Raw genomic sequence first — 72,089 nt, forward strand, 5'->3', positions numbered from 1 at the left:
AGGGAGGAAATGACAAAGGTTCAGTTGGATATGAACCTTCAAATCATCAAGTTGCAATTAAAGGCGCAGCTATCCACCCCTCTCGAAGTTAGAGAACAACACACTAGCGCTATCACACTGGGACTGGAGGAAAGTGGTAGTGCAGTGCGAGAACACACCAGCATGTTGGAAGAATCATTTGATGTACACAAAAATCTGCAGGAGGACCCCAACATCCAGTGCTTAGAGACAGAGGTGCGAGAAATACAACAGCATTATGACAACGTCAAAGGAACTTCGTAGATGGTGGCCCTCACTCAGAGGCTTGTGCGGATGTAATAGGCTAAAGCGCTAAAAGAACATGTGGACATGGCACGACACAAAGAAGTAGCCCTGAAGGAGCGCATTCAGCCTTGGATCGATGAGGCCTTCGCCAACATAGCAGAAATTGAAGGTAAGCATGCACAAATGCAGGGGATGCACACACTAATGTAAAGAAGCACTTCTGACACAGAGGTCTTGGAACAATGTATGTAGTAGATCTAGTAAGCAGTAGCTTAGTGTGCTGCTGACCTTGCCGTAGTTCGAGAACAGTTGGAGGGACTTCACACAAAGATATCCGTGCCGACAGAGTGACTCGAGGGCGAGTCACGATGTTTGTGTTGGGGGCCTGTTGGGCATGGAATCCCCCCAAGGCATGTTTTGGGGCTTAAAAACTAAGTTTTGACTGAATCTTGTTGTAAAAGCTCTGCGAATTGCGGGCGTGGGGCACGAAAGTATAATAAAGTCACAGGGTTGTCCACCCTAGTTTTTGTAATGTAATGTAGGCTGGATAGACCTACCCATGGTCTGTGGACCATGGGATTGTATAAATAGAGAAAGGCTCTAAGTGTAAAAGCTAACTAATAAATGAAGAGAATAGAAGCATGAGAAGTCTAAGTGATTGAGTCAAAGTATAAAGTGTGTCTGTGGGTTGTAGGGTAGTAAAAGGCTGTGCAACTGAGTGTGTAGAGGCCTAGTAGTCTGTAGCTGAGTGCACGGATCCCTGCAGTTGAGTGAGCAGGGTGGGTAAAGTCTGTAACCATTGGAAGAATCAATAAAGAGAAGTTTTTATATAATTCTGTGTATCCTTTCCTGTTTTAATGCATGTTTGGATATAATTTGCAAGTATACTGTTTATTTACTATGCGAACCTGTATGAATGTTTTATATTGTTAAGTATAACTTAAGACATTTAAGTAGGCAAAGGTGCTTAATTAATATCAGAAGATAAATATGATCTGTGGTAATAGCGCAAAGCGATGCAAAACCCCTGGTTAGGGCTGCGCGAAGGTAGGGTATTAGGCCGCGAGTAATGGAAGGTGCGTGAAGCCACCTGTGTGCAGGAACAAACAAAGGACCAGTTGAACCTCTCAGACATCTCAAGGGTGCGAAAACCAGGTTCTAGCATCATCCCATACTACTTCGGGTGAGACCTCAGTCCATGCTCCGTGAACTGTTGCTGAAAGGGATAGTAGTATAGGGATTTGTTTGGCTAATTAACTCCGAACCTGGGTCAGGCCCCAACAACCCAACAGAGAAGGAGAAGGTTTTAGAGAAAGATAAGATGAGAAGTGGACATAAGTCTATTCAAAGTGAATACAACCTTGCTGGAAACTTGGGTAACGCATCCATACAAAATTTTGATGTTAGAGGGTGGTTGAAGGGAAAGTACCCCTAGGGTCCTTTGGGCTAAGACTCTACCAGACTCAAAATTGCTTATTCAAAGAAACACACACACACAGCCATTCTTTTTACTTTTAAGCAAATTCTAATGTTAAGGGTACGTACCTAAGGTCCTACGTTCGAGAAGGCCTTTAGGGTCCAAACCCTTCTTGGAGTTCCCTTCTTCTTTCTTTGACCTGCAAGACAAACAAATCAAAGAACACAACAGTACATGTAGGAATACTTATGTATAAACCATCTTTATGCTATAAAGTTAGCTATAAAAACCTTTAAGTAACTACTTGCATAAGAATTCAAAACAAGAATCTCATAAGCATAAAGAAAGATTGTTTCGGGAACAAAGACGTGTTTCTTTATATATAAAGGCAAATAAAGTACATATAACGGAAGGATATTGTTATCACTGACAAAATTTCAATGCCAAATGTCTTACATTTGTTTGATGGTAAAGCACATAAATCCTTTTCAGCAGTTTCGCAGCGCAACATGCTTTAAGTGATTTCGTAGCGCATAATTCATATTTTGCACTGGCTGCGCTACGAAATTGGGGATTTGTTCGAATCCACAGCCTCTCGCAATCCATATTCTCTAGAAACCTTTTGAGGTCCTCTGGATTTGTTAAGCAGCTCATAGTTCTCCTCAAAAATGGATCTTCTGCAATTCAAGAGTTGGCAGCCTCGGCCATCTGTAATCTATCATTAATAGAGAGAGCATTAGGGGAGGCAGGGTACGTTGGTCTGCTTGCACAGATGTTGGATGGCAAGCCTAGCTTCTCTCAACCACTTGCTGTAAGGGCACTCTCTAGTCTATTTGTTGTCGATACAAACAGAAAAGAATTCATTAAATTGATGACCATGTATCTTGTCTGGTGCGGTTATTAGATCCTCAAAATGAAACAGTGACAAAGACATTCCCCATTTCTGCGTTGTTGGCCCTCTCCTACAGCAATTGTTGACCGCCTTCTTCAGTTTCTGGGGATGGAAGGAATACGGCTTCTTGAGTTACATGGTTCTGATGCAGAATAAATTTTAAACACACTGATCTTTAATACATTTGTCTTCTGCCAGGTGTTCAACGAAATAAGCTCTAGAGATATAGAAAAGATAAATGTATTGCGTGGCACATTCAACAACTTGATCTTCATTGGAGTATTCTTATCAGCGTTTTTATAGTTGTGTTTGTGACTGCAGTCAGTGATTACCGGCAATCATTGCAGTTCAGAGATTTAGATAAGGAGAAGAGGGTTTGCCATTGGCGGTGACATTAAGCCTTGCTTTTGCTATGAAGAAGATGATGAATGATAAAGCACTTGTGCGGCATTTTTCAGCATGTGAGACAATGGGATCAGCAACATGTAGTTGTAATGATAAGACAGGGACCCTAACAACAAATCGTATGATAGTTGTAAAGTGCATATTCCAGAATACAGGGGGTGAGGTGATGATTAGTGAAGAGGTAAAACTTGAAATTCTAGAGACAAACCATTCCTACAAATGGTTATACATGTATATGCATTGTTGGCATCAAGGATCCCGTGCGTCCTGGTATCAAAGAAGCGATTGAACTCTGTAGAACTACAGGCATTGGAGTGAGGATGGTCACTGGTGACAATATTAACACAGCAAAAGATGAAAAGAGAGCAAAGGGGCAGAGTGAAGACCAGAAGTGTGAACGTAAGGCAAATGTGGATAATTTAGTGCTTCGTTCAGGTGTCAAGACAATATAAAGCGGTGTGTGTCCTTGTGGGGTGGAATCAAGATGCGCCACCTGATAACGCAAAGTCATATCAGTCGTTGTGTTTGATTGAAGCAAGAGCTAAACAAGAAGACCTTATTTTATGGCCCCCATTAATTATTGTAAATATTCAGACGTAGAAACCTCTAGGTGATATGTGTCAATACACGGGTTTATACATTTAGGGAGCACCGCTTGGTTTGGGCCCTAGACCCAAACTCTCTGTGAAATAGGCACCTGATGTTCAAGAACCTCAGATCAGTTCTGTTTGTTACACTGTTAAAAATCATCGGTGGCACCAATCAAAAAAGAAGGATCGCAAGCACAGGCACAAAGGGAAATCAAGTCATACAAGTGGAAGAAATAAAAATGACAAGAAACATCATTCCAAGCGAAGCTACAATAGCGATAGTGATCGTTCAAGATTGTGGTCTTCATCATATGAGAATAGAATGTTGGTAGATGTTTGAGCTTCAAGGAACTCTATGTTAGTGCTTGATAAAACTATTGGTTGGGAAGCTCCTATGTTCAATATGAGGATGGAAGAGGATGATGTTCTGCTCAATATGCCTGCCAAGCATTCCTGTGGGAAAGGGCACAGTGATTTTTTAATGAGAGGGTCGTCAGATGCAGAATTTCCATCTCAAGGTTTCAAATGTGCCGGTATCTTTGGGCACGCTCTCCAGAATAAACACATTACATATGCTGAAGCTGTATGAAAAGCATTCGGGTGGATCTTTGTCCTTCCGAAAGATATTCTGATCACAGGCTGTTTAGGTTATTTTATTATTTTGAAGATGAATCTCTTTTGCTCGATGTGGTCTGAAATGTCAATGAAAGATGCTTTATTTTAGATCTTAGCTATGTATAGAACGTCAATGGACTATGTTGCTGTCAACAGATCCGTGATTTCTTAATTCACATAATGCTGTTTATAAGTCTTGTTTCGGGATCATGTGTGTTATGTGGTCATTGGATTATTTTCACTCATCTTTGGAAAAGAAATGTCAAGGGAGTTAAGTTGATGGATAATCTTACCACAGCCTCTACTCGAGAAACTCATTCACCGAGGGTCACTGCAGATAAGGATGCAGAGAGAATTTCTGAGAATTTTATTCAAGTGGAACAAAAGGACTTGTCAGTCAATGGTGAAAGTAGACCAGAAGTCCATGCATTTAAGGATGAGAATGATGATGTAGCTAGTGAGGTAGACAATTATATGGATGCTCTTACTACCATGGAATCAGAAATGGAAACAGATTCGGATGGCAGAGCCAAACATGAGTTTGATTCAGATTTCAATTCAGCACATAAGGAAGCAGGTATTGAAACAACAGGACAGTTACATGAGAAGGATGGTCAGTGTTCGGACCTTGCTGATGCTGAAGCTACACACTGGCAATCATTTAGCTATGAAAGGAAGACTGTGTTTTTTAAATTAAACAGCAGTTTCGTAGCGCGCTGCGAAACTGCTGTAGGTGTTGTTTTTTAACGCAGACAAACAGTTTGATAAGATGATCGGAAATTTTCAAAGGAAACACCTAAGGGACATATAAGAGACCAAATGAAGCTATCACAGCCATTCAGATTATGACAGGTGTACCTTTAAAAAAGTGAAATGTTTTGACTCAAGTTTAAAGTTTTTGTTATAAAGTCACTTTATTACCGGTCATTAGGGTTTGGAAGGAGTTGCATACGAGGAGTTTTGGCTTGCACACCTGTCCATCGATGAAGCCTCCAACACATCAGGAACATGGTGGTGCTCTATATTTTTGGGATATTAAAGAGCTAAAGACATGCTGCTGCATATTCGAATAAGGGGTGGAAGACTGGAACCGAAAAACAGGGGATTTCTCCTAACATCACTGAACCATTAAAGCACTCAGCATCCAAAGCCAGCATGGAACATTGAATATTCATCTCAACCATCTCAGCCAAACTGAAAGGAGCCCAGGTGTCAGAGAACAAGGAGGAATCATTCTACGAGGAAGATAGAGTTAGAGTTATAGTCAAATTAGGATTCTTAAACACTACAGTTAGTTCCTGATTGTATTTATGAGTCAGTTCAATAGCAAATAGGTGTCATTAGTGGCAGTCATCGAGCTCCCCTCATGCTGGAGGAGGAAGCTCGAAGTAGTTAGAATAATGTTTCTATATATAGCTGAAACATCTATGTAATGAGGGTTGGATATTTTATAAAAACAGAGTGCTGTTTTGGCTTATGTAAAGAAAAGAATTCAGTAATATAAGTTATATGCTTTTCTTCTCAGGATTCATACAGCATTTCCATGTTCAAGATGTGTTATTTTACTTTGTCCTTCATGTCTTTTTTCAGTTGCTTAGATGAGTAATCACTCAGAATTCACTTATGCTGCTCTGACTTCCTGTACTCATCTATGAACTGTGGTTTTATAAGAGTTGTATTTTGAACATTTAAATGTCACATGCCCTGACTTCTATGTTAAAGCAATATCATTATTTACTGAGGTTTGATTGACTCCATAAGCCCAATGGAAACTTATGTAATATTTGTCCAGCCTTCATTATTTGCCAATGTTATTCACAAGAGTTAGCCATCTTACTGATAGTCAAAATCAATAATCCTTTGAGAGAGCCCTCTCAGGCTAAGGAGGCTAAGCCTTAGTCAAAAGATTGGTCTGAAATAGTTACTTGAAGTCTTCCTGGTCAGCAGCCTTCCAGGGCCTGATTTTGAGATAATAGATATCACCTGAACACCTTCAGTAGGCTCCAAGCAAAGCTTCCTCCCGGATTCGTTCCAGCCTCAAGCCTCCAACAAGAGCTCCTTCCAAGTCTTACTCAATGATGATATCAAGGATGAATGATCACCAATACACATGGAAACAAGGGTTTCCTATGCAAAATGGGGGAAGTGCAGAAAGCACCAAGGACTTCAGACCTGGTCTAAAGGGAAAATCTCAGCATAATAATCTTTCTCTCCTTTCTCTCCCCCTTTGGCCTTCCCTTTGATGTCTTTTTATACCATCTCCAAAGTAGTTTTTTAGTTAGGAGTTGGTTGGGAACAGTTGGGCCACGGGCACTAACAGGTGATCCAGCAGGTAAAACCCACGATCACCGCCCGAAAATAAGGAATTATATATATTTTTAAGTGTTTTAATACATACACGCGGGTTGGGTATACACTGACCCGCGTGTACACGCGTTTAACTCAGGGCAATGTCGCGTATAGGGAATAAAACACTGTTTTTTAAATTTTTGGACCAGGTCTGGAAGGAGGGGTTGCCCTAGGCCATGAGTGCAGCATCACAAACCATAAGAGTGAGATTTGGAGCTATAATAGATGCCCCCTAATGTATGAGGTTAGAAGGGGAACATGATGGCCGAAATATATTATGTAAGTACATGGAAAGGAACTCTGTCAAAAAACCGAGGAGGACTGCACCAGAATTCAGCCTGCCAAGCCACCGAAAGGAGATCAGAAAGAAACACTGTCTGAGGCGGGCATACCCATGCTCAGGAAAGGTAAAGCATGTCCGCATATCAAGTACAAGCGGATCCACTAAGTATACAAGTATAAATGACTGGAAGATACATAATGGATCATCTGATCATAATGAGCAAGTACATGTCTGAATATCACATATAAAACTGTCAATGATGCTGAAAGATGCAATGGATCACTCATATCAAAGACTGATCCCAAAAGGTACCAACTGAACATGATGGAATAGGATGGTACTACACTGCAAACTCAAGTGCCAGCATATAGAATGTCGCCATGACTGACTGCAACATATAAGGTGGAGTGGTATCAACTAGCAGCAACAGGAGCAACTGTCAAGTGAACCAATGAATGCTGATACAACCTGAGGTCTTCACCGACCGCCGTGGTACATTTCTACACCATGGGAATAAATGATCTGAAGTCGACCATGTGAGAAATCGTTTGATTACCGGTCATTGATGTATACCATTAACAAACGTGAGACTACTCACCGATAATGATAATGAGCGTCAAGGTACCCAGTACAATCTAACAAGTGTGAATAGATGAGCTGAAGTCGAAACACCTGTAAGAATCTATCGATCAGGAGACAATGATGGTTTCCCACTGTCGATAGCGAAGGATCTGCCACTAATGACTGCAAACCCCAAGGTACTGCCAAATGGACTCTAGATCTTTGCCCCAGAGCAATGAGTCGGAGTCGATAGGGAAAGATCTGCTAGAAGGAAGGCATTAAGGCATCCTCCATCAATCTAGCGCGAGTGTAACCCGTAGGCCAATAATGTGGAAGGAATCGGACGAAAAAGATGTAGTAACCCAACCGAAGTACGTTTCTGGCGTACACAAGATGTGGCTAGCGCACGGCAGAAACCCTCTGAACCAACCAATAATGAAAGTTGACACAGAGGCGAGGTATCCACCAATAGGGTCAAATGGAAACCAAGGTACTGCACGAATCCCAATGTGTGATAATGTATGCTGATGTCGAACACAAGGGAAACCACTCAGTCAAAGACCCATGATACTGATCGATGCTGAGCACAAGGTGACCTATCAATAATGAAAATAGGGCCAGGGTGCGGCTCTAAACCTGTCCTCAGAGCAAGGTGTCGTCGTCGATAAGGACAAGACCCGCCAGCAAGAAGTCAATGGGGACCTTCTCAAACCGGCACGAGTAAAGGACCAATATAACTGATGTGATGATAGACATGACACTGACAACCAGGGATGGCCGACTGAAAAATGAGTCAAGAGACACCGCAGAAAGGCCGACTCAGGCTAACTTCCCTTGAACAAAAGCACGACTCAATGTGACTATGTGGCAGCATATAATGAATCTGTATAAGTTCGTCATGCAGGAGGCACGAACGAACCCTCCATATGATTGGAAGAGATAACCAATTGGGGGAGAACTGACTCGATAACAAGGTTATGGCATACCTAAGTCAAACTAAATCCCACCCATGCGGAGGAGACTTTGCTTTGAGTGCTTTGTTCAAGGGCGACATGACTGACTCTAGCTGCCAACAATAAATGGAAATAATGTCCCTGTTCCCGCTCTTTTTGGAATATTTAATTTTTTTGTCTTTTTCTGATAAGCCGGAAAAAGAATAAAAGAATGCTATGGTACAGTGGAAAGAACGAGTGTCGGTGAAACAGATGATCTAGTTCCTGGGAAAGGAACGTTCCTATGCTCAATGCAGGGAGGTGAAAACTGGTCAGTGACACTCAGAGGTATGTTCCTTCCACAGATTTGGGTATGTCAAGCTGCAGAAGTCAAAGGTATGCAAGGTTGATTTTGCAGACGTCATGGTCAAAAGTTGGCTTAAACACGAGTCCAAGTGAAGCCGGCTCTAGGCCAAAAGGTGCAAATGGCCAACATGCAATGCAAAAGTACAACTCGACACTCATGGGAGCCTCTAGGGTATAAGGCCAGAACGAAGCGAAGAAGCAAAGAGGAATGAGTCTTCAACGCATAAGTCATGGCGGGACTACAGAGGACTCCCGAGCCTACTCAAAACGAAGCAGCATGGGCAAAAAATGTCAGTGAGGTGCTAACTAGGATGCCCATGTAAAAGGATGGCTCTACCATCGTGTCATGATTTAAAGAATCGGCGAGTGAAAATGGCTAACGCACCATAACACGATGGGGTCGACCCTATGGCAGATGTATCGGTCAAATGGAGGCTAGTATGCATAATGCAACGGAAAAGGGGTGTCCCTAACCTATATGCCAGTGAGAACACGATACCTGCCATGACGGGTCAGCAGTCATGGAACCGTCTCGAACCGTCAAAAAATGTCCAAAATGTCCTGAAAAACAACCTGATCTCGACATTCCAAGCTCCCAAGTTAAAAGTGACATGAAACCAAACAAAATAAAATTTTGAAAAAATTTTGCATTTTCAAAACTTATAAAAAGAAATTTTGGACTTACCATTTTCACCGTTTGACTTGGAGAGCAAAAATTGTGGAGCAAAAGGAGCAAACTTCCCTGTGACTTATTCAACCGTTCAAACTTGCCGAAAACTTCCAGGTAAGCACTAAACTTGTCTTGCAATTAATTGTGATAGTTTTTAGGAAGTTTAATTGATGTTTCACCGTTAGATTTTTGCAAAAAATTGCTCTGCGGCGTACACGCGGGTTGGCTGTATAGAACTCGCGTATACGACGGCCCTACACGCGACTGTATACAAGGGAACCCGCGTGTGCGCAGCAAACTAATTTTATACACAAAACTAACGGATGAAAATGATTTTTTCTTCCAGGATGACTCTCACATGGCGTGAAAGAGAGCACTCAGCTGTAGATAATGAAGTTATGAACAATGATGAGGCATTAGATGCCCTACGGGGATGCGGGTTGCTAAAATTCTTCAAATTTCCAAACATGAAAGCCAACACGCGTTTGCTCGAGAGACTCATTGATTATTGGGATGTCGATGAGGAAGCATTCATCATTGATCAGATGCCACTCAGGGTAGAAGTGGAAGATATATATTTCATCACGGGCCTTTCCCGGAGGGGAGAGGTAGTGCACTCCCGGGGCAGGACACGGAATAGCCTCAGTGTGGATGACTATGTACAGATTTACTGCCCGGGTCATCGGAAGGTCGGAAGTCAGATCTCTATCCCACATGTGGCGAGTTTGTCACTCAGGATAATCTTGTTCACCATAGGTCAAGTGAACGGATCATCCTCACTACATCAGCCGTCACGAGTAAACATGAGCGTGGCAGTGGACTGTCTCACTACAGTGTTTGACTGGTGCACTCCTCTCCTTGCCAACATGAAGGAACAACTTACTTCTATCAGGAGGGGACAGACCAAGAACTTTGGGTTCGGAACCATCTTATGTACATTCTTCTTCGAGAAGGTTCCCGCACTCCGCCCCAGGGTAGCAGTTTCCATCAGTAGTCCACGTGATCCACGCATGGGCCGGTGGGCTGACTTGATGAAACGTCTGGGGGGTGGGGAAGTCCCTAGGAATGCATTCGATGATGATTTATTTATCTGGTGGGAGCAGCAAATCATCGCCATAGATGATTACCCCTATGTCGGACTGGATTTCCGAGGAGATCCTGATCTAGTGTTACCACCGGATGTAGCATGGGGCGAGATTGGTAAGATTTTTGATTTTTTATGATTTTATGATTTTTTGGATTTTTCAAATATAATGATAAATTTTGAAAAATATTTTTTGATGAGATTCAAATGACTAATATGATGATCATGTTCCAGACATTGGGCCCGTGCGACCAGATGGATTCCCGCGGCATGGACGGCGTGGCCGAGGAGCCGAAGAGGCGGCTGCGGATGCGGAAAGGACCCTTAACAACGTCCAGCGACACTTGGCAAGACTGAGTTGCTAAGTACCGATGGCCGAGATAGAGGATCTTCCTCCGGATATGCAGCGTCATGTGGTTGGGATGCCACGTGACTGGGTTCGCGTCTTTCGGCGCGTGGCCAATGCTATAGTTACATGTTTAGCTGCTCATCCAGAGCCGAGGCGTTAGATATGCCTGACATGATTATGGGCATTTGAGTCCCAATTTTGTATATTTTTGGACACACATATGTACACTCGAGACGCTTTACGAGATATATATATATACAGTTTGACTTTTTGATGCATGATTTTATGATGATGAATGATTGATATGCCAATCTAATGCTTGATTAGCGATAGAATCAGCTAACCAATTTTGAGATCTTGGAATGTGCAAATAATTAATGTAAATAAATGATCTTTGCAACAACCTCACTCTTAAATATTGGCGATATAATAATGGATCTCTAACCCGATAAATGTTATTTAACTGAGACACTATCAATTGAGAATCAAGATATACTACCAACGAGTCAATCCCATAAGAGATTGCTTCGGATAATAAATTGATAACAACTGTATACTCGGCCATATTGTTTGAAGCAGGACCGATACACACGCCTCTTGATAACATCAACTGACCAGTTGGGTAATAAAGTACCCAAGCTGCGGAAGCAAGATTCCGAGTGTGCCGACTAGCACCATCGGCGAACCCAAAATAAACCAACTCATCCATCAACACCTGTGAAGGCAGACCAAAAAGTGCTGATATCAGAAAACGCTCGATAATATATGTACAAATATACATAAAATACAAAGAAGCCATTGCCTGGTAAAACTAAGCAAAATACTTCTTTAAATAAAGCCCATTTCGGGGCTCCGCCAGCTTGTTTCCTTCGAAATCAATTAACTCATACGATCCTTTTTCTAAGACTCGTTTGATAATGAAAGGACCGTACCACATAGGCTTGAATTTGCCTGCCCCCAAGGTGTCCTTATCTTGGTCATAGACCAAGACAAGGTCACCTTCAGTAAAGACACGAGGACGGACAGACTTATCATACTGAGTTTTGACCCTTTTCTTATGGGCCTCATTCATCGTGGCGGCATCTCGACGCTGCTCATCGAGATGTTCCAGGTGAACTAGGCGCTCCTCGAGGCTCGAAGTCTCAGGAAGAAGCTCAATAGCCAATTTTAGAGATGGAATTTCACATTCGACCGGAAAGATAGATTCCATCCCGTAAACCAACTGAAAAGGAGTAAAACCAGTAGCCATTTTGACGGAGGCTCGGTATGCCCAAAGAGCCGGATACAACATAATGTGCCAATTGGACCGATTTTTATCGATTGTCCGTTGGAGTATCGTCTTAAGAGTTTTATTGACCGCCTCGACCTGTCCATTGGCCTGAGGATAATAAGGGGACGAATGCTCCTGACGGAATCCTAATTTAAGAGCCAATTCGGACATTAGCTGATTTTGGAAATGACTGCCATGGTCAGTGACAATCTCCCTTGGGATACCGAATCTTGAGATAACCTGATTAAAAAGAAACAAAGCTGCCGTGTCACTGTCGTTCTTATAAGTAGGCATGGCCTCAGCCCACTTCGTGAAGTAGTCTACAGCCACGATAATGTACTTGTGATTCGCCACTGAAGGCAGATTACAAGTCGTAAAATCAATACCCCACTTAGTGAAGGGACCGACGGTGACAACGGGAAAAAGGGGAGCTGGATGCGCGCGCATCTTGCGAGTAAAAATTTCACACGGGTGACAGCGTTTTACCGCTTCCACACAGTCCTTAAAAAGTGAAGGCCAAAAATAGCCGGCACGTAAGATGCGCTGGGCTGTAGCAAGCCCTGATAGATGACCACCACAAGCTCCACTGTGGCAGTCATTAAGAACAGACTCTGCTTCCTCTAAGGTTAAACAACGTCGAAGAATTGAATCAACCCCTCGACGATATAATGTGTCACCAATGATAACATAGTTTTTAGCCAGGTGACGTAACTTGCGTCGTTCATCCTTGGAGAAAGTAGAGGGAAAATTCGAAGTCTGGAGATAAACAATGATATCTCCATACCAAGGGTCTTGTGAAGCGATGAGGAATATATGTTCGTCGGGTAAATTTTCCTCATAAACAATATCCTCTCCACAAGGAAGCTCAGAAATTAGCTCCGCAAAGACCATAGATTTCTTAGACATGGCGGACAAGAATTCGAGATCGAATTCTTGTAAAATGACTATCCATCTATTATATTTGCCCCCAATCACTCGCCTACTGAGGACAAATTGGAATGGATTAACCGCCGCTAAGACAAAAGTTTTGCGTAGCAAAATATAATGACGGAGCCTCTGGACAGCATGGATAGCCGCCAAGGCCAACTTCTCAACCGGAGAATAGCGGAGTTCAGGGCCTATTAAGCCTCGGCTCAAATAATAAATCACGTGCTCGACAAGAGCATCGTCCTCCTGAACTAGAACCATACCAATGGTAGATTCTGCTGCAGCGAGATATAAAAGGAAATCTCTACCATAATCCGGTGGACTCAAAAGCGGGGCAGAGACTAATGCCTTTTTCAAAGCATCAAACGACCGCTGCGCAAAGTCGTCCCATACAAATGGGACTCCTTTTCGTAGCAAACGCATGAACCCTTTAGTGATCTCGGCATAGTTTGCTATAAACCATCTTAAGAAATTAGCCTTCCCTTGAAGACTTTGAAGTTGACGAATTGAGGACGGGGGAGGCAACTGAACTATTGAGGGATCAACCCGAATCCCTTCATTGGACACAATAAACCCTAACAGCCGACCGGATGTAACCGCGAAAACGCATTTATTGGGATTCAACCAGATTTTATAGAAACGACATCGCTCAAAGACTAATCGAAGATGACTAGGATGATCAGTTCTCTTTCGAGAGCGAGCAGCGAGATCATCTAAGTATGCCTCGATGACATGTTTGATGTCGTGGAAAGCGTATGACATGGCCCGCTGAAAAGTGGCTCCAGCATTTTTAAGACCAAAAGGCATCTTTCGATATGCAAAGGTACCCCAGGGACATATGAAGGCTGTCTTATGTTGGTCTTCAGGACGGATAGAGATTTGATTATAACCCGAAAAACCATCCATGAAGGAAAAAATTTCATTACCCGCACACTCGTCGATAATCTGATCAATGAATGGCGTGGGGTGATTGTCTTTTGGACAAGCCTTGTTTAAGTCCCTAAAATCGATGCATAGACGGATTGTTCCTTGCTTTTTGTCCACAGGGACTGGATTCGAAACCCAATCCGTAAGAGGAACAGGGTATATAAAACCCGCCCTTAGCAGCTTCTCAACCTCAGCTTTGATAGCCGCTGCTTTCCTAGGGTTAACCGGCCGAAGCCTTTGACGAATCGGTTTTGCGTTTTCGTACGTCTTGATCTCATGTTGGACTATAGCAGGATCAATGCCGGGCATTTCCTCATAAGACCAAGCAAATACATCACGATATTCCTTGAATAGGTCGGTGTAAATTTGAATTTCTTCAGGGGAACACTCAATTCCGATGAAGATATTCTCGATGGTGTTAGGATCCTTAGAGATGTTTATAGGTATCATTTTTGAAATTACCGACATATTACCTTCGGCACGTGTGTGTGTTGGAGCCAAAGGGTTCGACACCGTACAAACATCACTACCAACGAGCTCGGAGAATTTAGATTCCACTTCCTGCAAAGGAGGAAGAAAATATGAACGATGGTGTAAGTCTTCCCACGGTTGATCTATACCCATCATTACTTCGAGGATTGCTTCTTCAGAAGGTAGAACCGAATCTAAGCAGTCCAAGGAAGAGGTAGAATCAAAGCTCCAAGCGGGGGCCACATGACCATCTAACTCCTCTTCGGAAAAAGGAGTAGAATGGTTATCTGCAGAGTCTACGATAGACTGATATCTAAGCTCAGCTGCAGATATAGGAAACGCCATTCCATTCACTTGTCCTACAACTAATGTGGTGGTCGGTGAAGGCAAGGTCCAAGGGTCGGAAAAATAATGAGTTCGAAAGAACTCTTCTCGAGAAGACTCCTTGGATGATGAAATAGCATTGATTCTTGCAAAAGGAGAGGGAAGATCAAACGTACCCATCAATGAGGAATACATCCCTACTCCTAAATTCTCAGTCAGCGGGCGAGGGTTATCCACCAAAGGAACAGTAGAGTCGGAGGTTGCTTGAGGATCGATTGGAGAATAGTCCATTTGATCAACCTTAACGATTTTCCCCTCATGAGGAAAGCAAATGACATGAAACAGAGTCGATACGACGGCTTCCATCTCGTACACCCAGTTCCTTCCTAACAGGAGATTATAGTCTAGGTTAGCATCTACGACTTCAACTTCGATATTAACGACCTTCCCTCCAACACATATAGGAAAGGCCGGGATAATCCCATGCGGCTTGTGAGAATGGCCATCAAATGCAGTTAAGACGGTTGGTGAAGGAACAGCCGAAGGTGAACCAATAGCCTTCCAACATGACATGGACATGACACATGTGGAAGCTCCTTCATCTATAACGGTGCGAAAAATATTGATTTTCTGGTATGTAGACTTTATCCGAAAAGCCATGTGATGAGGGAGTCTCTTTTTGACATTTGACATGTCAAAAGAGAGCACTAAAGAGTTAGCTGGATCGACTGCTCCAATGGCGGAGAGTAAAGCACTTCTCTGAGACGGACACGACTGGAGAACCTCCAAAGCGGACATAGCACACGGGCTTTGAGCCAAATCCTCCACAATGGAGTAATTTTGGGCGGCCCTAGCATTAGGGTTAATCGTCGCGTGTTTGGCGGAACCTTTCGGTATCCTAGGTATAGTCTCAACAGGAGGTCGCTCAATATGAAGGTCATTACCTCCAGGAACCGTTTTATCCTTAGATGTTTCAGCTTCACCATAATCACGTGACCGAGTAGTCACGTTAACATTTGAACCCATCATAAAAACATTTGATGGTTTTTCCCCTTCCTGGTTGCCCCCTGAGGAGGTCCCAGGATTCGAATTCGCGCCAGCAAGAAGTTGCTGCCCTTGGGGAAACGGGTTAGTTAACACAGCTTGCGAACTAGAAGTCCCTTGCTGTCCTAACAGGCGCTGAGCATCTTCAATTCTAGGGCAGAGATGAGTTAGATGGTCCCCGCTGCATAACTTGCAAGGGAACTTAACTTTCTTTCTCGACTCACCTTTACCACCACCAGCGTTGTTGCCAGATTTATTTGCATTGGGCTTCCCATCCGAATTCTTCTTCTTACCACGTCCTTTCTTTTTCCCATTGGAATTTTGATTTCCTTTGGGGTTATCGGATTGGACGGCGTTAATGGAAGAATTTTGGGAAGCGGGAGGATTAGACAATGTGACTTGGTTGTTAGAAGCAGTTTGCAAAGACAACTGCTGCAATTGATTCAACAAGTTCACTGTAGATGTGTCTACAGACCCAACGATACCGTCCGCGTGTGGACCTGGCTTCGGCTTAGCTAAATCAACCTTAGATCCAGGAGCATCTGGCAAGTACTTTTGGAGGATCCCAGACTGAGAGTAAATCAATTCTAACTGTTGGGCCCTGAAAATGGCTTGCTCCTCAGAATAGACCCCAGACATGGAGACATCCTTGGAGATCTCAGGTTGCAAAGACTTCAAAAACCACTCTAGACGGTACTCCGGAGGGATTTCGGCTTTGATGAACCTCTTTCTCCGTCTCCATTCCTGAATGTGGTCAGAAATGTGGGTTGCCTTATCCTGACGAAAAGTGGCCAGAAGTTCAGTTCCGACATCATAGCGGACAGGCAACTAGAAGTGATTTAAGAAGATATTGGCTAAGTCAGCGAACGATGTAAAGCTGCCCCCTGGCAACTCTATGTACCATTTAGCCGCATTACCAGTCAAGGTGCGCTGAAACAGTCTCAACCTAATCGAATCCTCGATGAGGGAGTTGGATGAGCACCACAAATGGAATGTGGTTACATGATCGCCTGGATCTTCACCACTCTTCCCTTCGAATTTTGGAATGTCCGAAGGAAGTTTGGTTGGGACCGGAGGCCAGGCTGGATTATATCTGATTGGGTCATTTGTTAGCTTAGTAAGATCTGGCAAGTTTAACGTTGCCAGAAATGGAAGCCTCGGAGGACCTAGGGGATTCCACCCAGACTGGGCAGAACTCCCAAAGTTCTGAAAAGATTGTCCTGGGATTTGGGAGGCACCAGGCTGCCCGAAGTGACCAGTAGAACCGGCTGAACCAAAAGGCAAGCCTTGTGGTCTAGCAAAATTCGGAGTTTGACCAACTCCTGCCGTATAACCTCCATAGCCCGCAAAGTTTCCTCCTAAAGAATGGTAAGGAGTTGATAACCCCTGATATGGGTTCCAAGCCGAAGCAAGGGGAGGAATACTTTGAAACGAACTAACCGTGGTGTACGGCCTATTCCCTTGTTGGCCGATAAATGGATTCCCAGTTCCTGCGCTACTAACCCCAGGGTTATTCCAACCTTGGAAAGGATTGCTGCTTTGTCCTATTGAAGAAAAAGGCATGGATCCTACCGTCGGGTTGGAATGTGGTATATGACCACTTCCAAAAGGAAAACCCTGGAATGAAGCCGATCCGCCCATCATGGACGTAGCGGCACTAAGCGGAACCGATGGAATACCCTGTGATTGGGTGCCAAAAAGGAAGGAACCAGTACTAAAAGCATTGGTTTGGGCATTTCCACTCGTGGACGGAATGGAGGTAGACCCAATTAAAGACGTGCTAGCAAAAGATCCGAACAAGGAAGCGGAGGGGATGGAAATGGTTCCTCCCCCTTGCACCGATGTTGGGGTTTGCATAGTCGCAGCACTTGTAGAAACCATGCTTCCAGTAGTGATCATAAATGGTAAGCGCATAGCGTAACCTGGACTCGATGGCCTATGTGACGGAGTCCCAACGTATTGCAATACGTCTGGATAACTAGATGGTAGTGGAGAATTTGGAATCACTAATGATTCTGAAAGTTCTTCTACCTCTACGTTATTCTCCGCTTGAAAGTGAACTCGAGAAAAGACTGGAGTGTCCCTCTTTTGCTCAGAAGTGCCAGGCCTTGCTTGGCCGCTAATAACCCCGAGAGGAGGATCAATCCCCGATGTGTCAACTGGCGTGGGACGGACCCTACCGGTAATATCCCCTCTGCGCCTTCTAGGAGAAGGCTCTAAACTAGGTGGCGAGAGACCACGAAGTCTTCGAGACCGTCTTGGAGACCGGTCAGCCACTTTGAATTTCTTGTTATGATCTAACTAAAGACTCAAAAAATTAAAAGCTAAGCCGACTAGGAGCACAGAGCACACAATATAAAGTTCCTAAAGATACAGCCAGTCAAACAACTTCCAAGTATTTCCACTTCGGGTGATTAGGACCGGACACCAAAATACGAGAAAGTGAATCAGAGGGCCTTCCAAAGATAGTCTGGGATGATGAGGGCCCAGTCCTATCAGTGAAGGTATCAGAGGAAGTTACGTTGACCTCCTAACAATAGCCTGCGCTGGTGCAAGCCCCCAAGCTTCGCAAGGGTGCCCTCCAGTAGTACTATCGAGAGTGATGCAACGTCGACCTCAGGTGCCACGAGATTCCCCTCCGCAGCCACCTATGCAGATCCCTAGGAGAGGCAACTATGGGTACCAACTCGTCGCAGAAGCCAGGCGGAACAGTCGTGAGGTAAGTTCAGACAAGTAGGAGAGGGGGTATCTCTCTTCCCTGTCTTCACAGACCCTCGTGCTTAACTCCCAGATCCGGAGCTTTCCTGGTCTTCCTAACGCTATTGGATTTACTCTCGTTAATCAAACTCTTATGTTTGACGTTTTATGTGGCCTTGGAGAGTTAACTCTCCACTCGCCTAATCCAAGGCCCTAAAATCCTAAACTTGTTGGTGTAACTGACTAAAACAAAAAAGTTCTAGTGGATTTTAATTTAGCGCTTGATTTTATTAGGCTGTTCTTTAAGTCACAAGGTAATGGAGATGAAACTTGTGGTGTTTTTATGGACGCAAAAGAAATTAATGAAACTTAGCTACATGCACATGCACTTTTGTTTTCGATGAAGAGCAATTTCTATGAGGTTCAGAGGTACTTCTAATATAAACAAATTTTCTTTTTCTTTTCAGACTCCACACTCACAAAAACTAACAAAACTAAATATGCCTAAAAAGAGATGCAAATCTATCCTAATGCAAGAACTATATGTGGATGCAAGATTCAAAGACTACTCTAAAAACAAAGAAGGAAAGTTGCTGCTTTACCAAATTTTGTCTTGCCACTAAAATGTTTAGATAGAAGATGATGTGTTACCAATCATTTCGTCCAAACAATAAAAACAAGTTTTAAGATAAAAACAAAGCACTTTCACTTCGCAAAAAAGGAAATCAAATGAAAAGTAAGTTTAAGAAAGCGAAACTCAAAAACTTTCAAAAGATTTTCTTTCAATCAAATCAAAAAGTCTTTTTCAAAGGAAAGCTCTCAAAAATACTGACACCAATGATTGATAAATAGGCAACCAAACACTTTTGTGAATTGACACCTTTCAAATGATGAAAACTCAACAAAAATAAATGTGTTTGAAATCGCTTTTGACAATCAGAGGTAGCAATGAAAGTCCAAAAGATCAAAAGACAAGTTTCAAGAAAATGATAACAAACAACTTTCCCGAAACGAAGGAGCAAATGGTCACAAAAATGATTTCGTTAAGCAAACAAAAGTGTCATGAAAGCAAAATGGACACAAAGATTGAATCCAATCTTCCTACTCTGCCGAAACAGAGCAATCAAGATTCTTAAACAGAAATCTTGTGTGTCAAAAATCAATGACGCTTGCAATCAACGAAAACAAGACTAATACTCCTTATGACTAGAGAGAGTTCAGAACAAGATGCCCCCTGTTAAACAGAGGACTGTTACTGGAAAATGACTGCTTGAAACTGACCCAAACCACCAGACAAACATTCAACAAAAAGAAAATTTATAAATCTTGAAAATTATGTAATATACGCGCCTGCAATTATGTGCAGAATGCGTGTACACGCGACTGTAACTAAGGAAACCTGCGTATACGCGGGTTCACTTAGTGAAACTTGCGTATATACGCTTCTGTAATCCAGAAAAAGAGCGTATCTGAAGTCTTTCAAGAAAAATAAAAAACACAGATTGAAAAACTGGAAAAGCTTGGAGTTCAAGAACAGATCAGACAGTCAGAGCCAACAAACAGAGGGCTGAGCCTTGATTGGCTTGAAGACTACCCAAACTAGGAACAACAAGAGTGTTGTCCCCAGCGGAGTCGCCAATTTTGGTTGAAGGGAAAGTACCCCTAGGGTCCTTTGGGCTAAGACTCTACCAGACTGAAAATTGCTTATTCAAAGAAACACACACACACAACCATTCTTTTTACTTTTAAGCAAATTCTAATGTTAAGGGTACGTACCTAAGGTCCTACGTTCGAGAAGGCCTTTAGGGTCCAAACCCTTCTTGGAGTTCCCTTCTTCTTTCTTTGACCTGCAAGACAAACAAATCAAAGAACACAACAGTACATGTACGAATACTTATGTATAAACCATCTTTATGCTATAAAGTTAGTTATAAAAATCTTTAAGTAACTACTTGCATAAGAATTCAAAACAAGAATCTCATAAGCATAAAGAAAGATTGTTTCGGGAACAAAGACGTGTTTCTTTATATATAAAGGCAAATAAAGTACATATAACGGAAAGCTATCACCTGAACATCTTCAGCAGGCTCCAAGCAAAGCTTCCTCCTGGATTCGTTCCAGCCTCAAGCCTCCAACAAGAGCTCCTTCCAAGTCTTACTCAATGATGATATCAAGGATGAATGATCACCAATACACATGGAAACAAGGGTTTCCTATGCAAAATGGGGGAAGTGCAGAAAGCACCAAGGACTTCAGACCTGGTCTAAAGGGAAAATCTCAGCATAATAATCTTGCTCTCCTTTCTCTCCCCCTTTGGCCTTCCCTTTGATGTCTTTTTATACCATCTCCAAAGTAGTTTTTTAGTTAGGAGTTGGTTGGGAACAGTTGGGCCACGGGCACTAACAGGTGATCCAGTAGGTAAAACCCACGATCACCGCCCGAAAATAAGGAATTATATATTTTTTTAAGTGTTTTAATACATACACGCGGGTTGGGTATACACTGACCCGCGTGTACACGCGTTTAACTCAGGGCAATGTCGCGTATAGGGAATAAAACACTGTTTTTTAAATTTTTGGACCAGGTCTGGAAGGAGGGGTTGCCCTAGGCCATGAGTGCAGCATCACAAACCATAAGAGTGAGATTTGGAGCTATAACAGAGGGAAAATTAAAGGACATAAGAGGCCAACACATAGCTTTTAAAGTGTAATTGAATAGCTCCTGGATTGAGTTACTCAATATTTACCCCCTATGATGAATGACCTTGGAAGGAAATTTAAATTTTCTTGTTCTGTTAGAGATATGGATGCTGATGAGATTCCATTAGAGGAGAAAGGAAAGGCTATTGTTAGAAGATATAACTTAGAAATGGATGGAAAAGCTTCATTTTCTTTAGTAAGAGAAGATTTTATTTTCAACCTACTAATTGGAACAGTTTTGATGTATCCATCAACAATAAATATTATTCTTTGTCATGATGCTGAAAACAACCATCTTAGAGGATCTACAAGGAGGAGACAATGGCATGGAACACAGTGGACCTTTATACCATGTTCTTCATAGGTTTACTCCATCTTATAGGATGCACATAAAATAAACAAAGACAGATAATGAATGGAGGAAAAAATTCTCAAGTACAGTTAGACAATTTTGGCAGTATGCATTCGTTGAGCTAAGGACAAAAAACACTATTTTTAGAGATTGTTAATTCACTCAGTGCTTTTATATGTATTCATGTATATGGCTACAAACCTCTAGAATGCCAAATGAATTCATTAATAATTGGTAAATGATGTTCTTGCAATGCGCTCAACTTCAAGGTAAAATATTTCAACAGAAGTGTCAAAAACATTAATTGATGTTGGAGTGATTCGGGCCTTGTCCTATACACTTAAGAATCTAAATTTAGATCATCCTAAGTGTGTTAAGATTTCAAATGGCATTGCGAAGGCCTTATATCCCTTAACTATAGAATCAATATCAATCCATGAATATGCTCAACACAAAAATAAAAATCCTGGAGCTTCAGGCTCCATTGTGCATCAACACTAGAATGAAAGAGAGAATGAAGAAGCATAATCAATAGATGCAATTGCTCATTCTCAGAAATAGAGTCTAACCAAATGGAATTTTCCCATGATGCAATGGCATTTGTTTGAAGTGTTGAATATTTGAGAATTGGAGAGGAGTTTAAACTTTGTGAATGAGGGTGTTGACTAAGATGTTGGTGTGGTTGCAATATTTAGCATTGAACATGGTTGGAAAGATAGTTTAGTAGATGAGGATGAAGAAGTGGAGATGAGTGGGGATGGTGGAGAAGAATCCGTAGAAGATGAGGATGAAGAGGAAGAGGACAAGGAATGAAATGAGCATGATGTTAATCACTTGTCACATTTAGATGCTGACCATTTTTACCATGAAGTTAATGAGCTTGGTGAGGATTCAAAATATTCTATTGATAACATTGGCAAGGGTCCTGTCTATCCATGAATTCTCTCTAAGAAAAATTTGCTGGAAAAAGAAAAGTTCTTCCCTCTAATCAAGGGGAGGTAGATTGTACAAAACATACCTCTGGTCCAATTGGGAAATTGGGTAAAGTGGTCAAAGAGATGGTTTCTGATGCACCAACAGAAATGGTTTGTGTTTCAGGAAAGAGGATAGAACATGGCTAAATGCATCCAAGATGAGTAAAGATGATCATGAGCTACAAGTTCAAACACATTGAAAACATGTAACTTTGAAGGTGAGAACTCAGAGGATTTAAACTATTATTGGCAAGGGTTTCATGTATACACACATGCACTCTCAACAAAATATTGCTAGAAAGAGAAGGGTCTTCCTTCCAATCAAGGGGTGGAACACTGTACAGAACAGATACTAGTCCAATTGGGAAATTAGACGAAGCAGTCAAAGAGATGGTTTTTGATGCACCAATAGAAATGGCTTATGTTTCAGGAAAAAGGATAGAAAATGGGCTAAATGATCCAATATTATGATGAGAAACAAGTTCAACCGGGTGAAAACTTGTACTTTTGAAGGAGATGGTAAGTGCACTAGCGACACTAGAATACTAGGCTGAATGAGGAGCTTAGTACTATATTTCCTAGTCTTTAGGACACAAGCTTACATGCTATTCATGGAAAGCATGTTACACTAATGATGAAGGGAACTTGATGAGGCAATGAATCTACCAACACTTGAGTAACAAACATGAAGACTTTATTAATTACTACTGCAAACTAGCAGTTAAAGTACACAACTAGGTATTTCAACAAAGTAGGCTAGAATACGATTTTCATCTATAGTTTGTCTTCAACATATATATTATCCAATGCATTCCATATACATTAGTATTTTTTTCTATTTCCTTGAATCTTTGCATATTCATGATCTCATCTATGACCATTATATTTTATATGTGAGTGTGAAGAATAGAACATGAAGAATATTTAGCAAGAATTCACTAGATAATGTTTGTTCCTCAACATAATAGTAACTCATAGAAATACACAATCATGAAAAGTTATTGTTCAGTGTTGGACATGGTTCCAGACTAAAACTCCACTTAATCCAATGTTCCAACTACCCTTAGAAGTGGGTTACCATGTGCATTGATTCACAAGCACATATGAGTAAAATTCATAATATGATTAAATAGAATTTGGACTCTATGGGTCATGAGGTAACTTATGTTAAAGAAGTGGATGGAAACAATACTTTAAAATAAATGTTTTGTTTTAAAAAATATAGCATCACTTTGTTTAGGTAACCATACTACTTTAGTTGTAAAAAATGAACAAAGTAATAGTTTATTTCAATGGACAAAGTAACTCAACTTTGTTGCAACAGGTGAATGCCCAAGCTAGGTAGACATCTGGGAAGAAATATTGTTTTCCCTTTACACCAGTATTGTAGCTAATGGGTCAAAGTGTATCAATTACAATGATGTATGTATGGATATATATATATATATAAAGAAAATGGCAGCAGAGAACAGAGACAACAAAAATTTCTCTAATTTACCCTAGGGCTCTTCAAAAAATCATGTCAGTTGGTTTCATCCAACAACCTGTGCCTCATCTGGTTTAATGGAGATGTATAAAAATGGAACATTTAGTGGCACTGAATTAATGTTTATAGGTTCACAACCCATTGAAGGTAGCACACATATGCATGAACAAATCATAAGTTTAGTTAAAACTATGCCTCTTGTTCCAAAATTCATTCCTTCTATGCATCTTAAATCAAATGGCTCTGTGGAAATTCTACCCCTCTTGGACAGTCCCTGGTAAAGGTAATAATATTTCTCTAGAATCCTCTCTTTTTAGAACAAAATCTCTCTTCCAAGATACACCATTGCCTGAAGAAAAAGAGAATGCATTACCATGTACAATTGGTTACAATGACAATCTAGGAGCATATTTTATTGTTCCTCTTGCTTCTCAGAGTACAAGGTTTGTAAAGGGATTCAACTCTACGAAAGGCTTAAGATCATATAGGCCAACACCCACTAGTACGTGTCTAAATAGATAAGAAAGATATGATATTGATATTTATCCTCAGAATGGACACAAACGCCTCCAATCCCCTTCGGTGTTGGGATATAATCACAGACAAAACTAAAAAAAGAAACGAAAGAAGACAAAATCACTGAACACAAAAAATGTGTAATCTACTTTATGCAACAAAAAGGCTTGCAATGTGTAAATATGCACACTGAATCAGAATCCAGATGAAATCAATATAGAAGAAGAGGAAGGATACAATTTTGGTTATGATCATTTGGCTTCATCTCATAGATCTTTTCCATATAGTGATAGAAAGATAAGTATGGTAATCCCACAAGTGCGAGAATTACTTGTTCAGAAGGATTCTTATGTTGGTGAGCTTGCCAATAGAAATGTGGACAATCTGGACTCTGTGGGATAGAGGTAAATTTTGTTAAATAAGTGGATGGAAACAAATACTTTAAAATAAATGTTTTGTTTTCAAAAATATAACAAGACTTTGGTTAGTTAACCATACCACTTCAGTTGTGAACAATGGAAAAAGTAAAAATTTATTTCAATTGAAAAAGTAACTTAGATTTGTCGCAGTAGGTAAATTCCCAAGCCAAACAAACATCTAGGAAGAAAAAATATTTTCCCTCTGCACCAGTGATGTGGCTAATGGTAAAATGTGTATCAATTCTAGTGATATGTGCAGATAAAAAGAACATGATAGCAGAGAACAGAGACAACACAAATTTATCTAATAACTTTTTTGATCAACTTCCTCAGTAGGATTGCTGCTCATATAAGAAATTTGTAGATTCCTTTCTATTGATGCTTGAAATTCACATAGAACTACATCATTTGGCTTCTGAATTGTTTTAAACTAACTAAGTATCATATCTAAGCATTTCTGGTCTGGACACCTAGCTCTTGAGCCTGATGTCACCCCTCATGTTTTATCGAGATTTGTAAAAGAGTCATAAAACTATTGGTTTATGATTTTTAGAGGGTATATATCATCCGCTTGAGTTTTTTTATGTTTGTCAAATAACATACCATAATGACATAATCATTTTAGTAATTTGAGGGAAAAAAATTCCTAGAGCCTTGTTGTGCACCAATACTACTGGAGTAGAGAAAGAACTTTAAATAGGTTGAATTATACCAGCCTTTAGCATTTCTGCAACCATACGTTCAATTTCACTCTTTTGTGCAAAGGGATATCTGTAAGGCTTGATGTTTGGAGGAACACTCCTGGAAAATGAATAGCATGGTCATGATCAAAAATAGGTGGGAGGAGTTTGGGAATCTCAAATACCTTGGAATGATTATCCAAGACTTTTTGGAGATCTGGAGAAATAGATGATTTCGACGTGGGAACCTCTAGTGAACATAATTGTGCAATTATGCCTCTTTGTTCTTTCTTTAGAAGATTTGTCATTCCGTTAGAGATGATTGTCTTTCTTGGTTTCCCTGTGATACTCCTTAATTCAACTTCCTTTCCTTCCAAAGAAATTTTCATGAAAAGTTCTTGAAAATTAAAATTTGTTGTACCCGAGGATTGTAGCCATTGGACTCCTAGTAAAACATCAACACCACCCATTGGAATGGAAAGAATTTGGATATTCAATACATATTATCCCATGGATAGATTGATATTATGGCACTTTCCAGAGAAATTTATGGTTCCTCCACTTGCGACCATCACTTGAAACTCTGGTGCTGGATATAGGAAGCAATTCAATTCCTTGGATATCTTACAATGAATAAAATTATGGGTACTGCCCAAATCAATCGACACTATTACCTTTTTCTTCTTGATATGTCCTTCTATCTTGATAGTTTGAGGAGTGGTAATTCCGGCCAATGCATTACAAGATATTGTAGGATTAATTTCTTGATGCTCGATGTGATCTTTCGCTTCTTGAACGTTTTTCTTCTTGATATGTCCTTCTATCTTGAGAGTTTGAGGAGTGGTAATTCTTTCCAATGCTTTACAATATATGGTCGGATTCATTTCTTCTTTCTTTGGGGTTGGTTCCTAGTGTATATCCTCTTCTTTTGACGTTTCTCGATCCTTTTCTTCCTCCTCTTAACAATCAATGTAAAATAATTTCTTCTCAACACACTTATGACCTTTAATATATTTGTTATCACAATTGTGACAAAGCCCTTTTGCTCTTTTTTCTTCCAATTGTTGTGGTGTCAACCTTGTAGGTTGTGGAAGGCTAGGAGAAACAACACTTCCATCTTTATAGTTGTGAGGGGTAGACATCCTTGTTGCCATAATTTTTCTTTCTACTTTTCTTTCCAACCTAAATGCCTTCTCCAATGAATCAGGTTCCCAAAGAAAAACCTCATGTTGAATGTTATCCTTTAAAGTCCCTATAGAGAGATCAATCCTCTGCTTCTCTGGAATATCATTTTCCCTTATATTCAATTTTTAAAAGTCCTCAATGTGCTCTACCATTAACCACTTTTGTTTGATATTTATCAATTGGCTAAAGAAGGCGTTTCTCTTTGTATCCTCATAATGTGCTATCAATTCCTCCATGAAAATTGACCACGTAACAAGTGGTTTACAATAACAAAGCCCTATATACCATAAAAATTGATCCAGTTCTAAATATGAAGATGCAATACGTACCTTTTGTAATAGTTCCACCTCATGTAGATCAAAATATTGCTCCATCTGTAGTATCTAATTTACCGGATCCTTGCCATCAACTTCCTCATATCGCGTTTTCTTGATTTTAGGAGCCCAGTCTTAAAACGACTGTAATTCCGTAATTTCAGATCTCCAAGTTCTGAAATTACATCTTACAGTAGACCTCTGCATTCTGTTTCTAGCCCCACAAGTCTAATCAAGATTGGATTCTGCAAGGAAGAGTTATGTCAAATCTCCCATGATGACCTGATTATAGATTGGTTCAGTAGAGCACACTTGTAATACGTGGCACTTGTTACTTTTTCAACCTTAGGATCTGGAAAATATGCACAGAAAACTACAAGTTGGCCTCTTTCTGTAACTTCTTACAAAATTTTAATCTGATGCTTAGAGAGAAAGTTATGACGATTGTCCTAAGGTCACCTATTTAGAATGTAATTTTGGAGTCTGCAAAAACCCTAACTTCCTCAGATTATCTCTCCACAAATATAGCGAGTTGAGATCTGAAATTTGGACTCAAGCCTCATCAAGATTTTAGTTCAAATGAGTTTTACTTTTAGGGTCTGAACCTTCGTAGAAAAAATATTATAGCAAAATTTCCACGAGGACATGTTTGAGATGAAATTCTGGATCTTGCGAAAACCCTATATTCCGCAGATCATATCTCCGAAAATATAGCAAGACAAGATCTGCAATTCGGACCCAAGGTTTAGAGCAATTTCTTCTCAAATGGGTTTAGTTTTTAGCTTTTGACACTTTGTAGCAAAAAAGGTATAGTGAAAATTCCACAATGACCTGTTTGGAGTAGCGAAACCCTACAATCCAAACCTCTGATACCAAATGTTATGAAACCAGCTCACAAAAAGATAGAAAAAATAGATAAACACCTTAGAAATAAGCCTCTTCGAGGGGGAAACCTCCTTTATATATATAGGAGTCTAAGGGGTCATATTATAATCAGAGCCGACATAACAATAATAATGTAAGGGCACAATAATAACAATAGTGGGCTTCTATGGGGCACAATAATAGCAATATGGGAATTACATGGGCAAAATGATATAATAAGGGGGTTTTACTAATAACAATAAGGGGTTATACTAGTAGTATAGGGACCTAACAAATGACTTCCTTTAACCACAATCCACTACATAAACTAAGTTAATTCATAAAATCTCATCTTTCTAATAATAACATAAACTAAGCTAAGATCATAAAATAACATACCCATGTTCCCTTTCTAGGATGGTCTGGTGTTTAAACTAAATGGAGATCTACACTTCTATAAATCCACAGGTCCAACAACTCCGTAGTCACTAAAAAAATTAAGCGCATCAATTACATACATAAATCCTACATAATTAGCACTGAATCTATAAAGGGATGACTAGCCCTCGTTGTTTATTCAGTCCAAGCAACTATGGAGAGATAACCATAGTTGCAGGAGGAACTGATCAGAATTTCATTGTTCTCAAGTCTACCAAACTTTACAACTTTGAGAAAGGCACATGGGAAGTCTGCCTGACATGCATTATCCATGGAAACTTTGTTCAGGGTTTTTCATGGATGGTAAGTTTTATGCCATAGGAGAAATTCCAAGCCCCACAGTTTCCCTAACATGTGGAGAAGAGTATAATCTTCAAACAAGGACTTGGATAAGGATACATGACATGTTCCCTGGAGGGAACAATGTGACTCATGCTCCCCCATTAGTTGTTGTAGTCAATAATCAATTATATGTAGTTGAGCATTATAGAAATGAAGTTAAGAAATATGAAGTTAAGAAAATTAACAAGGAAAATAACACATGGGGTGTTGTGGGTAGGTTTACTATGAGGGAAGATTCAATGAATGGTTAGGGTCTAGCATTCAAGGCCTGTGGTAATGATATTGTAGTAATCAGTGGGAAACGAGCACCTGAAGGTGAATACGTTATAGTGAATTCATGGAGGCCTACCTCTGATGCTAGGAGGCCAATAGACTGGAAAGTTCTTGTAGTCAAGTGGCACACTGAAGTGTTTGCTTACAACTATGTAGTAATGATTTGATGAGTTGGTCATTATTCTTAGTCTCGTCAATCTATTATTGTTATGTATTTGTTAAAGTTTATACCTATCCCAATGATTCATTATAGAATGAGTCAATGCTATATGACCTTGCTTAACCATATTTTTTGCAAGAAGGTTCCCATAATTACCAAATCCAACTATACCAATCTTCAAATTATTATTAGTTTCAAAGTCTTAACTTTCCTTGGACTCATTATCAAAAGGGTGAGAAATATCCAATGCTTTAATCTTCATATGTCTAAGAAGGGAACTATATTCTCCATTTTCTTTCTTCCTAACAGAAAACAAAGAAGTTGATCTACTATAGCATATTTGTATTAGCATCAAGGGTTTTTTGACACTAAAGCAAGGGTGTGAAGACTGAAAACAAATAGCTAAAGGTTTAACTGAGGTGGCCATGCATTGAAATTAAGACATCTCCAAGATTTTGGTGTACTTCACTGCAGTTTGGGATGTAAGCTTAGATAGATCGAGCCCTTATATTTCACATCACAACCCAAGAAAGCTTCAACTATCTTTTTCATTTTCATTAAAATCATAGAAGATGTCTCCTCGGCTGCAAACTATTTTGTCTCACCTTTGTAATACACTTGGATGATGGGTTGACCATTATTTCCAGTAGTAATAATGAAGGGGAAATGTATTGTGTCACTTTGTACACAAGGATCATTATATCACCCTAAGATGAGTCTCCTGGAAATGGAGATGCAGTTTTGGGGATTAGTTGATACCTAATTTTTGGTGGAATCTCCAACCAATATTTCTAATGGGGTGAAAGAAAATATGGAAGGAGTGGTTCTGTTTCCCTTATCATCATTAAAAATAATTTCAACTTTATAATTCTAGCACATTGTTACCCATGAGTAATATGTTCCCTTATCAAGGCCAATGACCCAACGTGCCTTAAGGAATATTGGAGAGACGTGTTTCAGCTAACCTCTAGTGGACCCACAACCTCCATTGTGGCCAAAAGACTTTTCCTTAAATGCCTAGACAAATCATTCATTGCACTAATTTTTGAAACCATGTCTTTTTTTCTAGAATGCCTAGCCAAGATAACAACAATTTCAACTCTATCCGTTTTCATCTGAGATTGGTGTATGACATTTTCGTGATCAATATTTATGATGAGGATAGTCAAGAGACAATGATCATTGCTTGTGTTCTACATTAAGTATGACATGTCACAAAGAACAAAAATAAACAATCCATTGTGAAGAGACCAATGCTTCCCCATGTGAAAGTATTTAAATATTGGTTCTAGGACGTGTTGCCTTATAATGGTTTCTTTTTCCATTCACGCCATATTTTGGATAAATATTTGAGCCCTTTTATTACAAACAACTCATAATTGTGAGTGTCAAAACACAAATGAAACAAGTTAACATAGCCATTGTGCTAGAAATGAGTTTTGGGGCCTTCATGACAATCATAAATACACAACCCATTGTCTTTCTACTTACTTGAATAATTGAATTGAATACAGGATCACAAATTTGTCCATTGACTGAGTTGTTTATGAGAAATTCACATTCCAATTCTTCTCGAAAGGCATCATCGTCCAAGGTCATCAAATCGACAAAGATGCAAAGAGATGTTGTTGTAAATATAAAGCCAAGAAATCATGTTGTTGCAAGCATCTGCAGGTGCATCTATACTCTGGTGGGGATATCACTTTATGTTGAAATTTCCCTACTTTGAGTTTGGATTTGCTTGAGCTTTGTGGTACATCCAATCAGAAATGTACTGAGGTGGAATGGACTTGTTACTCAGATCGAAGGTCAGATATTTGCCATTATACACCAGAGGGTCTATGATCTTTGGTGGATAGGCTACATACAAAATGATACAGTGGAACCCTAACTGCCCACACCTTGAATTTTTCAGCATACAAATATGTTGATCCCCTATTGCGTATGTATTTACAAATTGTCTCGGAAGCAAAGGTAGAGTCCCAATAATATAGACCCATACCATAGATGCGAGCTCTATTTCCTACATGCTTCACATGGCCTGGATCTCATCGGGGCGACTATAAAGTAATGGTTTGATGCTAAGTGGTCACACACTATTTCCTAAATAAACTAACTCAACATGAAACAAAAAATGAATAGCGTGTTAACCTCATTTACTTCAACCATTGTCACGTGCGCCATGCTAAGGCTAACTGAAAACTAGTCAAGGAAAACATGAGCATTAAAGGAATTGACTCTTGCAACATCTTGCTTTAGCCTTTCTTGCAAAACCCCTTTCACAGATCTTGTGTTTCTACTCTTGCTACTCAGTGAGTCTATATGAAATATCTTGAGCACAATTTTCTTACTCTTTTCTCCTGCACAGTTTCGCTCCATTATTGGGCACTACTAGCCATATATGAACCAGTATTTGCCCTCAATGCTGCCTCTACATCCAAAACTTGATTTGTTGCACATAATTCTCTTGTAGAGGCAAACATGAAAGATACCAAAAGAAACACCAATTCGAATTTTCCTCCTTCACGTTGCTGACTTGGGTTCAAATCACAGATAATATATAGAACAACAAAATCACATATGCAGGAGAAACTAACTTGGGTTTGAATCACAGAGAATATATAGAACAAGAATATCACACATGCAGGAGCAAATCTAGGACTTAAAATTAGTGAGAGAGGGACCCCTACACACAGCTCAATAATGAGGAGGATTGTAATATGAAGATACAAATCTATACAAGTGAATAAATATAAAACCCTTGAATTCAACCCTCGATTTACAAGAATTGTAGAGGGTGGAATATCCCCTACCTAGTGTCATTCCTGGAAATCAGGCGATTAGAAGAAAATCTGACATGAAATCGGGGCGATTGAAGCAAATCTGCCCTGCAAACCAGGCAAATCTAGGCTTGAAGGTTTATTTGCACCTTTTTCTCATTGGCTAAAATATAATAAATATTTATTTTTTAAATAATTTTTGGGCTAACTATAGAAAATGGGTGTAATATAAAAAATTCACCCCTCCAAAATATAAAACCCCTTAAATTTCACCCATGGGCTAATATTCGCCCCTAAAATTCTCTCTCTCTCTCTCTCTCTCTCTCTCTCTCTCTCTCTCTCTCTCTCTCTCTCTCTCTCTCTCTCTCTCTCTCTATATATATATATATATATATATATATATATAATTTTTTTTTCTTTCAAAGTTGGAAAAATAAATTTTCAATTGCATTTTACATACATGTGTTATGTAATATATTTTTCCAACTATTTAAATAAATTGAAAAACCAAGAGCACCCTTTTGAAGAGGACTTGTAAATGAAGGTAGTGGTATTGTTTGAAATTTTTTCATTATATATATTTTATGTTATTGATTTTTTATTCAGTCCCTTTGAAACTGTCCAAAAAAATTTCAAGCATTGTATTTAAAAGAAATTAAATGAAAAAAATCATATGAATTCGAAACTGTGAAACTCATATTCCATTGGATAGAGGATTATTTCACGAATCCAACGTGATCAACTCCGACACTTAAGGACAAATTCTACCTAAATACTCTAGTATACAAAATGGTGTTGTAGAGAAATCTACAGAAGGGGTGCTAAAACTGTGATTTTTAGGACCTCAATAACTCGATCAAGCGCTTCAGTTATAAATTAAAATAGCTCGGTTGACGGTTAAGGAAACCCTCAATCAAGCCATTAACATGGTTAACCAACAAACCAATTGAGCTATAAGCTCGATTGAGCCATTGAAAAACTAATAATTTACCAACCACGCACCAAATTTTATTTATGGAATTGATGCAAAAAGCTATGAACTAGGAGCTTCATTGAGCTATAAGATCTATCATGCTCCTGTTTCCACCCCAAAAAGAGAAAACAATATAAATTCAAATGTGCATGCATGAAAAAATAACAACAAACATTGATCCATAGAAAAATATCTAAACATGGAAATTAGGCAATAATTCACAAAAAACATGGGAAATAGGAGATTTCAAACTAAAAAAGGAGAGAAATTTCCAAGCACAGAAGAAGTGCGAGACAAATCTAAAGAAAGGATAAGAAAAAAATGACAGACATTGAGAGAATAATAAGATTATGCAATTCAACAAATTCATGCAAATACATGTAAATTGAGTTGTCTCACTTCTGATATTACTTGCTCCATATTGTATGCATTAGGAAATATGATTGAAAACAAGAAAAAATGGAGAATGAAACAATAAAACTAATATAAAAAAATTATTGAAGTTAAAAATTGAAATGTAACAACAACTAAATAAAAATCACTTGGTGTGATTAAGGGTTCATTGGGATTTTCTGAAACCACTTGAGTTTATGAAAATTATGAACTACCTTCGAATTATAATCATTTAGGATAACAAAAAAAAACTAAGGATTTGATGTAACCAAACAAAACCATGTTATTTCCATATATTATTTACATGAATTACGATTCATGGAAATTTATTTATAACAGGGATTACCAAAAATGATTGTCATAGAGGTGCTCCAAAACCTATAAACACTAGTTTGATTGATGCTTGATATCCTTGTAGGATTTAAAAGAGAGAAAATGTGTCAAGATCTATAAGGAGAAATAGTATCCCTCCTTCCAATGTTCATGTTGAGAAGACATTCTTTGTTAAACATATAACAACATTAAACTTTCGTGACATCCATCGTCATACATAACATTTTATAATATCCCTGATGTAAAGAACTGTAAAAACTCTCATAAAATTAATGTATTACTTATTACAAAATAATACTAATTTTATTTAATATATATTATGAAATATGTGGATGCAAGTCAAAAAACAATTTCATGAAGAATTTGCTGTAAAACTAACTTTAATATTCATGAAACCAAAAATGACTATGAGAACCAAAGTGTGAAGAGAGGAACTCAATTCTTGAAAAAGGTTTCATGAAGGACTATTCATATAGGAGCATTAGATATTCCAAGCCATTAAATCTTCATTTTGAAAAAAACTTCAAAATGGGGTCTTGATTTTTGAGAAGAATTTATATTCTTCTATGTAAATAAATTCTATTTTCCAAGTTGGTATATTTTATCAGTTTTAGAACTAATGAGTCATAGTTTTAAAAAAGCTATGGATAGGTGATATTTTGTCCATATTTTCCTTGTAAACATATAATTATATATGGTGAATGCATATAATGATTTCTATAAGATTGTTAAAGGTGATGTTGAATAAAATTATTTCCTTCATTTGATCTCTATTAAATTGAGACTAGTAATGGTTGGAGCAAACACCTTTTGAATAATTAGTTAATGGTTCTTGTCTAAATTTAAAAATGAAATCCAAATATGCCATTTCCAGTTATACTATGATAATTTTTCTCCTTGTCAAAGATTTGTTTTAGAGGTTTTATTTTTGTAAAAACCAAAAAATATCCATAAAGAAGGGACATTACAGGTTGTATCAGAGAAAAATGTTGCAACACTGACACTATTTGGGAATAAGGAAGCATAAAGGAATTAGTTTTATGATGTTAGTGGGGATCAAATTAGGTATCAGTCTAACAAAAACTACATAACGATGAATGCACTAGACTATTTTGGACATGAGATGCTTGTTGTGTGCTAACAATCACATTAAAGACTAGTGAGTGATAATGTTTGTTTTAAGACCTTTTCTATGACATTTAAAGTTTTATATGGATAAAAGAAACTTAAAACTCTTTTTTGCATATATGAAAAACCTTGAGCACTCACTAGTGATAGTGGAATAATTACCAACCTTTGCATAATATTATGATAATGATTATAGTGCGTTTAAATAACATAACTAAGGTTATAATGTACTTCTTATAAAGAATGAATGTATGTGTTTTCCTGTACGATAATGAAGGATGTAGAAGGTGGGTTTGTCCTTGGAGAGGACAAAAGAATGTTTTAAGGGACATTGAAAGAACCCCTTTGGATATTAAAAATGAACAATGAGTCAAGTTGTAAGACTTGATTGAATGGTGAATTGACAATAGAGTCTTGCCATGGATTTGGATTGAATTTAATATGGAGGGTAGTATTGATTAGTTAGTAGTGCATGACTAACTAAACTTATATGCATGGACTAGGTTTAATGGAAACTTATTATGAGTTGTAAGCATGATATTGTGCTAGTTTACTTTATTTTGTTGGTCTGATGGTAACATACATTATGGAAAATGGGAATGTTTGGATTGTTACCATAATTGTCATTAACAATTACACGTTAATGACAAATCAATTTTTTGTATGAATAAAGTTTTACAAATGTTTTTTCTTAAGCATAAAAGTATTATACGCAAAATATTATCATGGTTGCAAGATTGGATACCTATAAAAATGCATACTTATGACTACAAGTTCGTGAAGGTGGAAAAGAACTTGGATACTAATATCATAGAGGCATTAGCATAATTGATTTGATGGTTTATCATCTTAATGAAAATAGTAATAATCAGTGTTGATTACCTTGTTGTTTAAACTTCAAAACCCTGCAAATTGATTATTTGAGGGTGACGTTAGCTGGTATGCATCAATTATTGTTGATTAGATGCTTATGCATAAATGAGATGACATATTGCAAGAGTTAGGAACCATGGGAATGGTAACAATTAAAGTATTTTTTCTATTGTTTTGGGAAAACAACTTGATGGGAACTTCATTTTAACATTTGGAGGATGTATCCTCACATGTTATATTACTTTTAATGAATAGAAATGGTTTATGGAAAGTAACATGATATAACTTTCTATACTGTTAAAGTATTGAGAACAAAGGTGCATGTGCAAGTAAAATGCATCCTGAATGTATTTGATAATGATTTGTGTATGCCAATATTTGGTAAAAGGTATGGTTTTATTAAAACAATTGTGATTAATGATGCTAATGTGATTAAACATGGATAACTAGTGGCAACATAAGGATCTATGAAAGGTAAAACATTGCAATGTGAATTAAAAATGCAAAAAAGAAGGTATCATGTTTAATGTTATGATATGCAAGATATGGTGTGTTTGTGTGAGTTTCTATATATATTTTAATAAATTTCATGATGGTTATTTTGTGGAAAAATTGAAATGAAAATCACTTGCATTATACGAGACGATAGATATGAACTCCTATCAAATTTACTTTCACAGATTATGGGATCCACACTGAGGGTCAAGTATGGATGCATGATGCAAATAAATGTTCCTTTTTCTTTAATTATAATGTGCATATGATCCATTATGTAACTTATAGTGGGAAAGGCGCTGAAGATATTTTCACATGCTATACAGTTGTAGACAGTTGTGAAAGGCCAAGGAATCCCAAAGAATGATGTTGAGCTCTAAATTCCTAACATATCAAAGAAAAATGGTTGGAGATAAATTCCATGAGTCTGGATCAAGTTGGAATTAGTGCAGGAGAGAAATAGAGTTATTTCTGAATATCACGAATGAGAGAGAAAGACAGGTGGAACCCCAATAAAATATAGGACACTATTGGGGGAATAGGGAGTGTTAGTGTAAAGTTTTCAAAAAGGTTTACCAAAAATACTTCACTTAAGTCACTGGTGACAAGTGACCCTAATGACAAGATGTGGCTGTTTATGCTTCATATCTGCAATGAAAAAAGAAGAAGACCCTACAAAAAAAGATCACATGTAATATAAAACATATAACAACAATAAATGATGCAATAACGCTATAGAATAAGAGTTTAAATGAATAATATTTTATTAATAACACTAGGTGAAGGAGATTTAGAACATGGGTTTGTAAATCCCCATCTGTGGGATGGGTCCTTTGATGTCCTTGTGCTACAACAATCTGTTTCTCTCTCTCAATATGTAAAAACCCAAAACAAGATAGAACTCAAGTTGGAGCTCAAATGGAATGTGATGATAATGGTGACGATGATAGTGATTGTTGTAACACTATAGAAAACCTTTGGTTGAGAATAGGTTAGTTTCTAGGACATCTGTTCAAAACAATAAAAAATTTGTTTGCTAGTCCATACATGATTACTCAGAGATATGTTATACAAACAATGCAAAGAAAACTACTTAGATTAAAGATATATTTCTAGATGCCCACACTGTCTGTGAAAATGATTTTAAAGTTACAGTGGGGTGATAGAATGAAATGGTGGAAGACTCATAATAAAAGGTTGTAGTTGCATAGTATTTTATTATAAGTCTTAACATAATTCATGAAAGGCTAAGAAAATGAAAGTATGAAAATATGGAGCTCAATTTAAGGTTATTTAATATAATTTTTTAGCTACTGTGAGTTGTTTCCAAGCAAAGTAAATATCTATTACTGATAATAACCAACAGATTCTTTACACATTTTCAAGAGAGGAAAAACACTTAATGACTTACAGTAGCAAAGGAACACATATCACAGTTAGTATCCAGTTGGAATCATCTAGAAAAAACTTTATTATATCTCCAAGAAAAAGATGGCACATTACATAGGAAATCCTCTTCGAGGTCAAAAATTAGGAACCCATAAAATGGTTCCTCCATGTATATTTGTAGAAACATTACATTGAAGAAAATTACAAAAATTGTTAATCGTCATGAAATAACTGAAGCTACTTTCTAAAACTACTCTAAACTTCACTCGTTACTTATGACGACTCAAAATCTAAACTTTAAAAATACTTCCTTATAACTTGAAATTACAAAATAAAATGTCTTTTTCCCAAAAATAAAATAGGTGGTTGATTCTCATTTAGTCACTTGGAATCCTTGTGCATGCTCACTTGAAGAAGATCTAGGTTCCACTGCTTTAGTTGGGGACAAACATTCTTGACATTTCTGCCATACTGTCAAGTAAAATTTTTTGGCACTTGACCAACCTTCCATAAGCCATCCTGAAATTTGTTATTTTGCTATAAGTTGGATTTTCTGTGAATAGCATCCTAACCAACAATTTAAACTGAAACTCCCTTTGTAAATGATTCACAATGGTTGACCCTTTCATAATTGTTGTCTTTTCATGGGAATCATTGTGTTTACTCTTTGCTTCAACTAATAAGGGTTCATATGTCTCCCATAGAAGAATATTACCTTGTCTATCCCAACATGAGGGCAATTTTTCTCTGATTCTTTTATCAAAATTTGAATTAAAGGCCAACAAAGATTCATTCATTTCCCCTAGTTTGGTTTTTGTATTTTTTGTAAATGTTCTTTTGTACCATTTATTTATTTCTAGAACAACGGATGTTCTATCTTCCATCCCCATTACCTTCAACTCCTAAGAAGACATAGAATTCATAAAATCAATCGTTTTTTTTGGCTAATTGTGCACTCTGCTGTGATTTATGTTTATTAGAAGCAATAACCATTTCTAAATCCCTTACAACTATTTTCTCCTATGCCATGACCAACACGTGATTCCAAATTTCTTTTACCTGCTAGATGATATCATTCCAAATGATTTCTCTTGCCTGTATGAGAGACATGCTACCTTTTAAATTCTCCTTTAACTCTTTGATTTCATCACAACATATTTGATAGTTTTTATGGTGTTGTGATGCACTTTCTTTATCCATCTTTAGCAGCCTCTCCTTAAACTTTAATTTCTCCTTTGTACCATCCAATTTTTTCTGTATTTTTCTTAGTTCATCCTATAAAATTGTCAACCCAGTTATGACTTTGGTGAGCTTGTCATTAGAGTCTTAAGAGTATGGTTGCACCACAATTGTGAAAACATGTGCATCTATCTTTTGTTTTAGGATTTATTTTAACTCTTTTAGAGTTTCCACATATTTATTTATTTATAGTAGCTCATGGGTTATAATTTCTTTCTCCTTCTCAATTTGAGCTACTTCTTGGGCCATTACATGCTCAGTTGCAAGCAACTTTAGCTTTCTTGTCAATACTTGAATTTTAGATTCTGTTCCCTATAAAATCTTCTGAACAACTATCTTGTCTTTAGGATTTACTCCAATCTTGATGATTAAATTTTTCAATTCTTCATTTTGGGTGTGTAAAGATCGTGAGTTATCTTTCTCTAACTTCAACTAATCAATGACTTACCCTAATAAGGCCTCTACCTTATTTGTTGGTAGTGAAGTTTTACTCAAATCAATGTAAATGAGTTCTCTAGTTTTCCTGTGCATATTTATTTTATCAGGCAATGAAATATCCTTTGCACTAACAGTTAAATTTAGAGACTTGAATCGAGCGACAGAAGAAAATGGTAATGCAAAAGGATGTGTGAAAGAAAGTTTTAGCTGATTCCTATATAAATCCATAGATGACAACAATATGGTTTGATATTCTGGAACTGACCGAGTTTCCAATTGAGTGACCACATTTTCTCTAATATTCTTATTTATTTCCTCAACCTGTTCATAGGACTACTTCAAAACAATAAAGAAACTCTTCTCATCTTCTTCAAGAACGGGAGAGTTGTAGATCTTACTTCTCCCACCTGCAATTGAGAAACCAAAAAGGATTTTCCACCAAAGGCTCAATTTTAGTTTCCTCTCTATGTATTCTTGGTCTCTTTGAACGCTCAGAAGTTTCACCATCCAAATCAATAATATCCCCGACTCCTATTTTCAATCCATTTTCAGTAGGGTGAAGAGTCTCAAACTACATTCCTTTTTGTGACTAAAATAAGTCACCACTTGCAAGCCTTGGTTCATGAACATATGGTGCATAATATTTTTCCACCCTTCTCTTTGAAATAATATGATAAGGGTCATAGGAACATTTCTCCCCCTGCTGAAACTACATCTCCTATAGTATTTTCTCTACCTATTCTGCACCTTGCCTATTATTGACAATAAAAGGTCCAACAATATTGGGTAACTTGAATATGTATCCTTTCTTGGCTAGAAAAAAATGTACTTGATCTAAATTTAAAGTTTTACTAATAAACTCTAATTCAAACAACATCATAGGTATAAAATATGGAAGCATATAAGGGGCAACGTCTGCTCCATACAACATAATTCATGTGTAGTCTTCAAAAGAAAACCAATCTCCCACTTTCACATCCCTACTCAACCATAAAAATGATTGAGCTTTGGGAAAAATACTTGGTGGAATAGAGTTGTTAATGATGGTGTAGACTACTGAGATGAAAGAGGAAATAAAATATGAAAAACCTTCATAACTAGGATCACTTCTTACAATTTCAATCCAATTTACCAATGGCTTCTTCTTCTTGTGGGGGTCCATTATATTTAAGCCTAGGTGCATGAATTAATCCACACAAACATATAAGAATATAGAATAATAGAGAGGAGAATATAAAACACCCTGTGAGATTGAAATTCAATAACTGAAAATTGACTAAGACCTCCCAAAATTTAGGTATATTGAGAATTAAATTAGGTTGCATGACTAAATGAAGCATGGTTATGGATGCTCGGTCAACAACATAACTATAATCCTTTCCCAAAACCGTACAAATTTCTCGTAAAATTGGTTTGAATCCCTCAACAAAATTATCTATGGGGAACAAGGTTGGTTCTAGAGATAAAGTATTCCCTGGTGGTATAATGTGGAAGGACAATTTGGCATAATATTCTATAGATTATGGAAAGTGGCCATAAGGGTTTCTTTAGAAAATGAAGTATACTAGTCAGACTGTGGAAAATCCAAGGGTCGTTGAATTAATAATGTAGAAACTTGAAAGATGTTTTCTCCTTATCAATTCATTACATAACATTTTCAGGGATATAGGGATGAGTCAAACAAGTAATTGATTAAGGAAACATGTACGTTTGGGAGAAAATTACAGCTAAAATATCGGATTTAATGACCCTAGAAAATACTTCTAATTCCAATTGACCAACTAAGACATTTTGACACAATTCCATGAGATTTAATGGGCATACAATGTCAAAACATCTCTCTCTATGTCCATAAGTGAGATATGGGTTGTAGAACTCACCAAGGAAGTTTTCTTTGACATTTTGGGCCTTTTAGCAAAGCTGTCCAGTCGAATAAATACTTGGAAATCACTGGCTGATGTCGTATTTGATTTGGAAAGCTGACAAGTGCAGATGGTCATAAGTGAACTCTAGAGAAACAACAATAAAAATAACTTTGAGTGAAGAAAACAAGGTTCTTATAGAGAAACAAGGGGAAAAATGAAGTTAATGAAAATGGAAAAAAGGGTACGATAAGCTGACATATGATGACGTGGGGAGGATGATGTGGAGTAGTGAGGTGGCGGGGTGACATGTAATGATGGATGAGGTGGTGGGTTGAAAGAGTGTCACAAACATGTCATGGAAAAATGATATCACACTCGCTTGCACTTCCTGCTCGCTTTCCATAGACAAGATTAATACCACTTACCACCCATGGGCCACCTGTGTGGTAAGCGGTTCCAATCCATGGTGATGTCAAGTAAGATCCCAACCATTGATCTTGACAATGGTGGTTTCCCTCCAGACCACCAATAGGGCACCCCTTCACATATGTGCCGGGTGTGTTGTGGTGTCAGGTTTATCCTATGGAGGAGTCTTGATACGGTGAATGACATCACCTTTTGAAAATGCACGCTCTTTAATCATATTTCCTTTGTCGAAAAGATGGTCCCACCAACATACAATATTAAAATGTATCCAATTTTGAACCTATGCCATCTAGGACAGACATTATTTTTTTTATAAATAAATCACCACAAAATAATTCCAATGATTTTATTTTGACTTTTCTTTACAAGATTTTTTGCCTTTTGGCATATATGATTTTTTTATTTTATTTTTATTTATTTTTATGTATTTTTGAAGTTTGAACAGAATGAAACAAGCTACAACATCAGGCTCCACCTGGGGATAGTGTTTTGGAGCAAAACACTAAGAACTGCAGATTAGTGCCCTCACCTCGGGCATGGAGTCGTATCATAGCTTAAAAACATTGTAATGAGAGAATCACTAGATACCTACAGTGATCATACCAGTATTTACAATGAGGAAATTTAAAGTTGTTTAATGTTGGAAGTAATGTTTCAGAAACTGTCCATTTATAAGCAGCTGCAATAGTTCTCCATCCTGATTCTACAAAATCAAAGTATTGTTTTATCTAGATTCTGCTACCTTGAAAGGACCAAACCATAGAGGATCAAACTTACCATGCTTACCCTTGTCCTCGCTTTTGACATCCCACCTTAGGAAAAGGTATCTAGGTTGAAAAAGCATATCCTTGGATTTTATATCATAATAGTTTTCATCTTCTGTTGGCAACTAATCAGATTTTCAGTTACTTGTTCTTTGTTCTCATTCAATTCTACTAGCTGGTTTATTCTCCAGGTCAATGCATTTGGTTCTTCTTCAACATCTTGAATCAAAGAAACTACTGGTCCAGCTAACTGAATAGGAAAAGAAGCTCCTATTCCACATGCAATTCAAAAGGTGACTTACCAGTAGACCTTTTGGTGGTTACTCTGTTTTCCCATAAGGAAAAATTAAGCTAAGAGTCCCAATTCTTTTTATTTCCTAAAATTGTTTTCTTCATTGTTTTTTCCAAAGATTTATTTGAAGATTGTGCAAACCCATTTCCTCGAGGATAATAGGTGGTAGAGTGAGTAATAATAAAACTATATTTTTGCAAATGGTGATTAATTTTGTAGATTCAAATACCTGAGCATTATCCGTAACTAATTTCTTGGGGCAACCAAATCTTGTAAATTTGTTTTCTTCCAGGAACTTGATCACCACTAAATCAATTACATTTCTGGTTGGAACAACTTCCACCCATTTTGTAAAGTAATCAATGCTTGTTAGAATCCTATTATGCTATCCACTAGAAGGTGGGTTAATCTCCCCTATGAAATCTAACTAACTTTCAAGATTTTATGTGTTGTCACCTTCTAGCTGTAATGACCTCTACAAGAACACCCATGATATTCATTGAAAATTTCAATTGCTTCTCCATCTATTAGACATAATAACAAAACACCAACATGATCCTTCTAATACAGCTGACCATTGGCTATCACATGCTTTTTTGTTTTCAGTCTCAAAGCTTTATATTTTTCTCTTTCTAATCTTGATGGAAAAATAAGAAATAAGAAATAATGAATAATACTCTTGTACCAATCAAAACAAACATATTTGTATGCAATTATGTTATCTTGTTAATTTTCCTTACTAATGTTTGAATCAAGAAATGCAACTACAAAATTAATCCCCATTGCCTGATAATTTTCCTCTATCAAAATATTAGCCAATCCTTGCCCCTTTATTAGTTTTATTGTCTTGATGTCCATGTCATACTCTTGAATCTTAGCTGTCCATTTGCCCATTATTTGTTCTCTATCCCCCTGTGTCAGGACATCCTTGACAACTGAATTTGGTACATATGTAGTAATTTGGGACTGTAAAATGTACACTCTGAATGATTTCAAGGCTTTAACCAGAGCATAAGCTTATTTCTCCAAAATATTATATTTCAATTTAGAATCCCTCAAACATGCTACTAGTTGCTCCTTATTGTCTTGATTCTTTTGCAAAAGAACAACTGCAATAGTAGAAGGTGAGGCAAAAGAAAATACTTGAAAGGGTTTCTAGCAACTGGGACTTACCAAAACTGGAGCTACTCCAAAAGCACTTTTGATCCTTGTAAAATATTCTCTAGTTACTGGAGTCCATTTAACCTCTGCATCGTTCTTTAACATATCAATGATTTCTTTAACAATTTCTGCATAATTTGGAATTTTGAATCTCCTTCTTATTTCTGGGAAATGGTATATTACTTATTTCTTCTACTTGTTTTGGGTCAATCCTAACTCCCCCCTTCGACAAAATTTGTGCCAATAATTTACCTTTTCTTAGAGCAAAGTGAGACTTTTTTTGATTTAGAGATAGTCGATATTTCCTACATTTCTCAAAATTCCGCTGTAGGTGTTTCAAGTGTTCATCATCAGATTTAGAAAGCAATCTGATATCATCCAAGTATATAACCAAAAACTTGTCTTTTTCTCCCACAAATGCTATATCCATAGCCCTATGAAAGGTAGCACCAACATTCATCAATCAAAATGCCATCTTTTCATACATAAAAGTTCTCCATAGTGTTGTGAAAGTTATTTTCTTCTGATCATCTAGATGCATTTCTATTTGATTATATCCTGAAAATCAATCAATCATAGATAACCTTGAAGATCCTGTCACTTTCTGAAAAATATGATCCATTTTTTGAAGAGGATAGTCATACTTTAGTGATGCTCTGTTTAGATTTTGGAAGTGAATACACAATCCAATCTCTCCGTTCTTCTTTCTTATAGGAACTATATTTTCCACCCAATTTGAATACCTCAAAGGCAGAATTATCTTTGCCAGCAATAACTTTTTCACTTCATTTTCTATTGAGGTCATCAGTAAAGGATTGATCTGTCTTAATTTTTGTTTATATGGTTTAACCCCTAGTTTAAGAGGGATATTACACTATATAATGTCCTTATTATAAGTTTTGAGGTCTTCATAATACCATGCAAAGACATCAAAATATTTTTTGAACATATCTACATACCTGTGCTTATAATCTTTTGAAATACCCTTTGCCAACTTCACATGTTTGGGCCACTATTTAGTTCTAAGATTACAGTCTTCAACATCTTCCTCCCAACTCTACTTTCTAACATTCATTGGAACATCATTTGCATCAAACAATCTCTCCAAAGGTACTAAACCTTTAGGAATTACATTACCTTTCAATTGTACAATCTTGTGGTTTGCTATGGAATCTTTCCAAGGTAATTCATCTTCAACCTCTTCCTCTTCAACATTTTTTGCTTTTTCTTCTTGATCAATATTTGAGTTAGAAAAATCCCCTACAACTACCAAAAATATTTTGATCTATTCCTCATCTTTAAATACCTGCTAATAATTAACATTATCAGGTATATAAGGTCTATTTCAGACTTCAACTTCATATCTCAACTTTGGATTCTGTGGTGGTCTAAAGGTGTTGGCTACTATTGCGAGTGAATCAGCCAATCTGTTACGTTCTCTTGGAAGAAACTAAATATTAAACATTGAAAATAATTTGTCCATGAAATCCCAAACCTCATTCTGGTAAGCTCTAAGCCTCAGGTGCTTTGTTTGACACTGCCCTCTTATTTGTTTGACAACTAATTCTAAATCTCCAAGACTAGAAATACATTAAATCTTCAATTTTTTTGTAGCTTGTAGACCAATAATTGGAGCTTCATACTCTTTAATGTTATTAATATAATCAAACTCCAATTTGTAGGAAAGGGGAATCATTTCACCTTTTGGGGAAAGAAAAAGAACCTCTGCACCATTCCCTTCTTTGGAGTAAAATCCATCAAAATACAAATTCCAAATACCATTTTGTATTTCTAATTTCTTCTGAGTTGTTGTAGGAACCTACACCTGTGTATCCTTAGTAATATCTTCATTCACTTCCAACACAAATTAAGAAAAATACTTCTCTTGACTATAAATGGGAGATTTGCTAGAACTACCCTTTGTAATATTTTTGGAAAATATTGACTCCCTGTAAAATATTCTTTCCTCACCACCGAAGACTGGAATAATTGCATAAGTGAAATCCAACTTTAATACTCCTCCCAGCTTAGCTCCCTAAGATCTAGAAATCAACATTTCAAATATAGCTCGAATGTTTGCAACTACTATGTCTATCACAATACTCCTAGCTGGAATTTGAGCCAGAGAAACCAAAAGGTCTTTAATAACGTAAATATATTTTACTCTCTTAGAGTCAAAAGAATACATATCCTTGTAAGGTTTTGTGCAAGGAAAATTTTAAGGAAGGAAGTTTATCTTAAAATTTAGAAACTGTGGCAAATCTTACTAGTCCCTAATATGAAAATTGTAAAATGTTTGGTGATATTTTTGTAGAAATATTTATATTTACAATGATTTTATATTAGTCTATATAAATTATTGGCTATTTTTAAGGTAAAATAATTTTGTACTATAAAATTTGGACAAATAAATTTTAGAAAAAATGGAAACAGACGAATTTGATTTTTGGAAAAAGCATGGAATATTAGCATGTCTCTGAATATTAGCCCCTAAAAGTTTCCCTAGTTTTATGATCTAAAGATTTAGTTGCCTTATCATAGAGAGGAGCATTAAGTTATGAAAAGACCCTGAGTCCAACATGTAGTTATGAAGCATAAAATCATCCATAAGAAGAAAAATATAGAAGGGAGGAGGAGTGGAATCCTGTTCCTCCACATGAGAGCCAAACATAACCACCAACCTTTCCTCCTGCAAGTTGAATGTGTGTGCTAAAACATTTTATTGAGATAAGTTAATAAAATATGTAATTTTCTTTCTATAAGCAGTCTGCTTTACCAACTTAGCCAATGCGATCGAGATTTTTACCTTCTCCAACTCTTTCTAAATATTAAAAGAAGATATTTCTCTTGCTTCTTTTGCTTGCTCCTCAAATATTTTCTCTTTTTGAATGTTCCGTTGAACATGCTTCTCCTAGCCTACTTTTATCTACTAACTCTTAGAAGTTTCTCCTTGTTGGATTGGAATTTTTCCTAGAGGCTGCTTTCCCTTATCATCAAATTTTTAAACAAGGTGCTGGGCTGGCTGTTTTGATTATGCTTCCAATTTATCTTGAGTCCTTGATCTCTTCCTAGATATAAGATCATGTTTTTTATGTAATTTAGCCTGCATCATATCTGCAATTTTTTTACAATATTCATCAATCTATTCTTCACCTAATGCAATTTGTAACTCTCGATCCAAATTCTCATCATAAATTTACTCATCTTATTATTCTGATAGATCAGAATACTGATTCTCCTAAAATTTGAGAGTTTCCTCCATCATTTCTTTAGGCTTATCTTCAAGATATAGAGGAGGATACACCTGATATTGGTCTTTCCTTTCCCTCTTCATAATCTACAATTATGGTCTCCTAAATTGAGGATTAAAGTTTTTATTATGTCCCTACGGAATTTTCTTCGGAGGAATTTTGTTTTCAAGGTCCATTTTTACGAATTTATTGGACAAATTTCTAATGACCTTAATCATTTCATCCAACTTCTGTTCATGTCAATCCTTCTGTTGGCTTGAAGATCTTGCTTCTTCCTTTCCCTTCTTCTTATCCATTTGTTTAGATTTAGATTTGATTTTCCCAGCTGCAGAAAAATTTGCTTCAATTTCCAATGCATCAGTTTGAATCTGATTAGGGGTGGGAGATCTCGTTTCTCTTAGTGTGAAGCAAAAATACAATTCAAATACTCATGGAAAAAATACCTTTGTACCAACAAGAGGTGGTTTAATATCTAATGGAAGACTGTTATAAAGTTTGTTAGATCTCTTAATAAATTCAACAACTTCTTCATTTTGTTTTCTTTTAATTGCATTGAATTATTTTAAAAAGTAACCATGATCTTTTTTCTCTCCCCATCTTTGTATAAATATATTTTCCAATTCCTCCCAGGTATTGATTGAATTGGTTGGGAGGGTCTTGAACCATTTTTTGGCTTCTCCATCCAGAGACTACACAAACAACCTCATTACCACATCCAGATACTCCACATTGAGATTTTATGCAAAAGCACAAAAAACTTCTACATGCTTTTCAGCTGTAAGCTCATCTTCTCCTGCGAATCTTGGAAAAAGATTCATATAGTATTGAGGCATTGCATTCATGTGTTGGGGAAGATTAAGGGGAGAATATCGATTCAAAAGAAACCATGGAAACACCATATTTTGATTTTGAAGAGGAGGAGGAATATTTCTTGCTTTAAACACAAAAGAGGCTGGTGGAATTACAAATATTGGAACTTTCTGAGAGACTTAAGGAACAATTTGATACAAGGCTGAAAAATCAACATTTATTTACTTCTTCAACTTCTGAGATTGTTGGAAAAGAAAAAGAAACATAATCAAAAGATATTTATTCAAGAGTAGGCTCACAAAACAAAAATTGAGGAGGAATAAAACCCTCTTTAGAGAAATCCAAATTTCTTGTGACTTCTTCTGGGTGAGGAACTTTCGTATCTTGAGATAAACAATTGGAACTAGGAGTAGACAAAGTAGGACTTGTGGTTTTTGGAGATTGTTTTTCTCTCAAACCCTTTTGGAATACCAATCTTTGTGGGTTAGATAGAGCTGTGGTTTTTTGCTGGGAAGTATCTGACCTCATGTGGGGTCTTCTTAGAGCCATTATTGCTGCTTTTATTCTCAATTGGTGAGAAAACTCATCTGACACACTTTTTTTTCTCACCAAACAAGGAAATGGTTTCTAAAAATCCCAGGGAAAAATAACTTCATTCTTAACTCCTTGAAAACGATGCCAAACAATGTTGTAACCCTAGAGACAACCTCTGGCTGAGAAGAGGTTAGTGCCTAGGACATCTATTCAAAATGATAAAAACATTGTTTGTTGTTCCATACATGATTACTTAGAGATATGTTATACAGGTAATGCAAATAAAACTCCTTGGATTAAAGATATATTTCTAGATGGCCACACTATTTGTGAAAATGATTTTAATGTTGGAGTGAGGTGATATAATGAAATAGTGGAAGACTCGGAATAGATGGCTACAGTTGTAGAATATTTTATTATAAATCTTAGCAGAATTCATAAAAGACTAAGAAAATGAAAGTATGAAAATATGGAGCATAGTTTAAGGTTATTTAATAGACATTTATAGGTATCGTGAGCTATTTCCAATCAAGTTAAATTTGTATTACTGATAATAACCAATAGATTCTTCACACATTTTCAAGAGAAAAACACTTAATGACTTACAGTAGCAAAGGAACACATATAAAATTCTATAGGAAGTTGGAATCATCTAGAATGATTTTTATTATATCTTTGAGAATAAGATGACACATTATGCAGGAAATTCTCTCTGAGGTCAAAAATTCAGAACCCCTAAATGGTTCCTCTATGTATTTTTGTAGAAACATTACATTGAAGATAGTTATAAAAATTTTTAACTGTCATGAAATAACTTGAACTACTTTCTATAACTACTCTAAACTTTACGTGATCCTTATGGGGACTCAAAAACTAAACTTTAAAAATACATCACTTTAACTTGAAATTAGAAAATAAATATGTTTTTCCCAAAAATAAAATACGTGGTTGATTCTCATTCAATCACTTGGGAACCTTATGCATGATCACTTGAATAAGCTCCAAGTTCCACTACTTTGGTATGGTACAAAAATTCTCGACATTTTTGCCATACTATCAAGTCAAAATTTAGGCACTTGACCAACCTGTCATAAACCATCCTAATTTTTTTTATTTTTCTATAAGTTAGATTTTCTGTGAATAGAGCCCTAACCAACCATAAGAACTAAAAGTACCTTTGCAAATGATTCACAATGGTTGACCCTTTCAGAATTGTTGTCTTTTCATGGGAAGCATTGATTTTAGTCTTTTCTTCAACTAATAAGGTTTCATATGTATACCATGGTAGAAGATTACCCTATTGATCCCAACATGAGGGCAATCCCACTCTGATTATTTGATAGAAATTTGAATTAAAGGCAAACACAGATTCTTTGATTTCCCCCTATTTGGTTTCTGTATTTTTTTTTATGTAAATGTTCTTTTGCACCATTTTATTTATTTCCAGAAGAATTGATGTTTTTTCTTTAATCCCAATTGCCCTTAACTCATGAGAAGAATTAACATTCAGAAAGTCAATCATTCTTTTGGCTAACTATGCACTTTGATGTGATTTATCTTTATTAGAAGCAACAACCATTTATAAATCTCTTATAATTATTTTCTCCTCTACCATGACCAACATGTGATTCTAGATTTTTTTTACCTGCTAGATGATATCATTCCAAATTATTTCTCTTACATGTATGAGAGACATGTTACCTTTTATTTTCTCTTTTAACTATTTGATTTCATCATCAGTTGTTTGATAGTTTTTATGGTGTTGTGATGCACTTTATTTAGCCATGTTTAGTTGCCTCTCCTTAAAATTTAATTTCTCCTTTGTATCATCCAACTTTTTCTGTATTTTTATTATTTTATCCTCTAAAATATTCAATTCAGTCATGACTCAGGTGAGCTCATCAGTAGAGTCTTTAGAGTTTGGTTGCACCACAATTGTTCAAACATGTGAAACTATATTTTGTTGTAGGATTCCATTTGACTCTTTTAGAGTTTCCACCTATTTATCTATTTCTAGTAGCTCATGGGTTATAAGTTTTTTATCCTTCTCAATTTGAGCTACTTTTGAGGCCATGACATGCTCAGTTGTAGGCAACTTCAACTTTCTTCTCAATACTTGAATCAGATTTTGCTCCCTATAAAAGCTTCTGAACAAATATCTTATGTTTAGAATTTACTCCAAGCTTGATAAATTAGCTTTTTCAATTCTTCATTTTGGGTGTGTAAAGCTCGTGAGTTATCTTTCTCTAACTTCAACTGATCAATCACTTTCTCCAATAAGGCATCTTCCTTATTTGTTGTTAGTGAAGTTTTACTGAATTCACTGAAAATGAGTTCTCTAGTTTTCCCGTGCATATTTATTTTATTAGGTAATGAAATATACTTTTCATTAACAGTAAAATTTACAGTCTTGAATCCATATGCAGAGGAAAATGCTAATGCAAAAGGATGTTTGAAAGAAAGTTTCAGCTGATTCCTCTCCAAATCCATAACTGACAATAATATGGTTTGATATTCTGGAACTGACTTAATTTCCAATTAAGTGACCACATTTTCTCTGATCTTCTCATTTGTTTCCTCAATTTGTTCATAAGACTCCTTCAAAATAGTAAAGGAAGTCTACTCACCTTCTTCAAGAATGGGAGAGGAAGGTGTATGTCTTACTTCTCCTATCTGTAATTGGAAACCAGCTTCAATAGAAGGCCTTTCCACCAAAGGCTCAACTTCAGTTTCCTCTCTATGTATTCTTGGTCTTGTTAAACTATGGGAAGTTTCAACATCCAAATAAATAATATCCTTGAATCCTCTTTTCTATCCCTTTTCAGGAGCATGTGCAGTCTCAATCTCCATTCCTTTCTATGATTGTAATATGACACCACTTGCAAGCCTTTCAATTTCAAGCCTTGGTTCATGAACATATGGTGCATAAGATTATTCCACCCTTATCTTTGAATAATCGGATAAGGGTCATATGACCACTTCTCCCCTACTGAAACTACATCTATTGTAGTATTTTCTCTACCTCTTTTTCAACCTTCTCGTTATTGACAATAAAAGGCTCAACAATCCTTGGAAACTTGAACAAACACCCTTTCTTGGTTGGCACAAAATGTACTTTATCTATATTTAAACTTTGTCTAATAAACTCTAATGCAAAAAAAAACTCATAGGTACAAAAGATGGAAGCCTATAAGGGGAAACTTCTACTCCATACAACCTAATTTTTATGTAATCTTCAAAAGAAAACCAATCTCCCACTTTCACATCCCTACTTAACTGTAAAAATGACTAAGCTTTGGGAAAAATACTTGGTGGAATAGGGTTGTCAATGATGGTGTAGACCATTGACATGAAATATGCAATAAAATATGAAAAATATTGATAACCAGGATGGCTTCTTACACTTTCAGTCCAATTTACCACTGACTACTTCTTCTTGTGGGGGTCCATTATATTTAGGACGAGGTGCATGAATTTCTCCACATGAACATATAAGAATAGATAGACTAACATAGAGTGGAATCTAAAAAACCCTATGAGACTAAAATTCAATAATTGAAAATTGGTTTAGACCTCCAAAAATGCAGGTATATTGAGAATTACATTACGTTGCATGACTAAATGAAACATCACTATGGTTGCTCGGTCAACAAAAAAAACTATCATATTTTCCGAAAACCCTAACAATTGCTTGCAAAATTAATTTGACTCCCTTAACAAAATTATCTATAGGGAACATGTTTGGTTCTAGAGACAAAGTATTCCCTGGTGGCATAATATAGAAGGACAATTTGGCATAATCTTCTGTAGACAGATTCTAGAAAGTGGCCACAAGGGTTTCTTCAGAAAATAAAGTATATTGATCATACTGTGGAAAATATAAGGCCTCTTGAATTAATAATGGAGAAACATGAAATATGTTTTCTCCCAATGAATTCATTACATAACATTTTTGGGGATAGAGGGATGAGGTCAACCAAGTGATCAATTCAGGAAATAGGTACATTTGGGGGACAATTGTAGCTAACCAACTAGATTTAACGACCCTAGAAAATACTTCTGACTCCAATTGACCAACTAATACATTTTGACATACTTCCATGAGATTTAATGGGAATACAAGGTAAAAAAAATCTCTCTATGTTCATAAGTGGGATATGGGTTGTAGAACCCACCAAGGAAGTTTTCTTTGACATTTTGGGAAATTGGACAAAGCTGTGTAGTCAAATAAATACCTAAAAATAGTTGATTGATGTCAGATTTGAGTTAACAAGATGGAAAGTGCAGGTGGGAATCAATGAACTCTGGTGCAACAACAACAAAACTAACATTGAGCGAATACAATGGGGTTTTTATAGAGAAACTGGGGGGAAAACAAAGTTAATGAATATGTACAAAAGGGTACAATAAGCTAATGTATGATGACATGGGGAGGATGACATGGAGTACTAAGGTGGCGAGGTGACATGGAATGACAGATGAGGTGGCAGGCTGAAAGAGTGACATGGACATGTCATGGTAGAATAATATCATGCTCACTTGGAATTCTCGCTCGCTTTCCATAGACACGATTAATACCACTTACCACCCACGGGGGCACCTATGGTGGTAAGTGGTTCCAACCCATGGTGATGTCGGGTGAGATCCCAACATTTGATCTTACCGATGATGGTTTCCTTCTAGAATACATACAGGGATACCCCTCCAAATATGTGTTGGGCATGTTTTGGTGTCGGGTTTCTCTTATGGAGCAGTCCCGATTCTGTGAACAATATCGCCTTTTGAAAATGTGTGCTCTTTAATCGTATTTCCTTTGTCTAAATGTTGTTCCCACCAACATACAATATTAAAATGTCTCCAATTCCGAACCTGTACCATCTAGGTCCCACACAATTTTTTATTTTTTATTTTCAAATAAATCACCTCAAAATAATTCCAATGACTTTCTCTTGAGTTTGATTTAGAATATTTTTTTGTCTTTTGGCATATATGATTTTTTTTTTTGTCTTTTTGAAATTTGAATAGAGTGAAAACGAGCTACACCAATGATCACTGTGAAGAATAAATGGAAAGCCCTCTTATTTAGAGCAAAGTATTTGACTAGATTAGAAATTGAAAGATAATAAAATATTTTTGACCAAATCAAGATCTAACCATTAGGAATACTTTATTATATTTTTTGGGGAGGGAGAAGATATTCCAAATGGTCAAATATCTTTATTTAGAAAATAGTTGAAGTAAATAACAAATAAATTTATTTATTAATCACTTTGCAAGGATTAAGAAAAGTGTGAATTTGAAATAATGATTAAATAATGGTTTAATAATTATTCCAAAAATAAGAATAAGGAATGATAAATAAATAGTGATTTATTTAATTATTCATATGCAATTTAGTCAAACGTGTCAAGAAACAATTACCAAATAATGATTTAATAATTATTTATAGAGAAAATTAAATAAATAATGGTTTATTCAATTATTCTCGTGAGTTTATTTATTTATTTTAAACATAAATAATTTAATAAAAATGGTTTACTAAATTATTTCCTATGGTGAAAGTGATTTTACTATGGTAAAATTAATCCTACATGGTATATTTCGATCCACCTAGTTAGAGATAGCTAGGTGATCATTTTGTAGGTGATAAGAGGGAGGACGTTTCCAAAAGAAATCTTGTATTAGATCAAGTGTGCTCATTGTCATAGAAATGTCTTGGAAGTGAAAATGGCTCAATCCGGTTGTAGAAACCAATTCCCATTGTGGTTCTCATAGCATAAAAATTCAACTAATCAGATAAATTAGGTGCAAAAAAATGAAATATCTATACGTTTGTGTAAGAATTTTATGTACATTTGGACAAGAAAATAGCCTAGTGCTTGAAAAGGAATTACTAGAAGTGTAGTTCCCTTATTATGTTACCAACTTTTTGAATGCCTTTAGAAGGGGATAAGACAATATGCATTTGATACAGTTATTAATCATTTGATGATTGAATAAATAGGTACGCTTTGAGTACTTGTGAAGGAACTATTATTAAAAATAATGCACAAAAATGGAATGGTGATTACATTGTGATTATATTGAATTTATTAATCATACATTAATGTGATTACTGTGATTATATTGAATTTATTAATCATACATTATAGTGTGCTTTCCATGGAGGCTGTTAAACCACCCTAGGTACTTGTCGTTGGGTTATCCAACAACTCTTAGAGTGCTAGGAAAACATCTATAGTTAAAAAAAATGCATAGAGTGACCATGATTCCTTTAAGTTGGTATAGAGATTTTGATTCATTTCTATGAATTTAATAATGGCTAAGTGATGAAAATTAAAGAGATCGCATGATAGAACAACTATTGAACTAAACTCCTTAAACTAATACTTGAGTATTTTTATTAGTTTATTGGAAAGGAGAACACGCACTTATACACACACAAGTATATTGCTAAGTTCGTGGAAAAATAAGTGTGAGATGCACAAAACAATAGTCATCATTTCTTTTTTCAAGGGATTCCTTGCCGATCTACTACACAATTGGTTGACCTAGCTTGTTTTCCTAAGCAACATTTGTTGTACATGTGTGTACGAGTATTGTTGTATTTTTCCATGTGTACGTGGAATTATGAAGTATATAGTTTTAAATAAATAAATAAATTAAAGGTTTGTTAGCTAAGGATGGAATTAAGTTAATGCCACAAGATGGAAAGATGGATGGAAATTAAGTTTCCTAGAGAAAACCAATGGAACTATAGAAATTTATGAATTTGAGGTAATTTAGCATGGAAACAAAAGTGTATCGCTAAGAAGTAAATCCAAAACTATGAAGGAGAATCTCTAAACCTAGTTTTTCTAGTTGAGGTGTTGTTTTGTTGACTATTATAAATATTGAAAAGGTGTCCTAAAGTAATGAAGATATCTATACTATATTAACACAATATATATGACAACACCATTCTATATTCGAGTGAAAAATGGGGAGAAATACCATAGCTGTATATGAAAGTACAATAGGGTATAACGTTTCTCAACAACCTGTGATGCAAGAGGTAAAACAAACGGGCCAAAATTGAAGGAATTTTCCAATGTGGACTCTTGGTTGTGCACTATAAGAGAATGACAAGACAACCAAGATGAACATAAGTAGGCCCACTTGGACAAAATAGGAAAAAATACAACGACACTTGAAATTACAAGAAAAAGAGATTATCCTAAACTTTACTAATGCATAACTAATGCATATGAAACATCTAATATTAAAATAAAAACATCAGTAATACTACCTTTGAGATAAGATACTAGTTGCTATTATCCTAAAAACTGAGAAAAATAAATGGTTCTCGGAATGTTGTCATCACTATGTAGATGATGCAAATGGGGATGATACTCCATAATTTGAAAATTACAGTGGAACCACGCGATGGGGTCACTATAATTTGGCATAGTCCTAGGAAAAAAAAGAAACAGAAATTTATTACTATGCTTAACGTGCCTATACTAATGCTGCTAACTCTTATTAAATACAAACTACCTACCCTTGCTGGGTTATGGAGTATGTTGATGACCTTATGGCTACATGTTGCTAACCATTGTTGGGTAAATAAATAATAACTAATGGTTATCATCCAACATGAATGAGAGCATGTTATAAATGAAATTTGGATTTAAAAAAGGAGTTAGTCTTACTCCAGAAATTGAGCCATACCAACAAATAGAGTGATATGGAATCACTTTGGACCTGAAGAGGCAACTTGGGAATGGGAGGAAGAAATCAAGAAGATGCTTTTCCAAAATTATTCAAAAAAAAATGTGAAACATCGAGGACAATGTTTCTTCAAATGGGGGGGAGATGTAATATCCCTAGTTATATAACCATGTTGGTATGACTTTGTTGAAGTTATATAATGGTTAATTTGGTTGTAGCTAATAATTGAGTTTAACATTTGAGATTAAATGCTTAAATTAATCAATAGAAGATATTTAATTTTATTTATTTCAATGAATGATTAATCAAATAACCCTAGTTATTCAACTATATTGGACTATAGTTAAGAGATAAGTTTTACATTTGAAATTAAATGTTTTAATTTAATTTACAAAAAATATTAGTTTTGTTACTATTTGATGAATGATAAATTAAAAGTGTAGGATGTTTTGAGGAATAAAGAGGAGGATTGTCTGTAACACCTTGGGTCTGCTAAGTTGAGACTTATTTTCTTATTTAATTTGGAAAATATTTAGTAAAATATTTCTTTTACTTTAATATACATGATTATGATGGAATAAGAGTAACGATAAGGAACATGATTTTTGATTTTATTTCTTAAAAAAATGTGTTGAAATGATAACTACATGATTAACTATTCCTGAGAAATGAATCGAGAAATATTAAGGTGGATCTTGAATCAAACTGATAGGTATAAACAATTATGGGAAGTTAGTTACACAATAAAAAGGAGTGTGGCTAGAGAAAGATGCCATATCTCGATAGCCAAAAGAGAACATCAAAAAAGGAAAGACAATAGGGGAATCTGAACTAGAAAGGTTGGTGGGAGAGAAAGACAAGAAGTTTTAGGAAATTGAAGGGAGAGAAATATCAATACTGAACCTGGAAATGAGAAGGATGCTGGTCAAGGTTTGATGGGTGATGCAACAAAGTTAATCTATAGAAAAATATTATTCCCTGGAGTTATGTAACCTGCCAGTGAGAGGAAAAGCTCAAGGGAAGCAAGTAAGAAGCCGACTTATAGTTGGGAGGGCTGAAATTGTTCTTTGTGCATTTGCAATGGAAATAGATAAGTTCCTAATTAAGTTTTGGAAAAGGCAATAATGGCTATTATATAGTGTGCAAGATAAAATAAATGTGTTGTACTCAATTTCTTAAAAAGAAAAAGAATAACAACTAACCAATTTTGCAGGTAAGATATGGGTAAAAGGAGGAATGGAGGACTCTAGTAAGATATGTTGAAATAAAAGAAAATAGATGATAATGTTCTATGTGAGTAGGAAATATTTAAGGTTGTATTTATGCTATCTGCAAATGAAGCCTAAAATTTTGAGTAACATTATCAACTAATTTGATAGGAATTCATGCGGAAAATTGAATACAGTCAAGTTTTGGGTTAGATTCCCTAAGAAGGAAGAGCACTCATGAATGGAATCATTCCCAAGATTGCAGTAATTATATTAGTAGACAACCTTGACAAAATTTGTTGTATTTATAATTTAATTGAATACAGTGGTGCAACACTCCTTTAACTTAAAATGATTTCCGCATCAACATAATATCTGTGACAAAAGTAATGTTTCCTTAATTTTTTTTAATTACCAGGGTTATCATTATTCAAGATGCCAATTTTCTCTTCCTCTCCCTATATTTTAAACATATGCATGCATGCAAAGTTAACCCTGCTAAGGGCAAGTTTATGGAAGCATAATAGAACTGTGCATAAAACTGGAGGTAAATAATTTTCAATAATGTAAATAAGAAAAAATGTAGTATTTTCTTCTTTTGTACCAAGTAGGCTCAGGAAAGAAAAAATAAAAATAGAAAAAGAAGATAATCATCATATCTAGGATACAAGATAATCATACTGAAAATCTAATGGGAATGACAATTACAATTACAAGTTATATCTGGGTAAAAAAAATAGTGCGCCCCAAATAGGGTTGGAAGCAACCATACAAGTTAGGAAGGAAAACAAAGAGTTTCAAAAATTAACTTTGGATATCCGATGGTGGAAAATATTTACCACATAAGTAAATTACAATTGTAGAAGGTTTCGAACTATACTTTATTTAAAAATACAATAGATTTGGGTGGTCAAGAGTCGAACTCTCTAGAGACACCCCAAAAGAAAACTCTATCTAAACTGGGTCTTCCCTATATAAGGGTAGCGCAAATTTACAGCCACAAACCCTTAGGGAGAAAGACTTAGAAAAAAAAAAAATTAATATATTTATTTGTTACATAAAATCTAGGAACCCCGTCTAGTAGCTGTGAAAAGAAAAGTGAAGAGATGAAATACCTCAAAATACAAGAAAAGTTGAGTAAGATTTTTGGTTGTTTAGAAAAAGGAAGTCATAAATGGGAACTTTGAGGAAAAATCATTGCTAGTCCTTGCCAAAAGTTTTTCACCTTCATGAGAAACCATGGTACTAAAATAATAGAGAAGGGGGCCGAAGAAGGTTAGAGACATCCACAACACCTGACATTTTGAAAGGAGTAGAATTCACATAAGCCTTTAATATATATATATATATATATATATATATATATATATATATATATATATATATATATTTATGAAGGATTTGGCAAATTTACCTGTATGCATTTGGATAAGCAACCAAGGAGAAGGTAAGAGAAGAACTTGTAAACATAAATGAAAAATTAGAAAAACCTAGGTTATCTTCGAAACAGATTGAAGTCAAACTATAATTAATGGAGCCTTTGATGGAATTGTTCCCCAAAATAAAATTGAGAAGTCGTGAGGAATGCCATGCTCCATACAAAAATCTCCATAAGAGAACCAACAAAGAAGTCAGATTTAGTTGACCATACAGAATAGCGTTAAATAGTAACTTGAATATATTAGTACAAGAAAATTAGTAATACATAAACCTATTGAGGAAGATCAAACCCAAAGAAAACTTAATGGGAGGCTTTTGGAAAAGTGTTCAAAATTACCTCGTAAGTTTAGGAAACCATTGATTTATGCCTCCTGTTGCTCTAACCATTTGGAAATGGTACAGGTGGTAAAATTTAAATAGAACAAAGGTCCAAACCCTAGAGTCCATAAATATCCTCTCTCATAGAGGAACAGGTGAATGGATCATCCCACACTGGGGGAAATAGGGTAGTTACCCAATTATCTTAGGCATTACCTACCCGTTGATTTGGCTATCAGAAAACCAAACGAAGGGATCTCTCAACACATAGTCCATACGACAGTCAGATGAGATTTGTGTAAGAAATTCTACGTATGTATACCTTGCAAGTTCTAGAGTCTTCTATGATGAAATACCTGGATATTACATGTGATCAACACAAGGTACGATTGTGGTAGGCATAGGAAATGTCGAGACATGTTTTGTCTTTTAACACAATATTCATATTATAAGTCAAAGTTAGGGAATGATATCCCACATTAGAGAACTATAATGTTTCAAAAATTAATAAGAGAAAAAATCACCATGACCTTGGCATAAACAACATTGTAGTAGCATGATTAGCAATGATTGTAAGCAAATGTAAAACTTTAAAAGGCAAGGTGTTTATAAGGTCTCATTCCAAGTTAAAAGGGTATAACCATCACATACAATGGTGGGACATTAAATTTTTTTCCTTGTAAAACTATAATTATATATGGTGAATGCATATAATGATTTCTATAAGACTGTTAAAGGTGATGTTGACAAAAATTATTTCCTTCATTTGATCTCTATTAAATTGAGGCGTAATGGTTGGAACAAATACCTTTTGAATAATTATTTAATGTTTCTTGTCTAAATTAAACAAAATATAACCAAATATAATGATTGCCAATTATACTTTGATAATTTCTCTCCTCAACAAAGAGTTGGTTTAGAAGTTTTCGTTTCGTAAAAATATTCCCATAAAGAAGGGACATTGCAATATATTTGCATGTAGAGGAGAATATAACTATTGTGTTAGACATTTTGAAAAGAAATATGTAATTGCATGCAATAAATATGTTAGCTTTCTTTTGGGTAAGTACATGTATCTGCATGCAAGAAATAATAATTATCATGTTAGCTTTACTTGGAATAGAGCATGTATTTTCATGTACAATAGGTATTACAAATAACTCTCCTTGGAAAATATGCTCTTGGAAAGAATAGGTAGTTGCATGCACAAGAATAATATTTTTTATGCTAGTTTTCCCTTGAAAAGATTATGCAGTTGCATGCAAAATTATGTTAGCTTTCTTTTGGAAAGATTATGCATTTTCATGCAAGATTATGTTAGTTTTATTTTGAGAAATGATTATGTATTTGCATGAAATTGTGAAAATTTTATGTATTCGCATGAAAAACCATGGCTAGTGTGCTAGGTTCCTTTAAAAGAATAAGGATATTTGTAGTGGTTTTCCTCTTGGAAAGGAAGGTGTGCTTGTGCGAGGGGAATATTAGTTAATGTGGTATTTATTTATAGACATGCTATAATAGTTATATGCTTATGATTAATGCATGTGTAGTGATTGTTAAAGGAAGCATGTCACAATGTTTTGTTTACATTTCTTGAATGCACATGAATAGATGATGAAACATCACTAGTATAGATTTATTATTGGTTTGATTAATACTTGATCTAATCATGATATCAAAGGTTGCTAATAGTAGAAGTTGCAGGAAAAGGCTACAACGTATGCAAAGATGGATTATGTTTACCATTATGGAAGGAAATAAGTTAGTGGTCTATGCAAATTGAAGGAATGTCATTTGTAGGATAATCCACTAATGGGAAGAGCCAAGCCCCAAAGACACAATGCTCAAGGGTTTGTGCGTAGATGATGTTATGATGATTGTAATAGCTTATAACTAGTTATGCTGTTTTTGAGATGATATTATTTGTAATATTTTATGACAATGGTAAAGTGATGGAATCCGTTACAACCATTGAGTGAGGGGTGAACACCCTCATGAGTGTTTAATAACACAATTAAACGTTTGCTAGCTTTTACCCTATGTGGTTTATATCGGTGTCTAATGATGTGATTGCTTATTGCACCATTTTTATGATGTTGACTCCTTGCATGATGTATGCTTATATTATCAAGAATGTGGCCAACTAACTGAGTTAAAATAATCATGCAATTGATATAAGGTTACATCAAGAAGTTTAAATTAATATGCTACAACAATGGCAGTTAATGGTTGCGTAACTTACTGTTCCTTTAATAAATGTTACTTTATGTAATGATGATGGTTTATCTAATTATCATTGAAGGAATACATAAAGTAATTAAAAAAGTTACACATTGGGTAATGCTGTAAAATTTTCTAACTCCAAGCATTTTCATGTGAGGTTACCAAGGGATGTTACACATTTAATGTTTCTTTTAATCCTAAATGATGATCCATACCTCTGAAAACCTCACAAGTTTCTTTCTTCAATCCTCACATGAAGGTTATGAGATTTTTTTTTTAAAGAGAACATGTTTTCTAAGGAAATACAAAGTGCAGTGTAGATTCATGCTTTCAAAAAAAGGAGTGTTTTATTACATATCACTATAATGCTCCACAAAAGGCTCATGTGATTAATCAATATTAAATTCACAAATAATAAATGCAAAATAAATAAATTATCATGCATGTATTGATGATATGCTAGAAATGCTTACAATGTTAGTCTTCTTAGACTGTGGTAATCTAATGTCGATTAAAATCATCTATTTGTTTCTCAACATGTAATCATGAAATATATTTCAAATTATGGTTCAAAAGTAAAAAAGAGGAACCTTATTTTAAAGTTTGTCAAGATTTGATGAAAATAATTGAAAACATAAAAGACATTGGGTATCCTTCTTTGCATGTGCATAATAAAGGTTCCCTGTAGAATCATATATTTTTTTAAATCCTCTTACCCCTCCTTGTGCCCTACTTGATTGTTGTGCTAAATTTTCTATGGATATTCTCCCAAAAAAAAACAAATCAATTGTGCCCCTCTTCACCACAAATGATGAAAATGTACATCCATTGTTGATAAGACTTTGAAGCATCTTCCTTGTTCTCTAAATCCACTAAAACTTCCATCTCTTGATTTCTTTTTGTTTCCTTATCAACAGTTTCTTTGGTGTTCTCATACTTCTCATCCCACATTTTTTCCACTTCTTGTTTGGAATTGTGAAATTCTTTGTAGTTATGATAAGTTTTTCATACTATTGTTTTATGATAATTTTAGTTACACATTTTAAAACACTAAATCTCATGGAGCTTCTAATGAATAAAAATGTTTCCAGGTAATTTGATCTTGTATAATAAGCTTTCAAATATTAACATACTTGAAAACAAGCTGAATATGTTCCTTGTTGTATCATGGCGTGTATTTATGTATTGTATGGCTTTTTAGTCACAAATTATCTTATATATTTAAATGTGTGTGTGTATCTATCTATCTATCTATCTATCTATCTATATATATATATATATATATATATATATATATATATATATGTATGTATGTATGTATGTATGTATGTATGTATGTATGTATGTATGTATGTATGTATGTATATATTCTCTCATGAAATAAGCTTAGCCCTTCAATTTGTTAATCACTAGCTTGACTTTTCAAGAATCTCCTATTCTATCAAATTCAAAAGATTCTCCATATCATTAAGTTAGTATATTTAATTCCCTCTAAAATATTTATTTAGAATTATTATATAAGAATTTAAACTTTAATTTCTATTAATATATAGTTCAACAACCTTGCAAATTATTATGTAATATCTTCTTCATCAACTTTGCTACATTTCATCCTCTTCTCATTTTTGAGCCACTCTCTTTGGCTTCTTTAGTAAACTCTCTAATCCTTCTAATTTTGTTCCTAATATCTTTTTTTTAATCACTTAAATATACTTAATTCTCTTCTAACAATCTCTTTTACTTGGCATTGGATTTTAGTTGACATGTTTGGTAAATGAGATATATGAACAAAAATATAATACTACCATTGTTACAATAGGGATCACTTTTAGTTTGGGATTTATATAGTCTTTTGAAGAAATTAAAATTGTTGCTAAGAATAACTAATTTTGAACAAGTCAAATGCTTCACTTGGTAAATGTGACTTGTTGTAAAACAAGAAAAAGCTTCAAACCTAGATTCACAAGTAAAATTTAGGAGTTATATCGAACAATAGATCACCTTTATCACACACCCTTCATTCCTATTCCCAAATGGTAAAGTTTTTTCATTTCTTAGGCATGTGTTGGGGGGAGAGTGAAGAAATATTATTTCTTGCAGGACTAGATTACTTAGGAAATACTAGGTATATTAATAATATACTCTCCAATTTTTCTAATTTTATTCTTAACACCTATTCTTTTTAAATCATTTTTCTCTTTACTTATCTTTTAACAATACCTTTTAGTTGACATTGAATTTTAATTCAAATGTTTGGTGAATGAGATATATGAACAAAAATATAATATCATCCTTGTTGTAGAAATCACTTTTAGTTTAGGATTTATATAGTCTTTTGAAGAGATACAAAATTGTTGCTAAGAAGAACTAATTTTAAAAAAGGTCAAATGTTTCACCTCGTAGATGGAGAGATGGAGTTAGATATGTTAAAAAATCTAATATATATATTTATAATTTTTTAGTTATATTTATTTTTACATTATTAAATGAATAAAGAAATTCCATTTTTTCTTCATATTATGGTACATTTTCTTGAAATAATTGATTAAATACAATAATTTTATATAAAGAAGACTAAAATTTATTAACTGTTTTGAATCATGATATTGGAAAAATTACAAATTTAAATTTAAAATAAATTATTTAAAAAGTTTGAATATTGCATTTTATTAACCTTTTATAGAAATATATAACCACATTATAACTATATAATACATATTTCAAATGACAAATTTTAAACACTTAAATTATAATATATCATTAAACTTTATATATATATATATATATATATTTCCCAACATAGTCATATTTAACATAAAAGATAAATTTAAGTGCAAATATTTTACAAATTTCATACCTTCAACTAATTTGCAAATTTCTTATCCTTTACATGAGGGTGGTGTTCTCAATTGTGGCATCCCTTAAAGTTAAATCATGATTTATGCATAAGAAACAAATTTTAGCTATTTCAATGGCTTGGTTTGATGAAATTTATTTGTTCATATGCTTAATCTATAATGGTTTCATGTGACTCTGATTTGTTCCAGGCATCAACATGTATAAGTTGAGTAAATATTAAGAAAATTCATATTAATTTAGGTAAATATACATATATTTGAATGGTTATTTTGGAAGATTTAATTAAATCAAGTTACATAATTCAATTTAGTTGGTAATGGAAATATAATGTTTCCAAAAGCACTAATTTTCTATCTCCCTATATGCTCACATATCATAATTTGGAAAAGTAAGTGGCCTATTATCCACACATCTTTTCTTTTGTAAGGAACTAACATCAAATAGTGTAATTAGGGGAATTGTATTAAGGGACTGTGAACTTCATATCAACATACTTGTAATTCAAACACTTTGTATGTACACTATTAACCTTACACACTACTAACCAATTTTTTTTATTAACCATTAGAAGTAGAGTAATTTCTTATCTTTTACTTTAAAATTTTTCACACAAACATAACTTAAAACTAGGAGGAAAGTAAGTGGTCCTAACACACATATATTTTTACTTGTTTTTCTCATTCCAATTCACACCACACCTAGCTTAACTAGAAGTAAAGTAAGTGGCCCTAAATTCAAACATTTTTTTTACTTGTTTGCTAACCAAAGCTATTATTTCATTTTATTTTTGGAATAGGAGTTGGTGTTGGTAAAGAAAGAAAGTATACACTTACTCCCTTACACCTTTGTGGCGAAAATGTGGGATTTGTATCTAAAGTCTTTCTCAAAGCACCAATTTTTCCAACTCCCTATATGCAAGCACATAAAATAATTAAGAAAAAATATGTGGCTCACTATCAAAATATATTTTATTTTCTTGCAAGGAACAAACATCAAATAGTGTAATTAGGGGAATTGTAAAGGATCATCACATATCCACATCATTTAAATTCACACTTTATATGTTCACATTTTCACTTGCGCACACCTTCACTCCACACACTAAGCTCACTTAAACTTGGTATAACGGGTATCCTTTTTTGGAGCCTTTGTAGAAGAAAACACTCTCTAAAAACAATCTTAACTTGAAAACATTAAATTCCCCATAGGGGCCAAAAGATAATTTATAGTCCAGGTTAGGACCACAAGGGTAGGCAACACATAATCCGTCATGGTTTTTTCATCTTGAAACATAGAAGTTGTCTTTTAGGGATCTTAAAGTCCTACATCATCCAATGACAAATCCAATAATGAGAAGAAACTTGTGAAGGGGGTAAGGCTTAGGTGGTGAATTATCACGAACCTCCTTATTGTCTCCCAACCCTTGGTAGGAGTTCTAGGTTGAAAGTTGACAACCAGAAGCTGAGATTCACTCATTCCCACTAGACGTAGGTAACTTATTGAGAAAATATTAGGTAATATTTCCCTATGGTTAGTGGGTTCAGGAGCACAAGCCACCTGAGGCGATTTTGGTCAGGCTACTAGAAGCATTGCCAACTCTTTAAGGACATAACCCTAATACCTTGGGCCACTATAACTCTATCCATAACTTGGCTGGTTTTTTGGCTACTAGAAGCGTCTCTAGTAACATTCATTATGTGGCCCTAGTACCATACTCTAAAATATCCACAAGGCCTAGTTATTACTTGAGCATAAGGACATTAGGTATTTTCAAGAATTTTTCTCATACACAAAACCCTACAAAACCTTTTTTGTTGGTTGTTTTACACATTAGAATTAAAGGGAAAATTAACCATTTATTTTTTCCTTTGTCTTATGTATGTTATTCATTTGATTTTCCTAAAGGAAATGCCCCTCACCATATTTTCCTACAAACTTACTAGGAAACCATAAGGGACCCAAGGGTTACCTATCGCTCTAGGTGCTTATAAGAACTCCCACCATTACCAGAAGGAGCACCTGGTATCTCACCATTCTGGCACTTAATACATGACCATACCACCTTTTTTGGTACATCCATTCTTAAATACAAATTATTTCAATCTAACTCCTCTTAACCCCCACCATAAGCCCTCAGGGAAATACAAACACTATTCTGCAGGGTACTCCAACCAACCCTGCCCGGCAGGATACCCCAACCAATACCATAGTGTTCACTAATACCAATACCAACACCAACACACATGGTCATTACATCATGACTAACACCAAAAAAATACCATTTGTCAGTTCTTTAAATCTCCTAGATTTGACAAACTTCACAAACGATCCCATTACCCATAATCAATTATGACTCTCCATGCCAACCAAGTTACCATAAAATATCCCTAAATTAAAAGGAAAATTAGGGGAATACCATGCCAATCATATCATGACCTTCCACCTACGGTTAGTTTTTAGATAAACATGTGTAGATTTACTATTCACTTGTCTTATGATGCCGATTCACTTGAATTACAAGTATATTTTGTATTACACTATGCAGGGATGGGAATTGATCAACCACATGAGGAAAAAGATGTTCCTTATCAATATTATCAACCACATGATGAAAAAATGTTCCCTACCAAGCTGATCAACCACTATAGGAACAAGATGTGCCATATCAAGATGATCAACCACTGAAGGAACAAGACGTTCCCAATAAAGATGATAAATGATTACTAGGGGAATAAGATGTGCCCTATAAAGCTACTCAACCACTAAAGAAACAATATGTGCCCTATCAAGCTGATCAAACGCCAAAATAATGGGTTGTTCTCTCTCAAGTTGATAGGATAATAGGGAAATACAATGGGTTGGAAAGGGCTAGAAGGTTTGTAGAAAATTTGGATGCAAGCACAATAGAGGAACTTGAGGAGCCTATCCCTACTTACAATATTAGAGAGCATGTTAATAACATCATTCGACAATATTTTGAGAAATATTTAGTTCTTGTACAATCTTAGATACTACATGGGTTGATCAAACATAAGAAACTAAAACATGCCACAAAGTTTTTGGGTGTCCAATATGCTAAAAGTAGGAAGACGCATATGAAGGTCACTAAAAATATATCAAAGGAATTCTCGATGTTTGGAAAATCAAGAAAACCCGATGTTCGAGTTGTTTCTAGGGAAATTACATTTGCAATTATTGCACCAAGTACATCAACAAAGTAAAAGTTGGAAATAATATCAAAATTGATCCATGTCTCAAGGAAAAAATTTCACCAGCATACGAAATTGAGGGTTAGATTAAATGAAAAAGATGAATCTACTTGTTAGGCTCTTATCACTAGACAACACTACCAAGACATGCTTACAACAGAAATTAGAGAACTTGTGGTAGAGTTTTGGGAGATCCATTATCGTGCTATTCTAGAAAGAAATCATGTCATATGACATCAAATAGCTAAAGGTGAGTATGTATATCATGCTAAGAGAATTTTAGAAATGACAAAAGTTGCACTGTTTAAGGAATTTTAGGAAAGTAATCCCCATATGAATATATTTATAAGGATGTCTTAGAAATTTAAACCATGGTTTATTAGGCCTAATACAATCCATGACATTTGTTGTTGACGATATCATGTTGAATTCCAACTTCATTATGATACTTTTCAGGATTTTTCAAGAAGAACTGTCATAGTGACTGTCCTCCTACAATGCATAATTTTGTTTCATCAATATTGTGCAGAAGGGAGCCAAAAGAGTTGTTTTACAAGAAATATGTATAGGTGGGATGTTATATGTCACCGTTACATGGAAGCGATATGAGTATGCTGCGGGAAATAAACCTTATTCAACTATGGCGCCTAAGAGGATCAACCATGTTGAGGATGAGATTCCTATTTCACAATTTATGGGGGAATTTCAGAAATGTATCTATAAATATGTCAAATACTCACATAAGTCGAGGTGGAAAGCTTTTGAATTTAAACATTATTGCAAAGCTTTCCAGTGAGGCATAATCCTATGAGTGATAGAATCTACTAAGAATTACATATTTTCTCCTCAGAAAAAGATCTAGAGTGAGTACTATCACTTGGAACAGGTGTCCATATTCATACATGTTCTATACGGACATGCACAATTTAATGTTGATGGTAGGGATAACACTAACGAGTCACATGATGTGATTATGGAGTATAACTTCTACATCAGTGATGATCATGAGCATGACACATTGTTTGTGCAACATTGCTTTGACCTGATTTATGGATCATTCAAAAAAATTGACATATCATTTAGAAAGAATTAGATATGGTCAGATGGTTGTGCAGGAAAGTTCAAGTCAGTACACATTTTTTATTGGTTGAGCTAGCTACACAAGAAGAAGAAAAACTTAACATACTTGGAGCAATTTTGAAACAGGGCATGGAAAAGGTGAGCATGATGGTGCAGGTGCTTGTGCGAAACAAGCACTTAGGAGGTACCAAATGGGTCATGATGTAGATCAAATCAAATAATCATTCGAGGTGGTCAACTAGTGTAGATCCCATTTAAGACATGAAGGTCACAAATGTATTAGGCCTATGCATAGGCTCTTATGGAATGTTTAACTTAACACTGTGAATAAATCCATTCCTTGGTATTGTAATACTATTTAAGGAACAAGGGAATTACACTTAGTGTAGAGTAAAGACATGGGGGGAAATATTTTCCGTCGAGACAAGAAAAATTGCATGTTTTTGTGAGTTTTTAATTGATGTTGCTGGATGTAGACTTAATCAACGTGAAAAAATTGGTACGTGAAACGATGAAAATATGTTCCTCTTAATCCAAAGGGACCTCATCCAATTCTGACATGACAAGAGATGCATGATGAAGAGGCCATCATTTTACTTGATTTTGATTTTGTCTCAGATGTTGTAAGGGAAGGTATGTGTCCCATATATCATTAATGATTTCATTTATAAATTGAATTCCTAAATGCATTTAACTAATACATATTTTGTATTTTGGTTGTAGGTGATGTTTTTGCTGTCACTACCCCCTTAGAAAATGAAGAGGACATGAACTAATATTTGATTTGATGCACACAGGTGACATAGCTATGATGGGCCATTTTTTTGAAATTAAAAAAAAGATAGGCTGATCACAAGATTTATAGAGATTTTATGCTTGAATATATATCTTTCCAATACAACCATCTAGTCATAGCATCTCAGATCAATCTCATAGAAATTAAAACAAGGAAAGGTGAACCAAGGATATGGAAGTAGATAGAATCATACCATGAACATATTATAGAGACTTACATTCCCATGAGCCATTGGCTAGATGAGCAGGTGATGCAAATGACAAGTCCTAAAGCTGAGTCTATAACAATTAAGTGTAATCTAATCTAGTATAAGAGATAAACATATGAATATTGTAATTTAGAAATGTGACAATTGAATACTCTTCTAATTTTTTAATTTTAATAGAGAAATGTTTCCCTCTAGTCCATAATATATTCATAATGGTGTATATATGTTATATAAACTTTAGTTTCCTTGAGGTGCCTAAGTTTCTAAAGTTTTCCAAATTTCAAGGAGGTTTTATTTTTAGGGATAATATCGTTATGTGAACCCCATAGATCTAAAATTTAATTAAAATATATAATCAAGAGGGATTTAGATTTAGATTTAATTATTTTTTTTAAAGGTCATGTATAGTATTCATGTTGAGAATGGAAGAAATCTTATAGATATACATCATAATGGGTTCTAGAAAATTATTTTTTGAGTATCTAACAACTAAGTTGATATAATATTATTTTACTTAAAATGGAAATTCAACTATTTAGGTTATAAAAAACGTTGAAATATGTCTATGTTATTAATAAATGCCATGTGTTAGTTTGATATAAAGCATGGAAAGAGCTACACACATGCTTAATATTGGATTGTAAAAAGTGCAACAAATAGAACACACACACACACACACACACACACACACACACACACATCATGTTATGACTATTAAGCTCTTGTAGATAACCTCAAAAGAAATAAAATCAAATAAAACTTATTTGTAGTTTACATTTTGAAACCTTTTAAAATCATTTTAATTTAACATACATTGATTGCACTAAAAGGCACATTCTACAAGCCAATATGACAACATATTTGTAATTATTTCTATGCTCCATTTTAAATTGATACATGAAATATTTTAGTTCATTTTAAGAGTCAAAGTGACTTGCATCATAGTAAGATTGCACATATTTTGTTAGTCTATAAAACTAGAAAGATTCAAAATTATTAACTTTTGTAAAATTTTACTTGAATGTTCTTAATTGAAGGCCTTAATATAAGGAATTGATTGAAATAATTGGATAGCCAAGTAAATTTAGGAAAATTCATAAAATTATATATAAAATTATAGAAACATATCATTAATTGTTTAAATTAACATACATTGATTGCACTAAAAGAAACTTTCTACAAGTTCAATATTAAATTGATGTACATGATATATTTTAGTTCATTTTAAGTATCAAAGTGACTTGCATCATAGTAAGATTGTACTTATTTTCTTAGTCTATGAAACTAGAAATCAAAATTGTTATTTTGTAAAATTTTACTTCTTGAATGTTCTTAATTGAAGGCCTTAAGATAAGGAATTGATTGAAATATTTGGATAACCAAGTAAATTTAGGAAAGTTCATAAAATTATATAAAATTATCTAGAAACATATCATTAATTATTTTTTGGTATATTAAATTCCAATACATATGACTTATATCATGTTATGACTAAGCTTCTGTAGATGATATCAAAAGAAACAAAATTGAATAAAACTTATTTGTTGTTTACTTGTTGAAGACGTCTTTTAAAATTGAATTTAAAAACTTATGCCAATCCTATCTGTGTTTTCTAAATATTTTAGTTCAGTTTAAGTATCAAAGTGACTTGGATCATAGTCTTAGATTGTATTTATTTTCTTAGTCTATGAAGCTAAAACTTAAAATTGTTATCTTTCTTAATAAAATTTATACTATAGTTTTTTTTTAACTAGTGAAATAATTAACAAATCCATAAAATAAAATTTAATGAACATCCATAAACAAGATTAATAAGAATCCATAAAATGAAATAATGAATGTATAAATAAAATGTCCATATGAATATATATATAAATTACATTACATGAACATCCATAAACTGAAATCATAAGCATCCATAAACTGAAGTAATGTTCATGCATCCATAAACTGTAAATGTATGAAAACATACAAAGTATGTATAACATGTGAATGTACCCTATAAAATGAGCCTAAAAATATACAAATTATCTGTGATCCACTCTAGAAAGTATCACTTCTAGAAGCCTTATGTGAGTTCCATTGCACAAAGTAAGCATCCATAATCTAGTACTACAATATAAGACATTCAAATTCAAATTAATTAGAACATTATTTATAGAAAATAAATAATCTTGAAATAAATGATTTTGAATTGTGCATTTAATTAGTCCCCTACCTGTGGCTTAGTCGAGTGCAAATAGAAATCACGTGGGATGGGGGTGCGATCAATCTAGGTTTGGTTCTCCCTTACCCGTGGCTCAAATATTGGGGCATGCATTGATGAACACACATCGTCAATTCCTCCATAACCAACATTCCACTCATTCATCCACATAACTACAACATCGAAACCACTCTGCATTTGAAACTGCATACACAATGATAAAGACAAATTATAATTAGTCTATGAATTAATTAGCATGTATACATGTAACTTAAAAAAAGAAAATGTTGAAATATTAGGAATAAAAAAGTTTACCTCAACTATTGGTCCATGTGGCTATACATAGTGACTCTCCTCCACATGAGTGTTATGAGGTGGAGGTGGAGGTGGAAGTGGAGGAGACTGATCCATGTAACCATGCACTAGAGGACGCTTCTTTGGCTAATCAACTTCCCCCTCGAATGACCTCAAAATCTCATCCATGTAGTTGGACTATGTATGCATGTTATCATGGAATTATTAATATAAATACAATATGATACAAACTTA

The 72,089-nt window shown here is 35.5% G+C and overlaps 2 pseudogenes; both read left to right on the forward strand.

Moving 5' to 3' along the window:
- The first annotated feature begins 348 nt into the window (after positions 1 to 348).
- LOC149226794 (uncharacterized) lies at positions 349 to 4,414 on the forward strand (annotated as a pseudogene).
- A 48-nt stretch (positions 4,415 to 4,462) lies between these two features.
- On the forward strand, positions 4,463 to 29,146 carry LOC149226795 (F-box/kelch-repeat protein At5g60570 pseudogene; annotated as a pseudogene).
- The last annotated feature ends 42,943 nt before the right edge of the window (positions 29,147 to 72,089 follow it).

This window comes from Pinus tabuliformis, chromosome J (assembly GCF_031772625.1).
Source record: "Pinus tabuliformis cultivar Carrire ecotype Pingquan chromosome J, CPIR1, whole genome shotgun sequence".
Taxonomy (NCBI): domain Eukaryota; kingdom Viridiplantae; phylum Streptophyta; class Pinopsida; order Pinales; family Pinaceae; genus Pinus; species Pinus tabuliformis.